The sequence below is a fragment of the Lactuca serriola genome, chromosome 9 (genome assembly GCF_051521515.1).
Source record: "Lactuca serriola cultivar US96UC23 chromosome 9, Lser_US96UC23_V15, whole genome shotgun sequence".
NCBI lineage: Eukaryota > Viridiplantae > Streptophyta > Magnoliopsida > Asterales > Asteraceae > Lactuca > Lactuca serriola.
Window position 1 is genome coordinate 62,115,832 of NC_136416.1, and position 72,089 is coordinate 62,187,920.

The window sequence follows — 72,089 nt, forward strand, 5'->3', positions numbered from 1 at the left end:
TTGGTTTTTAACTCTCTCCAATTCTGGCTCATTTCTTGCAGAAATAATTAACTTAGCTCCTAAAGTTGCAAGTTGCTTAGCAAGAACCTCACCTTCATGCAAAAAGAGCAAGATAATCAATACAACTTCTACTTCGTAGAGTTTGCAACACATGTGTATATGAACCCTAATTGAGGAATAACAGTAAGAAGAAGAATGAAAAGCTATGATTTTACATACCAATTCCCCGACTTGCTCCAGTAATCCAGACAACCTGTTATTCATTCTAAGTAGTATGAGATATAGAAAGGTGGAAAATGTTGCAGTCTAGTTTCAGACGAGGCAAAAGAGGATAAACTCATAACCCTTACGATTTCATGTTAATTCAGCTAAATTTCAACTTTTAAACTGCCAATCAGTTCTAATACTTTACTTCAACATTAACAATTTGTAACAAATTTGGTGATGTTAAATTCATAATGCAATTCAAATCATTTCGCATTCAAATCCTCAGATCAGCTCATAAAGACAATTTCGAAGTAAAGATTCGAATACCTTATCTTGAAAACTTTCGCGCTTTACTTTTCCTTTTGACAGCAATGTGAAATCACCTAGCGAAACAGCCACAAACTAAGGAATTCGTAATCGTGAATTTAAGTATTTAACAACAAAACGAAAGCTGAAATTGTTGGTGAATAAGTGGGGAGGGGGAGCAGGAGAGTGAAAATACCATCGCCTGTGAGAAATTTGTGGGAAAAAGTAAGAAGCAGAGCAAGAATCACGGAAGAGAAGACGATCGACAACATTTTTTTAGGTTCAGTCGGAGTGCAGGGATTCTGCCAGTGCCACCTTCGTCTAGAATGAATCGGTGTCTCCAAAGAGTACCGAATGGAAGGTCGTTTTGACCGCCGTTGCCCGGCTCGATGGTTTGGACTTTTTACCACCACAAAAGATGCTAACAAAAATAATGGAACACAAATACACAATAATCGAGTGGATTTTTTAAATTGTTATGTATAAATTGAAAGTATTGTATTTTATATTGATTATAACTAATTAGTTTGAATTTTTTTTTTTTATTAGCCTGATAATAAGAGGGCTTATGTGTGTGGAATTGAATCACCATAATCAAATAATTAGTTATAGTCAATATAACACATGAGATGATGTCTTGATCCAATATGTCATATGAAATGTTAAACCAAAATTTAGAATAATTTGAGGGGGTGTTTGGCTTAGCTTTTAAAAGCCAAAAGATCTTTTAGAAAAAGATAGAAGCCAAAAGATGTTTGACAAAACAATTTTAAAATCTACTTTTGGATTTTTGATAGAAGGAAAATCAACTTTTTGGTAAAGTTAGAAAAACCTGATTTTTTGCAACTTTTCCAAAAAAGACTTTTGGCTCTTAAAAAGCTAAGTCAAACACCCCATGAGTTGAGCATTGGTGTTATGGAGATGAGTTCATGAACTTCAATGAACATGGCAAATAAAGTTGTAGGTAAATAGTGATTTAGTGAAATTAATTCTTAATCCGATGAATTTATAAGAGACTTTGGTGTTGCTTATAAAAAATGAACTTGAAAACCACTCAAGCTGTATCATGCGGGTACATTTTATAAAAAAAAAAACTCAACCTAACTAAAAAAATGATGTGTCAATTGAGTGACAAGTGAAAATGGTATGTATTTGGAAAGGACCACATTGTCTTCAAAAGTAAGTTTGTCCATCCCCATAGCTAGTTTGGTTTTGGTAAGTTTGTGACATCTACTATTTCGAGATTATAACTCGTTAGAGACCACCTTGTATTATGATCTCAGTTTCAATGTACAAACAACTCTAACGTAAATACTTTTAGATATTACCTCGTATTATTTACGTTTGACATTTCCTCAAAGGTGGTCTCTGCAGAAATGGTGCGGGTCCCTGCAGATCTGTTCTTGATATAGGAAGCCTCTACAGATTTGTTCTTCACAAAGACAAAATTTCCAGCGACTTTGTTAACTTTTTCATTGTTAATTTAACGGGGTTTAACCTATTTGACACACACACCATTCATTGAATATACAAATTATAACTACAAATCTATGTTTCTACGATTTAACTAAAAAATCTAGGGTTTCAAAGAGGGGAAAAAGATGGTGAACTTATCTGAGTCCCATCGCCGTCTCCTCCACAGAGCACAATGTAGAATCCACAAATTTGCTCCCTTTTTTGTTTTTTTTTTTCATGTAATTTTACAATTATACCCCTAAAACATCATTCCTCAAAAAAATTGTCCTTGTGCATGAGACTAAACTGACTTTGGTAGAGAAGGTCTCTACAAAAATCTTGATCAATTTAATGAAACTAAATTTTTCTTGGTATTTTTTTTTTTTGTACACACCTAATTTTTTGGTCATGTGATAACTTTCCCTTATTTGGTCGCATTATCACATAGGAGGTATACTAAAATAGATTTAATATTAGGGGTGTCAATTTATGACACGACACGAAAAAAATACACGAAATGAAACAAAATCGGGACAAAATCAAAATTCGAATTCGTGTTCGTGTCAAGATTAAAAAACACGATGTCGTGTCGTGTCGTGTTTGTGTTTATAAGTCGACACGAAATTGACACGATTAAGCATGTGGTTGTTGTGTTTTTCGTGTTATATATCTTTAAGTATGAACGAAATACACTAATTATTATGAAATATTATCTTTGTCGTGTCGTGTTTTAATTAGTTTGTTTTCGTGTTAATGTAAAAAAAACACGACATCATGTCGTGTTCTTGTTATACAAAATTTTGTCGTGTCGTGTCGTGTCAGACAAAAACACAACACGATTGTCCGATTTGACAGCCCTAGTTAATATAAGAGTATAGGGGTCGATAGTGACCATAAATAAAATCCAAGGGGATGTTCAAGAACTTCACATCCAGCTATAAGCGTAAACCCCTAAACAGCCAGACCGAGCAAGAAGGTGCTACACACACTCGCACACATTTTCTCTCTCTCTGATCGCTGAGCTAGGTTTTATCCATGGCGGCGAGAAATGCACTCCTCAAGTACCTGCGTGTGAATGTGACACCCGTTGTTCAAAACCCTAGAGTAATTGGAGGAGGAGTAATTCAGCTGTTCAGGCGCCATTTCTCCGAGGAAGTCAGAGGATCTTTCCTCGACAAATCTGAGGTCACTGATCGAGTGGTTACTTGCGTTAAAAATTTCCAGAAAGTCGATCCTTCCAAGGTAAATAAATGACTTGTATGGGTGCTTGTATATCCGAGAAACAGTATTTTTTAGATTAGGGTTTCTATTGATATCATGATTAAGATTGCGAGACTTTGTCAGGACCCATATACCAATCTCTATATGCTTGGATTTACCCATTCCAAATGAAATTTGCAAGATTTGCTATCCTTACCGGGTTGTTTTATATTAAATTGAAAAAAAAAAATATGTAGAAATGAAAAATTCTTGATAGGTGTATAGATCAACCAGCAATGTAATCCTTATCCTAAGATAAAAAAAGTGCGAGTTTGTTATCTCAATGTATTAATCCAATCAATTCCTAACTTACAGTTAAGTAGCTCATTCCTTACAAACATTCGCAGAAAGAATTATAAAGGGGTTCTAATAACTAGACCTGATATATAGCCATATAGATTCGAGTTTAACTGATCTATTGCCAGATATGTGTACTTGTTAAGACCAATTGTTGATATGTGATTGACGGGTTGTTAAGCTTTAAGAAAAGTAAAAGCATGAGTGGTCAAAGTATATGAACTTTAATCCATGGCTTTAAATTGATGAGTTTTAGAGCCATTCTACTACTTTAGCTTGTTAAGACCAATAATGTTTTTTGTTTGCAGGTTACACCAACTGCCCATTTCCAAAATGATCTTGGGTTAGACAGTTTAGATACAGTTGAAATTGTAATGGCACTTGAAGAAGAGTTTGGATTTGAGATTCCTGACAGTGATGCAGACAAAATTAGCACCATTACTCATGCTGTTGAACTCATTTCATCTCATCCTCAGGCTAAATAAGGAGAGTAAGAGTATGTGATGTCATCAACAACTATTTTGTTTGTTTTTTTTTGAATTCTCATGCAAAATCTCTAGTTCAGATATCAGATCATCTGCTGGATTTGTTACACCATTTTGCATAATTCCAATTAATCGGAAATTACTTTAGTATAACTTGAATGATTAATTTGTGTCAGATATATGTTTGTGTATCTCTGTTGCTTAAATAAGTGCTTTTGTGGCTGCATATCATATTATCATTCATTATCATTACACTGCTGCTATGGATAATGAATTGATTATATTATCATTGAGTTGATTTTTTTCTCTCTATAGTTATCTCACTAAACATGTTAGTCTTGGTTGAAAATGATGTTTTTGAACAATGGTTTTTGTATCATATGCAAAATCAAAGGATCTGTTGTGTTTTTTGTTCTAATATGCATGTGTACTATGTGAGCAGTTGTGGCGCCATGTTGAAAGTCATTGTAGAAAATTTACTATACTAAGTTATTCTTTATGGTGCGCCTAAATTCGATTTTCTTGGGGTTCAAGTGGAAAGGCTTTGATCAAATGAGTTCTTAAAAATTCGTGGAAGTTTATTTAATCCAAAGTTTTTCTAATATCTTGTAGATCATTAGTGTTAACCATGAGTTTTTCAATGATTGTGGTGTGTCTTAATAGATTTTCAACGAATTGTTAATATGCAATTTATATAAGCAATAATAAAATGATACAAATAGTATTTGTGCGTCGCCATGTCTCATGCATAAATTGATGGAAAAGCAATTTCGGTTCTTAGAGAGATTTTTTAATCAATAAGTTTTTTTTCAAATTATACAAGCTCTACATAGAGCTTTTTCATTGTTTTATATTTTGTTCCTTTTAATACACCAAGCATATTAGTATATGAGAAAAAAAAAATGACTAATCAAAATAAAAGTTTTCCAAAAATTAGGATGATATTTCGTAAATAGCCATAAATTTTGCATGTCTCACATGTGCAATCCGCTTGTCATCTACGAAAAGTGGATAAATTATCAAAGAAATTATTGTTTTTAAAAATAAAATAAAAATTAAAAAAAAAAGGTCATTCGTACATGTCTTTTGCGAAATGGTAACTTCCACATGCGAAAAAGTCGTTTTTTACCATTTCACATTTGTTACATGCGAAAGTGTTTGACTTTCATCTGTGAAATCGTTATTAAAGGTCATTTTTTTTACCATTCCGAATTAGTATTTCTAAACAATGACAATTAAATTAAAATACATAAATAGAACATGCGTACCTTGAAATATATGTATGTATTTTAATTATTAAGTTAAAATAAAATCGAATTTGTACACATATGTTAATATAAATATTATTTACTAAGTTAATATGTTACTATGATTGGTTTTAAGTTTGAAATTTTTAGGTTGTTGTTTCACAAAGTTGAGAAGCCAATCAAATCAAATAAATATTATAAAAAGTGTTACATAAACGGTAGACTTAAAAAATAGAAGTCGTCTTATGACGAAATGTCACACTTATTGCTTATATTCCTTTAATATTGTAGTTGTGACACGCGAAAATGACCAAAAAAATTCTAGAGAATCCCGAATGTGTGACCTACAAAACTATATGCAAAATATAAAATCTTAGTATTCTAGTAAAAAAATTATTTATTTAAAGTTTTTTATGGTTGAAATTTTCAAAAACTATTTTCATAGCAAAGAAACTTGACATTGTACTTTTAACATGTGAAAATGACAAAAATGAGATTTATCATTTTTTTTTGGCAGAAGATTTCGACATTTCTTAGATAACAAAATCCTTAGATTAAATTAAAAACTTATTTCTTTTTTCTGCAAGATAGCCTTTTCGTAGATATTATCTGTGAAATTAATCATTATTTTGATAAACTCTAATTTTACCTTAATATTAAATAATAATAAATAAAATTAGTCTAATTGTTTAGCAATAAGAAACAAGCTTATGTTTCTAATTATTTATTATTATTTTTTAAGAGAAAAAAAAGCCCTAGTCCTAACTGTGAAACACATAAACCCCAAAGTTGGAATCAAACACCGAAAATTTACCCAAATATAAAACAGATTGTATGTGTTATCGATTTTACAGGAACAACATGATCATCACTGATAGGAAAAGGCACGACTTGTGTGATTGCGCTCTAGGGGCCAAGTGAAGCCCCAAAACACCACCACGAAACCCTTGAAGGGGGTGTTTCTCCGCCGGGGAGGATCATACAACAAAAAATTGCCGAAATGGGCATCAACATTACCTTGTTATTGATCCTTTTGTTCTTGTGTAAGAATTGTAATAGTAGCGACAGTAATAGCAATGTAAAGAACGGAGAGATAGTAGAAGTAAAGGGTGAGCATGATGTGGTGTGGATCGTTCAGCTCTCTGATCTTCATTTTAGTGTTCATCGTCCTGAGAGAGCTTCTGAGTTCCAGAAATTTATGGGTTCAACTCTATCCATGATCAATCCTTCGTTGGTTTTCATCACTGGCGATCTCACTGGTATTCTTTTCTTGAATTTTACTACCTCTTTGGAATTAATCTGATGCCATATGGTGAAGAGTTGATTTTGATGACGTTTTATGCAATTATCAGAATTTGATAATAATCACTGCTTTTTAGGATATTGAGTTTGAAAATTTCTGTTTATACAAGGAGATAATAGATAGATAACAGCACATGAGTAATTTTGCTTTGCTTTCAATAACCTAAGTACAATTAGGTTACCCAAACACTAAAAACTAATCATATCATCACTTCGGAATTCACATCTAAACCTAACTGTGTTTTCAAAGTGATCATCTTTATTTCAAGAATCAAATATATAATCATTTGATTAAAGATAGAGATACCTAATGTTACATTTGCCCTAAAATTTAGCTTTCTTGCAGCAACTTCTAACCTGTCCCAATAAATATAATCATTTTGGCCTTAAAAGAAATCATAATCAGAATTGGTTTTGTAGCACATTTAAACATCCCCTAAGATAATGGGTTCTGTTTTTCTAAATCATAATCATGTAATTCTTACCAGATGGTAAAAGCAAGGATCTATTGACAATGAAGCAGAATGAAGAAGAGTGGATTGAATACCAAAATACAATGGAAAATGTAATCAACAAGAGTGGCCTTGATAAGAGCATCTTCTATGATCTTAGAGGAAATCATGATAATTTTGGTGTTCCCACAACGGGTGATTCATATGATTATTTTTCAAAATATAGCATCACTGGCCAATTGGGAAGAACTCAATCTGTCAATAGTGTTACTCTGCAGGTTACTTTTCATTTTCAACCTCCATTTTATCATCCATTTATAAATCAATATCTTATTTAATATATGAGGGCAAATTGTTAAAAACTTGGGACTTAATCTATTAAGTTGTTCTTTCTGCATTTTCAAAGTGATTATTATGACTTGAAGAATCAGAATCGAATAATTATTTAATTTTTTTTTTCCAGATGGGCCCACGAGATCTTCTATTTGTTTCATTCAACAGCACAACATCCACGGGCTTACGCGGGCCCACAAATGTATTCGGCCATCCAACTGACCAACTCTTAACCGAATTAAACTCTCATCTCTCACAACATGACGCCACGTCAGCAAAACCATTAACCAAAATCGCCCTTGGCCATTTCCCTCTTTCATTCTCCGCATCCACAAATTCCAAAAATACCCTCAAACACATATTCCTCAACCATTCCATATCCGCTTACCTTTGTGGCCATCTCCACACAAGATTTGGTAACAATTTGAAACGACACCATGAAATAAACTCCTACAACCTTCTCCAACTCAATATCCATGAAAAGACTCAATCAAGTAGCACAATTTGTCCAAATGAAAGTCAAAAAGTCAACGAATTTTGGGAAATGGAAATGGGCGATTGGAGGAAAAGCCGATCTATGCGTATCATGGCAATCGATCAAGGGCATATTTCATTCATGGATATTAATTTCAAGAATGGAGTTAAAGAAATCTTGATATTGCCTACATTTCCATTAGATTCACGATATTTATCAACAACCATTTTGAACAAATACAAATGTCAATCGTTAGATGACATGTCACACTCACACATCAAAGCTTTGGTTTTTTCTTCAAATGTAATCAAAAAAGTTACCGCGAAAATTTACGATTCTACCCATGGGGATCTTTACATGGTTCTTGAAACACCCATGAGTGAAAATGCAGATCATATATACACTTCCCCATGGAATTCTAAACCTTTCATTGATCCAAATCCTACACGATATTGGCTACAAATCGAAGCAATTGACATCAATGATTTAACAATTTCATCAAATTTGATCCCTTTTTCATTAAACGGTTTTCGTGCTAATCTTTCATGGACATGGAAGGAGTTTTTTGTCATGGGGTGCCAATGGGAGGGATTATACTACCCGATTTTTTGGTCTTTTTACCTTCTCATGTTCATTGTTCTTGTTCTACCAAAATTCATTACCCTTTTGTGGAAAAGGCAATACACTTACCTTTTTTACAAGTCGAATAAAGGGCTTTTTAGTCTTTTGACATGGGTTTTCACCGAGGTGCATAACATCCCGTTTTTGTGGAAATTAATGTTGGCGTATTTGTTGTACCTTTTACTATGTCCATGGCTTTTAGGTCAAGTTTTTACTGAAGGTGGTGAGAGGGGGTATATGACATATAAAGGATGGGTGGTGGATTTTAAAGATTTAAAAAAATTGGAGTTTATTGGGTTTCCAGATGTAATGGTGATTGTGATTCCACATTTATATTTTGTGGTGTTACCTTCTTTTTTTATAATTTTGGGTGTAGCTGCTGAAAGGGCGATTTATCAAGATCATGTTTGTTCAATTTCGGGAAAGAAAAGAGATGATTATGAGGGTAATTTTGGAAGATTAAATTCAAGAAATAAATTAAGTGGGTTTGTTTTAGACAAGTTGAGGAAATGGAGTCGAAGTATACTTTTGATTCTCTCTTTGGCGATTTGTTGGAAGCATTTTAAGGTAAGTGTTATTTACATAGTTCATTTGTTTATTATAGTATTGTATTTTCATCTTTTTATTAAACTTATACTTTTTTTTTTTTTTTTTTTTTTTTTATAAATTTTTTGGATGCAGAGTTGTTGGGGTCTTATGAAAGCTTATGAGATGAATCCAGTGGTGCATTTTCCATTTTATAGTTTTTCAATCCCAATTTTATTAGCTTATGTTTTCTACAAGACAAAAAGACTACACAATACACACCAGATTTAGGTCTGTAAGGTTCAGCATGAAAACAAATATGACTTAATTTGGTAAGCTATATTATATATGAATATGTTTCTTTTTGACTTAATACAAAAAGCTATGTTATTAAGTAGTTTGTTTATTCAAAACTTAAGAATGAATAAACACTAACATGTTGACATTTTGAATTATCATACTTGGTTTTATGTAGCAAACTGATCATCATTATGTGAAAGTGAGAAGTGGGAAAAGAACGACTTAATAACTAGTTATAGAGATGACGTGTATCTTATTAAGTCCTGGCTTCTTACATTTGGATTTACTGTTTTTCTTTTGACTTTCTAATATTTGTTGTCATTATCTCAAATATATTCTAAGGTAAACATTATTAAAAACAAGACCTTAGACTAAATGACTAATATCTAAAGCTGAACTCTCAATCACAGAAAATTAACCAAAATAAGTGGAGTATTTTTAACAAAATAGCAAATAAATAAATAAATAACCATGTATTTCGCAATAGGCCAGTTGCAAAACCATTTTATGCTAGGAAGTGGCCTTTAAAGTTTAAATAGTCCTTACCACAAAGAAACATAAAAGAAAAAAAAAAAATTATCAAAATCATATATTGTGTGATATATTATAATTTCACAAATAATCACAATAAATGACGTGTCTTCTAGCATTATATGAATTTTGTCAATTTCTTTTAAATATTTTTGCGGTGAAAACCATTCAAAAAATAATTTCGTTATATAAATGGTTTTGCAATGAATCCATTGTGAAATAAATAAGTGCTTGTTTATTAAAATACTAGATTAGAGACTCGTGTATTATATACATTGACAACTTAGAAAATCAAACTACATTGATAAAACATAAAAAAAAAATATAATAATACAATACATACAAAAATATGTCGAAAAATACAATGGTGAAAATATATGAAATATTACTTTTATAATCTTTATTTATTTGTATGGGAAAATGACATTACACCTTTTTTCAAAAAATTAGACGGTTTCACCGGTTACCTTTGCTTAGGTGGCATTTTTTGAATATTTTAAAAATTAAAAAATCAAATATTCTGATATATCATTAATTATCAATTTGTCTTGATTCTTTTGGAATCATAACCATCATTATTCATCTTCTTCTAACCCACCTCCCACCACCATCATCACCCTTCACCACCAACAACAAAATTTGGAGATTGATGTTGCAGTACATGAAACAGAGACCAATCACGCACAAAGAAAGTAATCAGATGGAGATCGACATGACAGGTTCACTAAATGGAGTTCATGGAATCCATTGTGTTCTACAACCCACACCACCTAATCTCACCCCTGTCTCTAGTAATGACATCGTCTAACACTTCCCCAAAATTGGCAATTGTAACCAAAAACTAGAAATAAACAACCACCCAAAAATCATCCGTCTTCAGGTCAGATGAAACAGACGTGGAACATCGGTCTCCAGTTAGTAGTTCCAGAAATCGCAAATCATAAACCAATCGTTGATATGGGTTCTTGAACGAGAACACAAATCGGATACCAAATTCTTTACCTAATCTGCAAAATAAAAATCAAAGCATTCAACGATTCATATTGTAAAATGAAGCCTGATTCTTATTTTTTTAGAGGTCAAAGAACACAGATGGAAAAAATGAATACTATCCAAATCAACGAAACCAAGATGCAAAAAATGAAGTTTGTGCAACAAATATGGAAGAAACCGAATTCACGGATGCAAAAATCGGAATCAAAATCTGAACAAAATGAATTCCCAGATGCAAAATCGGAATCAAAATTAGAACAAAACCCAAAATTTGAAATCGGGAAATCGTGAAAAAGTCCAAATCAAGAACAAAATCCATCTAATCTAAAATCTTAATAAAAAATGGAAATTTATATACCTATTTGTGAGGTCGGAGAACTTGAAGTTTGGAAGGAGTTCACAGAGAGGGACAATGGAGAACGACTGGAACACCTTTTCAGCAAAATTTTTACACAAATTGAAGCTTCGATCAATGGCATGCCACGTAGGAGCGCGATTGGTGGCAGACGTAGAAGCTCAAAATCTCGGAGATGAAGGAGGTGGCTAGGGTTGGTTCTGGGACCGGAGAAGAAGTAACGGTGGCGATGGTTCTTCAAACTCGTAAAGAGGAAAGAGAGGAGGAATGAGTTTTAAATTTGGGGAAAAGGAAAAGCCATGTACATAAAAAATATATGATTTTTTTGATTTTTTTTTTATAAAATTGAAAAAATCCATCTAAGCAAAAACCATCTAATTTTTTGAAAACTTGTGTAATTAAAAGGTAAAAATGGAGTTCAGTGGTTTGATGTACCAAAAAAAACTTTAGTGATCAAATTAGACAATTGTCAAAACGTTAATGTGCTACCGTATGATTTTCCCTATTTGTATTGAAAAATTGTACTTTCAAAGTAGAATGATATTGTATTTTATTAAATACATACAAAAAGCGACAGAAACACGAAGAAATAGTATGACTATAAAAATACAGTGTTGAAGTCAAAGTTTGGAAGTAGAATGTTGAAATAAGATTTTTTTTTTGTAAGTGGGATGGTGTATTATAAATATTTAATGAGGAAAATATTCAATAATTAATAACAAAGACTGCGAAATGGTAATATGATATTTTCATATAATCGATATTTCATAATAAAATCTAAAAAAATTCAAAATGAGTTAAACGAAAATACATCATTTAATGCTTATAGTATTTAGTTTCATGAATATAAGTTTAATTTAATAAAGTATAAACAAAATAATATAGATGAAGTGAGGATTTGTCTAAATATAAACTAATATAATGTATCAATTTTTGGTTCATATATTGAAATTAATAATAATAAATGATATAAGAATATTCGTCAAATATTTTTTTCTTACACCAAGTTTGGCATAACTTCGAACATATAAATTGAAGATGCATTTTTCACAAAAAACAATTAACAAAATATTACTAAAAGAATAAAAAGTTAATAAGAGTACACACCTAATCATCAGATAAAATTCTAACAAAGTAAAAACTATGGCAGCAAGGATTTGACCACAATACACACAAAGTTCCGTAACAGCTTACCTATAGTAGATGTATTCTCTAGAAAGTTTTTTTTTTTAAATAGCGGTTAGTCTCGTGGTGTCATTCTTATTGTACAGTTGACTATTTGCAATGAAAAACTTTAGAAATGATTTATTAGCATAAATAACTATAGCAACATCTGGTTACATAAAGTATGCTTCGATAGTAATGAATGAGATTTAATCCTAAAAATTCAATGTAAACTTAAATTCATAACATATTTAAATCAGTTCAAATCCCAAAAAATTTTGTTTCTGTATTTCATGGAGTTTACACATAATTAAAGGGTATTGATATTTCCACTTGTATATATGATTCTTCCACTTAAAATAAAATGTTTTGACATTTTTACCCTTTAAAAAGTTTACAAAAAAAAATGAAGAGTTATAAATAGATAACATGTGCCGCTTCTTATCTATTAAAACGTTCAACCAAATGATTCAATCTTTTCTTCCCCCCCCCCCCCCCCTTTTTTTTTATTGCTAATAAAAATCAATTTGTGTTTTTATTATTCATCACACAATCCCATTATTGGAATTATTGGAATGCATTCAAGTTAACGTCATTTTAAAATATAAAACTGTGTTAACCATAAAACCATTTAAAAATATGCTACGACTTCATTCATGTATAAAATTTATCCTTGAAATCAAATTATTCAAATGCACTCCCTTTTGATAAGTCGAAGTCAATCAACAAGGGCTTTCACGAAACTGTCAATTTGTACATCAAAAACCTTGAACCAGGTCTCTAGTTGAGAATATTATTCTTCCAAATATTGGTTTTCAAATTCCATTTATTCTCATCATTAATCTTCGACTTTCTAGAAACAAATGAATGGGCATGCACATATTAATTTTAGATTCAAACGTCGACTAACTCTCAATCATCCAAAACCTAAAACAAAAATTGGTTATATTAGATTTGTTTATTTTTCATATCGTGAAAAACTTATGAACCGGTAGAAACAAATGTAATATAATTCAAATGAAATCAGGAATATAATCAACAAATGTTAAATACTTTGTTTTTTATGGCTCCTACTTCTCAATACCGACAACCGGTGAAGGGCAATGAAACAGCAACGACTAGAAAACGGAGAAGAAATAATGGCGATATGCGAAGAAAAAGGAAAATTCTTGAACGACGATGGGCTAATAGGAAGAGGAATGGTTCGATGTTTGGAAAGAAGGATCGTATTGACTTGATTATTGGGCTTCTTATCTATTTCTATATTTTTGTAAATTTCAAATAAGGGTAAAAATGTAAAGCAATTTGATTTTAAGTGGAAGTATCAAATATGCAAGTGGAAATATCACCACCCATAATTAAAATGTATATTATAGAAATTTTAAGTTTCAAATAACTTATTTTAAATTTTAAATTTAATACATATTTTGATTTATTTAAATATCAAAAATTAAAACGAGTTAATAGAGAAATGGAACTTATTTCAAATTAGTTACCATGATTTGTAGGTATTATTTTTAATGAAAAGACTTACTCCTAAGAAATCAATTTAAATTTAAATTCTAAAAGATTTAAATAGGTTACAAATCTCTAAATTTTAGTTACCTTATTTTGATGACATTTATGTTAGAGAATTTCAAATAATTTATTTTAAATTTCAAATTTCAAATCTAATACATATCTTAATTTATTTGAAACTAGTTTATAACCCGTGGGAACCACGGTTATAAAATTAATCAAACTTTTATAGTAAAAACTCAAAATTATTAATAAGTTATTTTAAATAAATTATTAATTTAAGAGATATTTTTTATTAGTTATGTGAAATTATAATCATTGATTCAAATAAATATATAAATTAATTTTAATATATATTAGATATTTTTTATTTGTGAATTAATGAAAACAATAATTTAAAATTTAAAAATTAAAATTTAAAAATTAAAATTTAAAAATTAAAATTTAAAATAGAATCATATTAATGAGGAGGTCTAATAAATTTAAAATGAAAAACTAATAGATTGACAAGTGGCAACACATTAATTAAAATGTCTAATATGGTGACACATGACAAAAGAATTATTCTTTAATTAGTATAGAGATTTAGAAACTGAATTAATAGAGAAAAATATGTGAGGCTAATATTCTAGAATGATAATGTTTTAAAAAAATATCTTAATTTATTTTAAAAATATATGTCAACAAGAGAATGAATGATAAAGTTTTGAACTAATATTCTAGAAAAATGACATGTAACACATATCATTTTTATTTATTAGATAGTATAGAGTTGAAAATCTAGTTACTATTTGAGAAATGAGTGTAATAACCAAATTTTTTCTAACAAAATAGTCATAATTTTCGAAAATGAAATTATTGCCATGATTTTCAAAGGTGAGCCACTTGTGAAAATCATTTTTTTATTTATAAATTCAAACATTCATAACTCTTTCATATAAACTCCGTTTGAACTAAAAAATCATTGTGTTTTTTGTAACAAATGTTTTCCATTGACATATTATATTCCAAATTTGGATGTCAAAAAGTCATATTTTTTTAGCTTCAAAGTAGACTATTCGGTGACATATATGAAAAGAAAAACACAAATTTGATCATTCAAAAATTTTGCATAGGAACTCCGTTTGAGTCTATCTTATTTCATTATGTTCTTTGTAATAAAGTTTATCCATGAAAATATTACACTCCCAATTTGGATTTCAGGAAGTCTTATTTTTTAGATTTAAAGTAGGTTACTCGGTAAAACTTATGTAAAAAAAAAAAACTCAACTTTGAAAATTATGACTATTTTTTTTTAATTCAGACTTTTTAACAAGGGTTGCCCGTAGATAAATTACACTCTAAACCCGGATGTTAGAAATTCACAATTTTTTAGCTTAAAAGTAGCCTATTCGATAAGAATTATGAAAAAAAAAAAAAGAAAAAAAAACTTTGATAACTTTTGTATATGAACTTCATAACAATCAACAAACAAATCATAATGGTGAACCATAAAAACTAAAAAAAATGGCATGCTACCTAGATTTTTGCATGTGTTGATCTGCAATATATATATATATATATATATATATATATATATATATATATATATATATATATATATATATATATATATATATATATATCATTATCATATCATACTATATTATAAAGGAATCATTTTTCCTGTCACCACATTCATTTGAAACTCTCATAACTTTTCAATTTCTTTCTAATAATAGTTATAAGTTGGTTAATAAAGTTAAATAAATATCAAACCTAAAGTGTAACCATATATGAACTAAATTTCAATATTAAAATAATATCTTTACTTTTACTTATAAAATTAAGTTTTTTTTAACTTTTAACATATTATACTTAATTTATTAGTTTTAATATAGTATTGGATGTAAACCATTATCATTTGAAATATACAATTTTGGAACAATTTGTATAAAATACTTAAATTATTAATTTAAATATAACATTACAAGGTCAACTTAAATATAAATTTTAGTTTAACTTAAACAACCCAAAAAATATTTTGTAAATAGTTAAAAGTGATAAATTCTAGTGTCTTTCTAATAATGATTATAAGTTGGTTAATAAAGTTCAATAAATATCAAACCTAATGTGTAATCATAAATAAACTAAATTTTAATTTTAAAATAATATATTTACTTCTACTTATAAAGTTATGTCTTTAACTTTTAATATATTATATTTAATTTATTAGATTTAAAATGTTGTTGTATGTAAACAATTATCAGTTTAAAACTACAACTTTTGAATAGTTTGGACAAAATACTTAAATTATTAATTTAAATATAAAATTACAGTATCAACCTATATATAAATTTCAGTTCCACTTGAAAAACCAAAGAATATTTTATAAATAGTTAAAAGTGATAAATTGTAGTGATAAGTACAAAAACTAAATTGTAATCTCAATTTAACTAAAATATTTCCTAAAAATATTTTTATAATCATTAAAAAATTTCAAATAAGTAGATTAAAATAACTTACAATAACAATAGTTAAGAATATTTCTATATAAATGATTATATTGTTAACTTTAAAATAAAAAAAATGGTTTAGGTTATTTTTGGTCACTTAACTTTTGGTTTTATGCTTATTTGGTCACTTAACTCTTTTTAAGTTTTAAAATGTCATCAAAATTCTGGCTTTGTGCTCATTTAGTCACTTAATTTTTGTTTTGGTCACATTTAGTCACCTAACTTTTAAAATTGTGCTACTTTTAAAAAAAATTAAAATTTGAGTGACTAAATGATCACAATTTTAAAAGTTAGGTGACTCAATGAGCACAAATCTAAAAGTTAGGTGACTAAATTTGACCAAACCAAAAGTTAAGTGACTAAATGAGCACAAAGTCAAAAGTTTGATGACCTTTTAAAACTTAAAAATAGTGAAGTAACCAAATGAGCACAAAACCAAAAGTTAAGTGACCAAAAATGACCTAAACCCATAAAAAAACAATGTTTGATGTTTTAAAAAATTATAACGACAGAAATTAAAATATTGAACAAATAATTTTTAAAAATTAATTAAGAGTAACAACAACTATAAACAACATTAAACAATATATTATATTTAATTTTATTCATGTGTAACTCGCGTATAGAAGTCATTCAAACGATTGACTAAACTATAATATTAAAATCTCATATTATATTTCTATTTATAAAATTATGACTTTAACTTTTTAAACATATTATAGTTAACTTATTAGTTTAAATATGTTCTCCGTATAGGAGCAATTATCATTTTAAAGTCACAACATTTGTATAATTTATGAGTTGATGCAAAATAGTTAAATTATTAATTTCAATATAATATTAAACAATTAACTTAAATCAAAATTTCAGTTAAACTTGAAAAAAAAAATCGAGAGATTGTTTTATAAATAGTTAAAGATTATAAATCATAGTGTTAAACCTAAATTGTATTCCTAAATTCACAAAAAAAACCATGAAACTATTTTTTATAATCATTAACAATTTTCAAATAAATAGCTTAAAAGTAACTTACAATAATAATAGTTAAAAGTAATATAATATAAAAAAAACTATAATATTTTCTTTAAAAGAAAAAATAATGTTTTTTGTTTTAAATAACTACAATCATAGAAACTAACAATATTCATCAAATAACTTTTAAAAACATTAAATTTTTTAAACCAAATTAAAATAATTAAGAGTTTCAAAATACGTTGTTTTAAATAACTTACAACAACAATAATTAAAAGTAAAATTATATACAAAAATTATATTGTTGTCTTTAAAAACAAAAACAATGTTTGATGTTTTAAATAATTACAATGCTAGAAATTAAAATTTTAAGCAAATAAACTTTTTAAAATTAATTAATCATAACAACAACTATAAATATCATATAATCATATAATATATTTAATTTTATTCATAAGTAACCTGCAGGTAGACATCATTAAGACACTTAAGATTATACAATTTTAAAAGATATTTATATTATCATATAATTCAAAACAAACAATATTTATACCAACTTATTATAAGATTTATTCTATAAACGTTAATAACAATGTCACTGATATATTTAAAAAACATATATTTGTAAAGTTTCAAGTATATTGTTGTATTTTGTGCAACGCACAGATATTCAACTAGTACACTTATAAAGGAAGCATTTTTTTCTTTCACCACATTTATTTGAAACTCACATTTATTTTTCCTTTCACCACATTCATTTAAATCTCCCATGACTTTTCAATTTCTTTCTGATAATAATTATAATTTGGTTAATTAGGTTAAATAAATATCAAACCTAAAGTGTAATCATATATAAACTAAATTTTAATATTAAAATAATATATTTACTTCTGCTTATAAAGTTATGTTTTTTAACTTTTAACATATTATACTTAATTTATTAGTTTTAATATATTGTTGAATGTAAACCATTATCATTTTAAGGATACAATTTTGGAATAATTTGTATAAAGTACTTAAATTATTAATTTAAATATAACATTACAGGGTCAACTTAAATATAAATTTTAATCTAACTTAAAAAACTCAAACAGTATTTTATAAATAGTTAAAAGTGATAAATTATAGTGTCTTTCTAATAATGATGATAAGTTGGTTAATATGGTTAAATAAATATCAAACCTAAAGTGTAATCATAAATAAATTAAATTTTAATTTTAAAATAATTTATTTACTTCTACTTTTAAAATTATGTTTTTAACTTTTAGCATATTATACTTAATTTATTATATTTAATATGTTGTTATATGTAAATCATTACCAGTTTAAAGTTACAACTTTTGAATAGTTTGGAAAAAATACTTAAATTTTTAACTTAAATATAACATTACAATATCAACTTAAATATAAATTTCAGTTCCACTTAAAAAACCAAAGAATATTTTGTAAATAGTTAAAAGTGATCAATTGTAGTGATAAATGCAAAAACTAAATTGTAATCTCAATTTAACTAAAATACTTTTCTAAAGATATTTTTACTTCTACTTATAAAGCTGTGTTTTTTAACTTTTAACATATTATACTTAATTTATTAGTTTTAATATTTTGTTGGATGTAAACCATTATCATTTTAAATATAAAATTTTGGAACAACTTGTATAAAATACTTAAATTATTAATTTAAATATAGCATTACAGGGTCAACTAAAATATAAATTTTAGTCTAACTTAAACAACACAAAAAATATTTTAGAAATAGTTAAAAGTGATAAATTATAGTGTCTTTATAATAATGATTATAAGTTGGTTAATAAGGTTAAATAAATATCAAACTTAAAGTGTAATCATAAATAAACTAAATTTCAATTTTAAAATAATATTTTTACTTCTACTTATAAAGTTATCTCTTTAACTTTTAACATATTATACTTAATTTATTAGATTTAAAATGTTGTTGTGTGTAAACCATTATCAGTTTAAAGTTACAATTTTTGAACAGTTTGGATAAAATACTTAAATAGTTAATTTAAATATAACGTTATAATGTCAACTTAAATATAAATTTCAGTTCCATTTAAAAAACCAAAGAATATTTTGTAAATAGTTAAAAGTGATCAATTGTAGTGATAAATGCAAAAACTAAATTGTAATCTCAATTTAACTAAAATATTTTTCTAAAGATATTGTTATAATCATTTCTAATAATATTATAAATAAGTTACCTAAATATAATTTGAAAAATGAATTTGATTTAAAAACACAAAATATATTCGAACCGGGTTTCAGTAGAAAAGATGTTGTGTAGTTTGTTATATTGAGTTGAATCGGTCCGAGTTTGATCAATTTGGATCGATAAAGGAAATATTTTCCTTCCACCACATACATTTGAAACTGTCACGATTATTCAAATTGTTTCTGATAATATTATCAATAATTTATATAATGTTATGTAAATATAAAAAAAAAATCTACCTAAACATAAAATTATAATTGTTTGAAAATTCACTTTGATTCAAAAGCACGAAACATATACTTGAGTATATTTTTATAAATGAATTCATTTTTTAATGAACTTTTGAATCATGAAAATACATATAAACAAACTTTCTATATTAAGTACCTAACTGAATTTATGATTTTAGGATTTAACAAAAAGTATTCAATAAAAACTTACTTTTTTGGATAGCAACTTACGAGATTACTGAAAAATTGAACTATTGAACAATAAATTTTCTGGAAAACATTTTAATTTTATTATTTAATATTTTATTTAACAAAATGAAATTATTGGCAAATAAAGAAAGGATTTTAATTAAAATGTCTTCATCTGTAACACCATGAAAATTTACAACCAATTTAAACTTTTTCAAAAACAACCCATATTCATTAAGTTATTAGAAAAAGGTTTTCAGTTCATTTATTATCAGAGTCTCCCAGAAACATCAACATAAAACTGAGGAGCGGTACGATCACACCTTCGCCTTGCCACGATCTCCTGAAGTACCTGAAACAATACACTGAAACTTTAAGCCCGAAAGCTTAGTGAGTTACCCCCAAAATACCAACCATAATACCAACCACATATCATAACATATCATAAACAGAACAACCATGCATATCAAGTCTACAGTGTGACTGGTCCGCCTGCACCAGGCCTTCAGTCCGCCCGGTCCACTCTCTCTCCGAGTCTACAGTATGACTGGTCCGCCCGCACCGGGCCTTCAGTCCACCTGGTCCACTCTCTGAGTCTACAGCATGGCTGGTCCGCCCGCACCGGGCTTTCAGTCTGTCTGGTCCACTCTCCGAGCCTCGACACGTCTGGTCTGCCCTCTTGGGGCCTTCAACCTATCCGGACCGCTCGTCGGGCCTTCGGTCTAACCGGTCCACCCTGGGTATGTTGGCCTATAGCACAAAGCAAGACCCGCCTCAACCCAACCCCAGTCCAACAACCATGTGCACATAAACATATAATCACATAACAATTCACAACTAATCAACCGATCTAGCAGATCACATAACATAGCAACATCCTAACCAGGATACCGACCTAACTGGTCACTAGCATAGCATCATCCTATATATCGGATACCGACCTTGACCAGGTCTCTAACATACACCATCCTAACTACTAGGATGCAGACATAACAAAACAATAACATAACAAACGACTACCCGGATTCCCATCCGATAAAGGGCCGGCCTTGGTGCCTTAGACCCTATCGATATAATGAGTATAACTCACCTGCAACTGCCGACTTGAAGAAATAAGACCACACTGCTCCGACCACCAGCACGAACTCCATCACTGATCATTACCAAATAACCAAAACCAATAAATACTAATAATTACCAAAATACCCTTTGGAAGTCAAACTGGTTAACCCTTGGTCCAAGTCAAAGTCCTTAGTCACAGTCAACCTTCCTGGTTAACCCTACTCGTCGAGTCAACCCGTTGACTCGTCGAGTTCCTATGCTCAAAAAATCCTATGCCATAACTCAACTCGCCGAGTCGCCCCAAGACTCGTCGAGTCCAACAAGCTCCGAGTCCCTTCCTGCTCAACTCACCGAGTCATCCCTCAACTCACTGATTCATAGCTCAACCAGAAAAGGTTAGGACTTCACGACCAGATTCGCTGAGTCCAAGAACAGACTCGCTGAGTCCAAGGCAATCTTCAACAGACTCGCCGAGTTGTTCTTCCAACTCGTCGAGTTCCTGCCCATCTTCATATAACTCGTCGAGTCCACCCATACAACTCACCGAGTCCATACGTAAAATCTTCATTCAGACGATCACAGGCCATTCCATTGCTTCCAATACATAGATTTGGACTCCTAGGGCCAGATTCACACGTAAAGTTTCCAACTTTACGTGCATGCAAGGCTCAACAAGCTCTAATCAAGCTAAAATGAAGGTTTAAGGCAAGGACACTCTCAATCACGCCCCAAAGCTATCACTTTCTGATCACATGGCTCCAAACCAACCTAGATCTGAAGTTGCAACCTCAGATCTAGTCTCTATACCCGAAATAGATCCCAACCATGCTAAAGAACCCCAAATCACACACCATGGATGAAATAAAAAGGAAATAGCTTAAGGTAAGGTCTTCTTACCTTAGAGATGAGTCTAAACTGATGTAGACTTCAGATCCACAAGCTCCCTTGATGCTATCCTCAAATTCCTCCAACTTCTCTTCACCAATTTCTTCTTCCAAGCTTCAATCTTCTCAACTATGGAGTCTCTCACGATTTAGGGTTTCTCTGGAACACTCATGGAAGATAGAGGTTGAAATGAAGGTATATCATTCTTTAAATAGGGTGCAAAACCCCAAGAATTATGGTTTCTCATTCTAGCACGGACTCGTCGAGTCCAACCTCCGACTCGGCGAGTCCGGTCACTTAACATGTGCCCGACACACGCTTAGACTCGACGAGTTGCAACTCCTACTCGCCGAGTTCCTCTTTTCCAAACTTACACTTTACCCCCTGAACTCTTGATTCTGACTTTAGGATGTTACATCATCCCACATCGATGGTGAGAATAAACAAGAGAATGTCTCCTCCTCTATAAATAGAAAAGGTTGTGAAGTATTTCAAAGGGACTAAGCCATGAGATTTTCCTTGCGTCTACATTTATAGGACGTTAAGGGTATTCTTTGGTGAGATTGTCTTTGTTGACAAGTGATCAATTAAGTTTCAGAATTTCAAAAATGATTTTGGACTGATTTTTTAGATTTGGATCGGGTTTGATTAATATCTGAGTGTCTTTTGGTTGATTTACGCAAACTCTCTTCCATTGGAGGCCAAGTTTAAGCACTATAAAAAAAACGTGATTTTGATAGGGAAGGATTCCGTTGTGAAAAGCTAAAATTCTGTTGCAAAGGACGAATAGCGACGGAATTTGCGATGACCGAGTTTTGTCCCAAAAAACTTTGTAGCGAGTGTTTGCTAGGGAAACAATCATTCCGTCGCAATTGTGACAATGGAATGAAATTCGTGGTAAATGGTATTCTGTCGTGTATTTTGTAGTATGATTCCATCATAAATTTTGTGGTAGTTATTACATCACAAATTTCGTTGTAGTTAATCCCTAGCAAAATCTGTTGTGATGATTCCCTATCAAATTTCGTGTGGTTATTCCCTAGTAAATTTCGTGGTGGTTATTCCCTAGTAAATTTCGTGGTGGTGATTCCCTAGCAAATTTCATGGTAATGAATCTCTGGCAAATTCTGTGGTGGTGATTCCCTAGAAAATTCTGTGGTGATGAATCCCTGGCAAATTCTATGGTCGTGGATCCCTAGCAAATTTGGTGGTAATGAATCCCTGACAACTTCTGTTTGATGACTTCCTAGCAAATTACGTGGTCATGAACAGTGGCGAATCTAGGATTCAAACTCACGTGTGTCCTAGTATAAAATAAATGAGTTGAAAATTTTGGATATGAGTCGGTTTGTCGATATACTTTGATCAAGGTGTTTGTTATTTATTGTTTTGTTGTTGGTATCATGATCATACCATAAAAGAGCTTCTTTCACCTTTTTATGTAAATTTTTAGCATTATGCCAAAAATAATAAAATAAATAATTACAAATCTATATAAATCTTCAAAAACAAATACATATACACTATCACTATAAATCTATAATATATATAATAAAATAATAATCATAATTGTTCATTTTACCTAACAAGAAGAGTGATTTTTTTTTGTTTCATTTAAGCTTTATTACGTTATATATGTCGAAAGTATTATTCAGTACAATTTTAGTGAAGTAAATTAAATTGATAATTACAACTGTTCATTATAGAAAGCAATAAGAGACATCTGATGCCTGACATGTATGATCACAAAAACAATAATAGGTTTAGACTATGACTTTTCTAGTTTGTAGGTAGACTATGCTTTTTTCCCTTTATTTGCTTTACAGTCCATATCAACCATATCGACTGCTACAAGAAATTTAACCTCAAGTCCTCAAACAAAGAAAAGAAAGACTTACCCAAATAAAAATTGAATAGAGGAGAAGCAACGCATGCTTCTCGTTGTAGTGTCGGCGATAGATGGTCCAGTCCGGTCAGATGAATGTGGGGATGGTATCCGGTAGGAGTGGTGAAGAGTAGGTGAGAGACAACCAGTAGTCTAAAACTATGATCCCAAGACATGTTGAAGACAACCTGTGGTCAGCGGAGATCGAGACAGTCGGAGTCGTTATTGTTGGCGACACCAAAAAATCAGCGGCGGCCGGAAGGCGGAAATTCGGTTTTTGGAAGACAAAGGGCACTCGAAAATCATAATTTTTTAGGTTTTTGTTTTTCCACTTTACTAATTTTCTACCCTTTACAATTTATAGATCGATCTGAGCTTGCAGTATTCTTTCTTATTATATATTTGAAAAATATTTTGTTTACTTAACAAACTCCTAAATTTATGCTCTTGAATTTTTTTGAAAGTTTTAAAGATTAATAAGAAATTGCGATTGACAAATGTGATAAATCACATCAAAATATTGTATTATTTATTCTTTTGTGTTACCGTATCCAAGGGTGTCTAGACTTTTTCCCAACAGGTGTCCCATGGAATTTATATTATATCTTGTAAATAAAATTTGAGATTTAGGGGTGTCCATGGACACCCTTTATAACACTGTACACTCGCCCCTGGTCATGAATCCCTAGTAATTTTCGTGGTGTATATTATATATCAGATTCCATATGGATGGATAATTGATTTAAAATTAGATCCAAATTATTTTGTTGTAATATATGAAAAAAAAATAACAAAAAAATCAAATAACATTATATCATAAAATAATACAATAATTATTTATTACATGGAAAAAGGTAAGTTGCTAATGTAAAATAAATACTAATAAACATATATCAACACTTTATGACCTACTAGTGTTGTTGTTTTGTAAAGACATTAATAAGATCAATTGTCGTTTGAAGTTGTTTTTCAAGTTGCCCGACTCTTGCGTTGTTTTGTTCTTCTTGGGCCTTCATCATTTCTTTAAGCTCTTTGTTTTGCTCTTTTTGTTTAGCAACAAGCTCCTTCGTCTCTTCTATTTCATCATTTTTTTTTTCCGGAATATAAGATTCATCCGTTTTACTGTTCCTATTGGGAACTGCCTTTGCAAAAGAGTCTAATACATAAAGTCTTCTTTTTTTGTCATGACCACCAACAACATCATAAAATAGTTTGTCCTCCTCAAATTCAACACCTTCAGCTTCCAACTCTTCCCGTTTTTCTATATAGGTCGCCTACAAAATAAAAATAATATAAGTTAAAAGATATCAAAGTTATGAATGATATTATGGACTAGCTACAATATAAAATTTTAATTGCATTGAAATGAATATTACATGAATTTGTCTATCTTTTTCATTTGTGAAAGTGACTCCGTCTTGATTCTTCGTGTGTGTATACAGGAACAATTCACTATGGGGTGGATCACGTTCTAATTTCATCTTCTGCATAAATACCATAAAATGTCAAATATACAGATAAACATATATAAACATTGATGTACCATTAAAAAAATTACCAAATTAGAAGCTATCTTCAAATGACTTGCGGATCCATCATTATGTGTAGGTTGTGCTACCCCATCAGCCACACCGTTACGCCTATTTTTCTTGTTTTGCTCGGATTTTAGCATGTATTCATCTGTATTCCATTTTAATTGCCAGGAGTTCCAGACTTCATATGGAATATGAGATGGTTTAAAGCCATGTTAGTTTCTTTGTGGGCTCTGCATGTTGTAGAGATATTGTCCATAACTTTGTGTCGCTTTCCTTGCCCAAGCTTGCCTCACCAACAAGTCTATTGTTTCATCCCAACAACATTTTTTCTACACATTAACAATATAAACATAAGTTTAAATGTAAATGTTACCAAACAACAATTTATCACATATAGTTAACTACCTGGAACTCCTCCCACTATAATCCGCGCATTTCTTTGGTTACTTTTACCCAAGTGTACCCTTGTGCATCTACTCTTTGTAAAAAGGACCGACTAATAAAGTGTACACAAGGGCCTGGTGGCATGAGCCTGCAAATAATCATGTAATCGGTTTAGTTTTGAATTGATATGTAGATGTAAACCAAAAGGTTATACATAGAAAAAGTTGTAAGATATGATTGGTAACTCACGTTTTTTTTCCAAACATTAATAGTTAAACGTCCACTTGGTCCACAATCTTCAGAGGAATTGTTTTCACCTTCTACATTTTCCAAATATAAACGCTTCTTAATTAAACAGAAAATATTCTTTTGTTTTAAAAGTTCTAAATTGTCTTTCTTAAGATAAATGACATCTGGTAAGCTCTAATTCCAACTTCTCTATCCACATCCTTCTCCCTTCACTTTTATTTGTTACCCTGATGATTTGATCACTTAGGTTAGAATTACTTAGACGAGTTCTCTTTAAGATGTCACTAAAATTAGAGAAAGTATAATTTAAATCATCTAATTCAGATTCGTAACGTGTAGCAGGAATATTAAGAGATTGGAGTATATAGTGTACCTTATTGATGACCTTCTCGCATTCTTTCACCGGTTCAGACACAGGCTTCGCAGCAAAGCAATTTTTAGAGGCCTGGCCACCATCAGTCAAATCTCGTTCTGAACCATTAGGCATCTTTCTTCATACTCCTTTTCTTTAGAATTAGCCAAAAAAAAACATCCCCCATGTGTGGGCTTCCGAACCTCTTCATCTTCAGAATTTGTGGACCATACTTCAACACGTCCATATTCGTCACTCTCCTCCTGCACAATCAAAGCAGGCTTTGAGTTCGCAACACTCTTCTTTCTAAGATCCTCTATCTTTTGAAGATAGTAAGTTTCATCCTTCTCTGTTCCCATCTTTTCATTCATCCTTCGTAGGATACACTCTTTGGCAAAATGATTCTTTCCATGGCAGTAATTGCAGTCATACCCTTAATCGCCTAACAATTTCTTCTCTTGCTTATCTTCTTCCTTTTGAGAGTTCTTGAAGCTCTCTTCTCTAGACTTTTTTGAACTAAAGTTTCTCTTTCTGTTCCTATTCTTGAATCGACCAAAGTTCTTTTTAATGAACTTTTTGGGATTAGACACCATCAAATCATATTCCTCCTTGGTGAGTTCACTGTCTAAAAAGTCGGATTCAGAATCTTCTTCAACAACCTTTTTTCCTTTCACAACCAAGGCCAATGATCCCATGCTAGAGACAAGCTTTACATCCTTCGCCACTTCATCTTTGAGGGATCGTAGAATTCCCACAAGCTTTGCTAGAGAGTAGCTCTTGAACTATTCATGAGCTTTTACTGTGGACACAACCGATTTCCATTCAAACCTTAACCCATTCATGAATGTAAACTTTTGCTCTATTACTTTATGCCTTAGATTATGCTGAAGCATCCTGCTCAACAGATGATTAAAACGTATGAAAGTCTGATTGACTTTTTCATCAAAAATTTGAACAAAGGCTCCAAATTCAGAAAGAAGCAACGTTTGCACGGAGTGTTCCAAATCTGTGTCACTTGAATAAAGCTCTTATAACCTGTCTCATATATCCTTCGCAGTCTCACATTCACTCACCAGACAAAAAGTGTCTGGAGGTAGAGCGAACTTGATTATTCTCATCTCCTTGATGTTGCTTAACAACTTGTCTTTTTTTGTCTTGAGGAATATCTTTATTTTCAACAAGAATTGTGTTGTAGTCGGCTTGAGTCTTGACAACCTTCCTTGTAGCTGTGTGAGAGAATTTCTGCTACGTCATGGCCTCCCATATTGTGGTGCCATGATCTTCAACGCCGAGAACATAGTCCTCGAAGTGCAGTGCCCAGACTTCATAATCCCGCGTAAAAAGGATTGGGATTCTGGTAATAGACTCGATACTGTTGGAAAAATTGAAAGAAAGAGTATGAGGATCTTCATGATTCATCTTCTCAAGAGTTCACAGAAGCGAATATAGAATCAGATGTGTAATAATGTGAATCGAGATCTAGGGCAAAATAAGATATCTACATCTGGAGCCTACAACCGATTGAAGTAGTTGATACAGAAACAACAAATCCAAGAAAAACGATAAACCCTAGTTGAAAATTTTGATAGAAGAATAGCGATTGAACTACACTATCTCCTGCTCTGATACTAATTGTTGAAACAATAAAAACGTAGATCTATAGATTCTATAAACGATGTGAACACAATAACACAAACAACGAAGATCAAATAGTGTCGAATGCTTAGATTGAATAGCTTTAGAAGAGTTCGACGTGAAATTTTCTATAAAAGATAAGTAGGGCAAATACAATTAATGACCCTAAAACGATACATGCATGCACATTAAATAGTCTAACCCTAGCAACATAAAAACACGGATGGATAGGGCCAACCCGTTATAAATGAGACTATTCTAGTAAAAACATTTGACACAACACAATAATAACCCGACAACCCCGCGTACCAACCTAGTACGCCCAACGTATGACGCTGAAGCCCAAAATATACCCCAAACCTATTAATGCCTTAAGAAAATATGAATAACTTCCAGATCTGATTCATATAGGACGTCCTAAGCCATATAGTTCTTGACTTTATGCCTTTGCATGGCTTAATGGTGTCCAAACCAAATCCCTAAATCTCTAACTTCATTAAAAGACCACTAACTCATGCATGGCAGGATTATACTCAACATGATCCGATTTTTATAGCTTAATGACCTCAAAAATAACTAAAAATGGTCTCAAAGGTTATGGAGTCACTTATACTCACAAGATCCAAAGCATGGGACCAAAACATACTCATATCATGACCTCAGGCTAGATCTACATCAAATAACCATTAAGTTTGAATCTTTAAACCTCCAAAAGATAGATCAAGTTGAACAAGGCATGAATCTACAAGCTCCAAGACAACCAACACTTCTCTAATGAGTTCTTCCCCTTCCAAGTGCACCAAAAACCCACAAAAATCAATCAAAGGCTCAATAATCTTTCAAATAAGGCTAAGGTTTCGAGGAAACAACTTAAGAGGGTGGAGGCTGAAAGTAAAGAGGATTGGGAATAAGTTAATGCCTTTAAATAAGGTTCAAGACTCAAAATTAGGGTTTGAGTTTGGGCCGCGTACGTCCAACGTATTCCTGGTACACTAGTGTACCAGGTAGTCCTCTGCGGTCAATCCTACCCAGTACGCCCAACGTACTCGGCTTAACCCAAAATTTTAATAACTTCTAACGGTTACAACTTCCGTGTTTCTAATCCATTTTCGGCGTTATATATATGCTTAGAAAGGTAATGAGAAACCCTACAATCTCATCTAATCTCCTTCAACTTAAAATCATCCGAACTTAAATTCTAAATTCAATAAAAGGCCTGAAGCATCACATTCTAAAATCCAAAGACTCACACTTGCATGCTATCCGAAATCTGTTGATTCCATGGTGACCTTTTACTAACTGAGATATAAGATCCTCAACCGACCACTGAGACTGGCTATCTCACACCTGGTCCCACCACAAGGCTCTGACTAAGAGTCTAACAGATAAGGGATACCCTAGCCTAACCACCACACGGATGACAACCACTTACCACAAAGTTATTCCACTCAAAACATGATCTAATGCCTTACTCCATTCAATTTCCATCGGGTCTCACGCATGCTATCACAACCAAATGGGCCTCACCCATGGGATTCACCCAATCTATACACTTGGACGACCTCACCCACAGGTCTCACCCACTTGGGGCTATACAAGCATGAAATACCAACATAACTCCAATAATCCTCGTTCCCCATAAGGAGTGGTCAACCAACAATGGCGGTATAAATTGACCCATGCATGCGTTGTGATCCTTCTACAACCCAACAATCACTCCTATAATGGCCTATCTTATCTTGGTAAATGCTACGACTCCTTCGCATACTTATAACACCACTCTACATACTATCAACCTTGTGTATGCTACGGCTACCCCATAGTCTTACAATACTTCCCATATTTTACATGGATCTAGCCCGTGGTCCTGATGTCCATCTACCAACCCAAACCATAGTCATCAAGAGGCGAAGACGCATCCGACTATACCCCAATCAGGTGTTCAGGTCATGCTTTGAACCCTAAAGCCTTTATCAGACAAGAATAGGAAGAAAGACTCTAACACAACCTTCAACTTGTATCTGATCATATATTCGCTATGTGCCACAACTGATGCTTCACATATTCGGAAAGATAACATGAATCTTCATTCCTTATACAATCTCAATCCACACCGCAATTAGAACCGACCCTCCACTTGCTTAAGGTATGGAATTCCTCCTTGTTTCACACATGGAATTATTGCCAATAATCCTAATGGTTCCCCCCCCCCCCCCCCCCCCCAACTTGGATTTAACTACACCTTGCCAACCTTACTAAAGACAACGGATAATGAACCCCTTTATCGGAATTGACGAATCACCAACCCAACAACCCATTTACCGAAGGATTTATGTAGTATAATCATCTTCAATCAATATAATTTTCGAAATTCTTTTAACAATTATAGCGTCTAAACTAACCCACACTCCCAACATCATTATCCACTTGCTATCGCTCTTTTCCTAACAACGGTATCGATCAGAACCAAGAGTTCATTAATAAACAACTGACATCCATATTGAGTGACATAAGTACTTCTGAATTATGAATTCATTATCCCATGAAGGGACAACCAACTTCCATGAGATCATTAATTATCCCATAAATCTCGATTTTTCCTTTTTTAATTTTGTCTCAATTGACTAAAATGCCCTTATGCTGAAATTTGTGTGATTATATGGTACATGTTACCTTATTGTAATATCATAGACCCTCAGATCATGACTTTTGATTTTAATTTCATCCGGTGGTTCAGATCTGTGCATTCTGGCACACAATAATTAGTAAAAACAAAATAAACTAAGCATATATATATATAATAATAATAATAATAATAATAATAATAATAATAATAATAACTTTTGTGACATAACCCACTTTTTATTTGTAAATTTTGATAACTCAAAGTTGAAAAAAGTGGAATATTTTTTCCGGTAAAGTACATTCAAAAAGCAATTTCACCACATAAAGTGGTGTTGTGGTTGTTTTGTTAAAATAATTAAAAATAGAGTTATTTTGTCAAAGGCTCCACTTATTTATGTGATTTTTCGGATCAAAGATGACGATGTTTTATTGGTAAAATTTGATAACTCAATATTGAAAATAAAAAATTAACAAAAAGAGGTTACACTAAAGATGACAAATGAAGCCGTCTAGTATTTCAATAGAAACAATAAGAAGGCGACAAAAAACATAAAAATATTTCAAAGAAGAAAGATGACAAATGGTGGCTTCATTTCTAAATCCTGTTTTCTTCTTAAAAGGAAAGCAAATGTTTCTTAATGATTTTATATCTATACAGAAATGGACAATACCAACACTATTTCTTTTAAAAAAGATATCTACAGATTTTGAGGATCATAAGGTTATTATCCATGATTCGTTTGAATCTCTTAAGAAACTCCTCTGGTGCATAGAAACCAATATATCAAACTAAAATGGTATAAATAGATGTTGATTTTTCATATAAGATTTCTCGTGTTTTTCTACTTTGCATGAGACGACTATAAAATTATATACATCAATATATTGCTTTTGTTGATTCCTTATTCATTTAGAAGAAAAAACTTGAATTAAAAAGAAAAGATTCGTCTAAGAGTACAAGATTAAAATTTTTATTTTAAACAAAAAATTATAATCCAAAATATATTCAAGTAGTTTTTGAGAGTTTTTAGTTTTTATGTTTTATGTAATTATTTTTTTTAAAGTTTAAAATTACTTTTTACAAATCACTTTTACACAAATAAAAGTTATAATTACCAACTAGTTTTATAAAACATACCTGATGTCTAAAACAAACATTGGTTTATGGAATGAGCTACTCTTTGATGTCTAAAACAAACATTGGTTTATGGAATGAGCTACTCTTAGGATGATTATGGAAGAAAGGTCCCTAGATGGCAATAAGAAAGCTAATGTTCCTTGGGAAATCATGAAAAAAAAGGAACATCATGTGTTTACCTTTTTTCTTAAAGAACTAGTTAAGTGTTTACCTTTTTTCTTAAAGAAATTTAGTATTATGTTAGTTGTATTATGTTCAGTTAGTAAAAAAATTATAACAATTCTAGCTTTTTGTATAAAAAATATCACCATTGATATCTTAGATGTGACCATTTTGTAGCATCTTTAGAAATAAATTTTAACTTTCTTTAGATATTATTATGTATGTTTAACTTTTATGCTATGAATAAGAAACCAAAAATGTTTCCATAATATATTGTTCAAACTTTTAGTTCAATGAACAAATAACTTGATCAACTATTACACAAAATTTAAAATCGTGAATGATTGTTAGGATGAAAGGTCAAATACTAGTTCCAATGACTCATCGTCATTTTCGTCAAAATGTATTTTCTAAAAAAATATTATTTTTCTCAACAAATATCATATCAATTCCTAAATTAGAAGTTATATATGGCTTTGGCTTAGTTCAAAGCCTTTTTAAACTCGTGATCTTGGTAGAACCTTGCATATGTAAATGTCTTTATATTATCTAAATCCTAATTGATATTAATAATATTTACTAAACCTAATTTTTTTGTTAACAAAACATGAATTAGATTAGTAGCATGTAACTATATTTTTAATCAATATATTATTATTTTGTCTTCTAATTATTAGTAATATGATATTAAAGAAAATTGAGACTCTTATAATTGAAGGATAAGATGATAAGAATGAAAGTTTGTGCTTGTTACATTAAGCTTTTCGTGTTTACTCAAACATATCTCTTATCAATTATGTATTTAACCGTTTTATGTTATTTAAACGCATAAACTCACTAAACTTTATAAGATTACACGTTGTGCGGTATGTGTTTCATGTTTTAAAAGATGGTATCTTTTTTGAGTTTTGCTATGATGTGATGAGTGTGGGGATTAATTGACATGAGATGAACATTGACGCTCATGTTCAATACTTGTAATGAGCGATTGAATATAATAACTTTTAAGTAAAATGATGATATATCCTAAGTGGATGAAGGTAATAGTAATTTAAGTGTATGTAGAATAAATTAAATATAATCGTAATTTGCAATCTTTGATGATTTGGGGCTAATAATTTTTGTTATGGGTATTTAGATTCGAGTCGATATATAGATAAATACATTTTTTAGACATTTAAGTATTTAAGGAAAGGTTAATTTCATTAATTGTCAACCTACAATTTTGTGTATTCCCATTTATTCAATTTGGAAAGTGATTGTGTATAAGAAATTTTGTGTATTGTTATTTATATTTTGATGTCCGTAAGGGTAACTAGGTATTAATATTATTCAAAATGTGCTATATAAACTGATATAGATAGTTTACCAAAAAAAGTGCTGATTTAGCATCCTTTTGGTGTCCACATCGTAGTTTCCTCATTTTAATATTCGGAAAGGCCACCAATTAGCTCATATGTTATCATTTAGTATATTTATTTATTTTATTATTTATTATTTAGATAAAAAAAGTCAGTAAGTTCAAATCAAGACAAGAGCTGATACACTAGTAGCGGATTAATGAAAAATATTAATCTTCCAAATTGGAAATCCATATTTAAAAGGAATACGTAATAGTATACAATATTAATAATTATATATTATTTGAATAAAAAAAAGCTTTCATTGAACATATTTTGAGTAGAGTTGTTGCTATTTTCTTAAAATCAAATTATTTAATTGGATAATTTGAATTTGATTATTTGGTTTAGATGTTCAGATTGATTTTTATAAATTTGAGTTATTATTTTGAATTTAAAATTGATTTTGGTTTATAAAAATAAGAACCGAATAATTAAAAAAATCAATTACCAATTATTTATTTATTTAGTTATATTATTATTTTTAATATATATCTTTTTAATTGTTTATAAATTTATTAAATTATTTTTCTAATATATTAGAAAGTTTCATCAATATAATACATTAAGATATATATATTTCTTATCAAAAGTTTTTGTTTACCAAATATCCAACTATAATATATATTTTTCCTAATAGTTATTTATAAATTTTAATGTATAACTAAACAATTTTTTTAGATTCTTTTATAAAGTCGGTTAATATCAAAATTAAATATTTTTAAACTATCTTGCCTCTTAAAACCCAAATTATAAGTAACGATCTAACTGAATTTTAATGTTGTTGGATCATATTGAGTTTGAACTTAGTTTAAATTATCTTGATCAATGGTTGAAAACTAAAATCAACTTTAAATCAATTGATCATATCAAATCGAACAAATCTATCCAAATGAACACTAAATTGTTGATCCAATTCTTGTACGTCATTTTTATTGTTTTTGTAAATCTCATGATATATATTAATATGAGTTATATATCATATTTAACAAATTACATATATACAACAACAAACCTATATATATATATATATATATATATATATATATATATATATATATATATATATATATATATACTTGCTAAGTTGATTTATATTATAAAAAACAAATTATTAATTATAATATAACTATTTAACAAAAATATGTATAAAGTAAAAACCCGACCCAACCCGTATAAGTTTTTTAGCCCGTCATCCGAGACGGTGAAGTCCATCTACTACTTTATGGTAGAAATGTATGTATGCAGAATACACCTCTTTCCTCCATTCCATCCACCATTAAAAAGCTTAAAAAGCTATATGTTCTTTCCCCTCTCTCTCAATCATCGGAATCTCCGGCCAATCAAGCTTTAAGCAAAGCACAGTTGGAGAAATCGGAGAGAGGGAGAGACCGTGTGTGATTGTTCTGTTCTGATTGAATTCGGCTTTTTATTATTTCAATTTTAGGGATTGCTCTGATTGAATTGGGTTTTTTAATTTATTTATCTTGGAGTACCGATTAGGGCACGTTATTGTGTTGAAGAATAAACGTTAATTCATATTTGAGATGGATTCGGAAGATGATATGCACGACGCGAACGATGCCGAGTCTCTTGATGATGACTTCTACAGTGGGGAGACTGCGATGGACTCCGATGATGGCGATGCAGCCGACTACGAGTTCATCGACAATGATTCCGATGATTCTGATGATCTCCTTTCTCGTCGTAGCCAGGTACGGTGGATTACGTGACAAAACAGCTGATTGATTGATTGATTTGGTATTGTGATCTATACTTTCCGTTATTAAACGTAATGAGAAGGAAATAGACCCCTTGAGATGATCTAGTGCTGCGAATTTAGATTGAGATTTTTACAATATATGATGCTCGTTTTTATCTTATAAATTAGTGAGACGATCATAAAACTAGCAGATTTTAGGAACTTTTTGTCGTGTCCAATCGTGCTGATGTTATTCCAGAATTCACCAATGGCGGCGTGCTATCAAAAACAACTTAAGAAGTAACAGAAAGTTTTAAGAAACTCAGCATCCATGATGCAGCTTTCTAGCTGATTTTCTTTTCAGTTTCAATTAATAACTGGTTATAAATTAGGGACATTTCTTCCCCCTGATAATGTCCTAAATGATCTAGGAAATACAGTCATATCTACATCTGTTTCATATTAAGCATTAGTATAAGTGCTTCTGGCCTTTCTTTTTTCAGCAAAACTACACCATTTTAAATGAAGCTGATATTCATCTACGTCAAGAGGATGATATCATGAAGATATCTTCAATACTTTCCATTTCTCATGTTGCAGCTGCCATATTACTCCGCCATTATAACTGGTAATCTATGTTTCTATCCTTCCTCTTCTCATATAAACTTTATATATATTCTGCTAATTAGATTTCAATGTTTTCTACCTACAGGAGCGTCAGCAAAGTGAATGATGAATGGTTTGCTGATGAAGAAAAGGTTCGCAGAGTTGTTGGATTGCTAGAGGAACCACGTGCACTTCCCAATGTCAAAGAGGTAAATATCAACAATTTGAGGGCCATTGATTTCCTGTGTTTTACTTTACCACTTCTAACAGTTCATTTGTTTTTGGCAGTTGACATGTGGGATTTGCTTTGAAGTTTATCCTTGTGATAGTATGAGTTCTGCTGCTTGTGGTCATCCTTTTTGTGTAACTTGTTGGAAAGGTTTGTTCTGAAGCACATATATGTACCATTCACCACTTATATTTATATGCATATTTTAGTTTTGATGAAGCTGAATGCTTTCTTACTTTTATTGATATGGACCAATTGTTTAAATAAAGTATACATTAGAGAAGCCTAAAGTGATAAGGACTTAGGATTAGAAAACTAACTAGCTAATCTTAAATTGCTGATTTTTGTTCTCTACACACATATATACGTATATACACATATATCTTAACAATTACAATTTTGTCCCTAGTTTTATATTGCTCTCTTTTTTTTTTTGAATGTATGCAGGATATATAAGCACTTCCATCAATGATGGACCTGGATGCTTGACTCTGAGGTGTCCTGATCCATCTTGTGGTGCAGCTGTTGGTCAAGACATGATTGTTTCCATGGTCTCACATGATGATGCAGAGAAATATCAACGTTATTTTCTTAGATCCTTTGTGGAAGACAATAGAAAGGTAATATAAATTATTATAATTAAAAATCATCACATATTATTCCCTTTATTCACTGATATATTATCCTTTTTTTTCTATTGATTTTAGACAAAATGGTGTCCTGCCCCTGGTTGTGACTATGCTGTGGACTTCATTGTTGGTGGTGGAACATTTGATGTTACCTGTGGTTGCTCATATAGCTTTTGCTGGAATGTAAGCTTCATTATTTTAATTTTTTAAATGAAAAACAAAATAAATATTCATTATTTTTGACTGATATTAACAGTGTACTGAGGAGGCTCACAGACCGGTTGACTGTGACACTGTGTCAAAGTGGATAATGAAGAACAGTGCAGAATCTGAAAACATGAATTGGTATTTAGTTATATTTACTTATTTACCCCTGTACTTTTGTGATCTGACTTGATTAATTTTTCAGGATATTAGCTAATTCAAAACCATGTCCCAAATGCAAGCGACCAATTGAAAAGAACCAAGGATGTATGCATATTACATGTACTCCACCTTGCAAATTTGAATTCTGCTGGTACGTTTATTATTTATTTATTTATTTTCCAATGTACTTTTTGTAATTATGGATTCTTTTTTAATATAAAATTGTTGTGAAATGTCTTATTTTTCAGGCTTTGTCTTGGTGCATGGTCTGATCATGGTGAAAGAACAGGTGGTTTTTATGCGTGCAACCGTTATGAGGCAGCAAAACAAGAGGGAGTGGTAAGATAAATTAAGATTTATATCATTTAATAAATAATTTACACATTTGGAATTATTAAATATTATATATTATGTTTTTTTGTTGTGTGCAGTATGATGACACAGAGAAACGAAGAGAGATGGCTAAAAACTCTTTAGAAAGATACACTCATTATTATGAAAGATGGGCTACAAACCAATCTGTAAGCTGATATCATTATTTTTATATTATTGTTTATTTTTATATAAAAAAAAATCTTTGACTTTTAACATGATAATTTTTGTTTTCTGCTCTGCAGTCTAGACAAAAGGCCCTGGCAGATCTTCAGCAAATGCAAAGCACACATGTAAGCCATTTTTTTTATACATCCTTTATTTTTTTTTAGTTAAATTTTTAACAAATACAAAGCATATTTATTAATTTTGATTTATTTTTTGTAGCTTGAGAAGCTGAGTGACAAGCAGTGCCAGCCTGAATCACAGCTAAAGTTCATCACAGAGGCCTGGCTACAGGTGCCTATTTTTTATTAACTGGTGACATGTGTTTCTTTTTTTTTTTATTATTATTATAAAAAACAATATAATCCTGATTATAAATATTGTTTTTTGAATTTTAATAGATAGTTGAATGTAGACGAGTGCTAAAGTGGACATATGCTTATGGATATTATTTGCCTGAACGCGAACATGCCAAAAGGCAGTTCTTTGAATACTTGCAAGGTTCTACACATCCTTCCGTTCCATAATTTACCAAACTGCCATTCTACTAAATAAAACTTTATTTTTATTTTTTTTAATAATTGTTTCAGGTGAAGCAGAATCTGGATTGGAAAGACTCCATCAATGTGCTGAAAAGGAACTACAAACTCACCTCAATGTTGAAAGCCCTTCAAAAGACTTCAATGAGTTCCGCATGAAACTAGCAGGGCTAACCAGGTAATTTCACATGACAAGATAGGTAATACTGTGTTTGTTGTGCATTGGACTGATACTGATTTTTTTTTTAAACAGTGTGACAAGGAATTATTTTGAGAATCTAGTGAGGGCTTTGGAGAACGGGCTGTCTGATGTGGATGGGCACGGTGGAAGCAGCCGGACAGGTGGCGCGAGGACATTGGGAGCTGGAAGCAGCAAGAGCAGAAGCAGTAGAAGCAAAGGGGCTGCCAGGTCATCAAGCGGTTCAAGAGCCACAGATGATTCCGGACAACACTGGTCGTGCGAGTATTGTACTTTTGCTAATGCCAAGTCAGCAACCGTCTGCCAGATGTGTCAGCAACGTCGATAAATTTGCAATAAAAATGGAAGGGAACAGAAAATGATAGAAATGAAGAAGAAAGAATTTAAATTTGATGTTTTTTTCTTTTTGTTATTTGATGTTGTATGTATATAGTTTCCACGGTATCTGCTTGTTCAAAAAGTGTTCTGGATGTATTTTTAATATACGTTTTTAGACAAAAAGTATACATTTGGTTCAAGCTCAGAGAGTGGAATTGTAGTTGAATGTTGTATTCATATAGAAATTTATGTGTCTTTCTTTCATCTAACTATTAGAGTGTTTGACTAATCTGATGCTTTTTATTTATTTATTTTTTTTGTTTAATATATATTTTGAGAAAAAATTATTGTTAATATTGCAATAATTGGTAAAAGTGTGGATAATATGAAAAAGATTAGAGAGGGAATGTAAGAAAAAAGTTGTTTGTTTTAGGGTGTGTTTGGCACGGAGCTTTTGAGTGTTTCCGAACAGAAAGTCTCGTTTGACGTTCTAGCATTTAATTTAAACAAAGTGTTCAAAATCCAACTGATATTTTATAGTGTTTAACAAAATGTTTTTAGCTACAAGTTACCTACTTGTTATAAACTATTTTTGCCGAAGATACTCTTGTTCATTTTGTTTGAATGAAATGGACAATTATTGATTAAGGGCAACTTTTTTTTTTGTTAATTTATATCTTTTTAGTTCAAACGTGTTTTATCATTTCATCATGAAATGAAATGAAAATCTGTAACGCATATTGCAATACAAAAGTTCTAAAAATTTCAATTTCAACTAAATGACATTTATTTTTATAAAATAATAAGAAAAACCTAATGTTTTAACATGTTTTTTTGGATAAGATTAAGACTTTTTTTTTTTTTTTTTTTTTTTTTTTTTTTTTTTTTTTTTACAATCTAAACCAAATGTTTGACCGAAGTTTTGTTTTTGTTTTATCTAATTTACAGATTTTCATCTGATAAAAGTATATTAGGTCTTTTCCGAAAAAATGGTTCCAAATATTTGGTTTTTTATGCAAATAATCATAAAATATTTGATCACTTTTTTTTTATAGAAGGCCTATAAAGCATTAAAGCCGATAAATAAACAAAAATAGAAAAGTTAGGTTAAACTTTTGATTTAACTTGTAAAAAAATATTGAAAAACAACTCAGAATGTTATTAGTTTTTTCTTAAAAATAACACTACTTTTTGTTAGAGCTTTATTTGGGACCTATGAGCTTTTATTATGTTTAATTTTATTTTTACACTAAATAATATTTAGATAATATGTAAAGTTAATACACCATTATTTATAAATAATATAAAATTTTAATTTACCTTTACAACTAATCAAATATGATTTTCATTACTTTATTCCATTATTTGGGATCAAAGAGCTTTTATTATGTTATTTTTTATATATATTTTTTAAATTTAGTTATATGATAAAATAGCGGAATGAATAACGATGTATGTATAAACAAAATGTTGTAATGAGATTAAATTATATCATTTTATCCTTAAACTCCAATAATCAATTTTCATAATATACATCAATTTTAACTTTTGAGGAGTGGGTGGAAAAAAATAGAAGGGCAAACAAGTAAATGGTTGGTTTCTTACTACATTAAACCAAGTCTGTTCTCTTAACCCATTAAGTCATTCCACCTTGATAAGTAAAAAAAAACACTTATATCACAACTACCTAAATTAAGTTGTTTAACTCCTTATTAAACCAACACAACAAAATTCATTCGCTTGAAAAATGAATTGGATAAAGATTATGGAGTCGATATTGTGTTATAATTTATAATTCTTGTTTCTTCTACATATACAAGAAAGCAGCAATGAAAGATGAGCTTCAAAGTTGTTACACAGTGGCAGCTTTAAGAGACAGAAAATCCGAGATCTTGTTGGTATAAAAATCTGGTTGGATGGAATTGTTTGGGTTTTGAAGCATCGATAGACTTGTTACACCTATAAATATAAAAAGGGATCAAAATGTATATACAAATAAACAAAAAAAGTTTATAAATATAATAACCAAAAATATGTATAAATTATATATCACCTGAGAGAACAAGGAGAGTTTTGCATCCACCATTTTGCCCAAAAAGAATATCAGTGTCTAATCTATCACCAACCATACATATCTGCGACTTGGTGATTCCAAATCTGTTTTTCACATAAGAATGAGAGACTAAATGACCATTTTACCCTTACATTAAGTTTTAAAAAAAAACATCTTACTTGTTTGCCAAGTAATCCATCATGAATGTTGAAGGTTTCCCAACAGTAAGTGGTTCACGTTGAGTAGATCCAACAAGAGCCCCAACCATAGAACCACCACCTAAAACCACATTTATATTATATCCTATTTATTAATATTAAATATTATTTAAATATTTTTTAGTTAAATTAGAAAAAAAAAAAAAAAAAGTTAAACCTGCCCATTCTTGTGCATCTGTAAGATGAGTTACAGCATCACGGTTTGTAGCAAGGAAAAGACACCCTGGATTTTCACGAACACACAGTGTCCCATACCTTGCAAATCAAAACAATTTAAAATAAAATGGAAATGTTTCAGTTTAGTTTAATAAAGAGTAATGCATAATTAGATTTATTATTTAAAAAAAAAAGAACTTACTGAACTTTGTAGTAGTTAAAGTAACGATCAAACCCAACCACAACAGCACCAACCTATACATTTCAGAAAACAACATTTAAAAAAAAAATTCTGAAGTTTAATATTATTTAACTAAATTTATAATTTACAAGAAAGAAATAATAAAAGCATACATCTTTGTCATGTTCCATCAAATACCCAGGCTTGAGCTCTATCTTTTTTCCACCATCTTCCTGCAAAAAGAAAAATGTAACTTCACTTCATGCTGAAAATAACAAGTACCCAAAGAAGGGTAGTTTCGTCATTTGACATACCGGACCCCCGAGGTATGAAAAGCCTGCTAGCTCAAGCTCTATCAATATCCCTTCTTCACCAATCACATAAATCTGGACAATTTTTAAATTGATATATTAGAAAATCCTGGTTCTTTTCAAATATGATACTCATTATTTCAAGAAAGTAGTTATGAGTTATGACATATAGACATATATACCTTCTTGTCTTTTGGGAAATCAATTGATTGTAGATATGCAGCAGCAGCAAAAGAAGATGCAAAAATTTCCTCCTGAAACCTTTACTTGAATTTTAGAAAATTTCCAATATGGAAAATAGGAAAATCATTAGCACAATGTTACACCTCACCTCATTGACATTCAGACCAAGTGTCTCAAACTTTTTGCCATATTGTTTCCTGGACTTTGTTGAGTTATTGGTTACAAAAACTAGTCTCTTTCCCTAACAAAACAATACAAAACAATTTTGCCTCTTAGAAAACAAGAAAAGAAAGAAAATGGAATATATTTGGACAAACCTTAAACTTAAAGAACATAATTTGTACAAACCTTTGATCGGAGCAACTCTAGGGTTTCTGGAACACCCTCGATTAATGAATCCCCCTTCCAAATGACTCCTGTGTTATACAAGTTCCAAGAGAAACCAATATCAAGGGAAGAAAAATGACATATTGATAGTGGTGTGGTATTAAAGCTCTGATATTCAATTGCATACAGCTTGATGCTACCATGAATGTGGGTTACCTGATCCTGATCTCAACAATGGTGGTAAACAGGTAATAGCATTATACTTCAGTATTGGTAGTTATTATGGTTTACTAGTTGCAATAAGCAGGTTATTAGATCGAATTTGGTGTTATCTATGTCAAAGCTCAAAACACACAACTCCGTGTTGCAAGCGTATAAACCTCTGGTGCATATAAATGAAGATAGAACATAAATCAAAAGAAAGCTGGAGGGAAATTTCATCACTGTCCTACAAAATTCTCTAACTTATTCCAACTAAACGCAACGCATACCTGAATTAGCTCAAATGAAGCAAACTTATCCTTTCATGAAACGAGTTTAATGTTATTCAATAACTCTTACGAATCACAAGTTACTAACCAAGCAAGTGAGTATGTCAAAAACTACTAATACAAGTACTGAAATCGATCGAAACCGTTCATCTACATAATTCTTCGACGAGTTTAGCAAGAGAAACATAAAAAGGTACCATCACAATCGAAGATGAAAGTCTCGACGGAGTCAATTAGGGCATCGGCATTTTCCAGAGGCTGTGCAGCGACGGAAGCGGCGGCGGCGCAGGTGAAAGCTAGATTCTTCTTCTTATCCATCCTGTAAGAGTAATTACTCCATCCGATTGTGGTGTTGATCTTCTTCTCACCGTGGTCGTTGATCAATGGAAAACCAAATGATGAGGGGATCGAAACTGAAGAAATGCGCTTAAAATTAGAGAGAAATCTTTGAGGTGCGGCAGCGGAGACGACAGTTGCTCTGCTGCTAACAAGCATGTCTACTATATCTCCGTCGATCGTCGGCGGTTGAAATTAACGGATTAAAAGTTTGTATTAAAGATTTGGGGTTGGGTGAGGTGGCGGAATGAGTGGACGGCAGCCCCGGGTTTCTATCCAATCATCCAAAAAATTTCACGCCAATCTTTCCACCTTGTTTGCGAATTGTGATCCACCTCATTTCAAAAATCCGTTAGTGTAAAAATTTATAAGTCCAACAATACTTTTCAGTTGACAAAATTCTTCTGACAAACTGTAAAATTGGTGGCTATTCAGAAGATATGATGGATAAGACTTGCACGAGAGATTTTGGTCCATGAAAGGTTAAAAAGACAATTTTGTCCTTTTTTTCCTTTGGTATTGTAATATTTAGACAAAACTTCAAAAATGGCCCCTTTGGTTTTCAAAAATATCAAGTTTAATCCCTAAGTTCAAAAAACCTCACAGATGGTCCCTATGGTTTCAAAACTTTTAACAAATTGTCCTTTTCGCTAACACTGTTAACATTACTAATTTTTCTTTTAGTCTTTCCTCTCCTTGCATAGAAAGAGTGGATCACCTCTCTCAAAGTGATATTCCTAGGATAATAGGGTCTCATTTCTCTCCCAGTCTCAATGTGGATTTCTTTTATAAAGCTCCTCTCTTCACCATCTTTTGGCTTCCTGGTTTAATGGTGCCAAATCAAAATCACAGTGTGGCTTAATGTAACATACACGTTCTGAAATTGTGTATTGTTATTATTAAAAGCGAATAAAATTGAGTGTTGAGTTCTAACAGCTAGTTTTTACTAGAAATGAAGTAAAACTATGTTTAGAATCACTCATAAAATGTTGGAAGTCTTATGAGATTCCAATTAATAGTCAAATCATGAAAATTTAGCGAAAATATAAAATTTGAAATAAGTAAAATTTTATTATTGAAAGTTGTAGATAATCTCGTTAGAAACATTTAGGCAAAAACCTCATCGAAATCCAAGTTATAACGAAGAAGTTATGACCAAACGAAGATCCGTGATAAATCCGGAAAATACCTTGTCGCTTAAAAATCTAGTTTTCGATAAACTAATTTTTAGCCTTAGTAATGTAAATGAAAGTTGTAGAACTCTGTGAAAATAATCAACTTTCATATAAAGACCGTTTGAATCTGACTTCGTATGAGTAAGTTATGATTTTTCGAAGTTTCAGCTTAGCAGTAGACAGCTAAAAACTCGAATTTTAGATCGAGTGATTTTTAGCCGACACAACCTAAACGAGAATTGAAGGTCTCGTCATTAGTAGTGCAACGGTAAAAAGTCTGACGAAAACGGACGTCGGATGAAGAAGTTATGAATTTTTAACGGATTTTCCTGCCCCGGTCTGTTAAAAATAATAATATTAAAATTAAAATCAAAATTAGCCGACGAAGTCTAAACGAAAGTTGTAGAGCATAATTCTAGCTTCGCGTGCATATAAAGAACGTCAAAAACGGAGCTCGTATGCGAAAGTTATGGATTTTAGAAGTTTTTGCACATTTTTCGAGAAAATTCGTATGAATAGTGAAATGCCACGTCACCCTCGTATGCGAGGCTTCCACGTATCGGACAGATGTTCGCTTCTGATTAGACCGCAGCCTTGCGTGTTGCCTTCTGATTGGACCAAGCCGAGGACCACTAAGCCCGGAGCACCTTCGCATGAGACACCCCGAGACTCCCGAGAATCCCGAAAAATTTATCTTTTCGGTTTTGAAGCTCTACCTTTTTAGAGTCCAGTTTTTAGCTAATTCTCCCGGTTTTCAACAAATAAAGCCATATTTGGAGCCGATATGCTGCTCAAATTACTATTTTAACCCCCGATTATTTTAAGGTGAGTTCAATATATAGGAACAATTGTATGTTATGTGTTATATGTGCTATGTGTTTTTCAGTGTTATTATTCCGGGTTATTTTCCCGGGTTATTTCTATTCGCTATTTTTAATAGCAAAGTTATGCCTTTGACCATGTGATCAGTAAAAGGACTTAGATTCACGGTGGTACTGGTATGTAGCCTCTGGCCATGTAGAACATGTCTCGTAAGAGAATGACTTCTATTCTATGGCATTGGCAGAAGGTTAGATAGGACTGGTATGTAGCCTCTGACCATGTAGAGCATGACTCCGTAAGAGAATGAACTCTATTCTATGGTATTGCCAAATGGTTAGACAGGGCTTTAAGCCTGAAATCTACCAAAATGTTAATCCGAAGTTGTATATCTTCTGTGTCGTTTGGGCCAAAAAGCTTTATTCATGCCTATCTAGCATGGAAATTGTTATGTCTCATTGATCGTAAATCTTTGAATCAAATCTTGAGTTGATATTGAAAGCGTGACATATGATACGCATATGCTATTGTTGTTCTTGTTCTTGTTCCCTTTTGCTTCTGTCATATTGATATATATAAGGCATAAGATTATATTGTATCTATTTATTGAATTCACTAAGCATTATCGCTTATCCCTCTCAATATTTAACAATTGCAGGTGATGAGTATCCAATATAGTTTTATACTGCTGAAAGATTTAGAATAGTTAATACTATTTCTATGTATTTTAATGTTCATGTATGTATATGAATAGTAGATTCCTGGGTAGATATGAAATGTAATAAAACTTAGTCGGTTTGTATCCAATCCTTTGTAATCACTTTATCTATATAAAATATTGTTTTATAAATATGCATGTAGCATGTTTCGAGGAAGTAACTTAAGAATAATGTTGGAATAGTATGAAAGTTTGGGTCTTTCATAAATACGAAAGTTTGGGTCTTTCAATCATGGTATCAGAGCAATGGTTTAAGTGAACTAAATATCACGGATTGGTATTTAGACTTAAACTGTTGGAAGCTCAATATATGAGCTGATTCATAATAAGTATATGGATACAAACCATAGGAAATACTTAAGTGTGGGATCGGGTAGTGATAAACCCTAGTATTCTAAGATATTAAGTTACTTCAGAATTTTAAGAAAATTAGTTTAAGTGAACTAGAAATTTTGAGAGTTTCCAAACTTAAACAAGAATTGTTAAGTAAAGATGATATGATATGTATCTGGTATATTTTAGGTTGAATACCTAATGGAATCAAGCACTAGAATATTAAGAGGAGATATGCCTTATATTCTAATATGTGCTAAATGATAAATGAATATAGCATGACTTAAGGTGCTTATCTATAATTGCTATTATTTGAGAAAGCTTAAGGTCTGTTGCTGACCTTGGTTTAGAAAATTTTATGATCAGAATTCTAAGAATTTTCGTAATAGAATTTTTCGAAGTGATAAAGAGACTTATGATAGTTGACATCGATAAGTTTATAAATAAACGATCGCGAGATATCGTAAAATAATAAATATGAATTATTATCGTAATAAGTGTATTAATGCCAATAGAGTGGTAATATACATTTAAGGTATATTTGATATATAATAACATCTTTGGAAGAAAGATGTGCGTTTGAAACACGTTTGGGCGAGACAAATGTGTTGGTGCAAATCCACGAAGTTGTTTCCACCGTTGTTTAGATTGAAGCAGTGATTGTTTAGAGAATCAAAAGAACCGAAGATGGCGGTCAATACTTCAATAGTATCTCAATTGATGTGGTACAAGATTAGAAGAATTAAATGAAGATCAAAGGAAAGGCTAATGAAGTTTTTCAGACTCAATAGGCCAGGACTTTGTGATGTAGTATGTAGTTCGAGTAGTAACCCTGTAAAAGATGTTCAGACTTAGTATTTAATAATACTAAGTGATGATTGACTTCTATCCCATCCTTATAGAAGTTCCATTGTATGTTAAGCCAACTTTAACATACAAGATTGGGTTGGTGAATTGAGTCATTTAATGGTAATTGGTTAAGCAACTTACTTGTTTAAGTAAGGTAGAATGCTTAATTGAAGAAGAAATACACCCATAGTATCGTATGAGAAGAGATGTTGTAGTCAGGAATGACAGAGAACTAAGTTGAAGCTAGTAGAGCTTGCTGAGATGCAGCTAAGATGCAGACTTCTTAGGATAGACTCCTATGAAGTAGACTTAGGCTTACTCAGATATAAGAATCACGATTTCAAGGAAGAATAATGAAATGAACAAATGTGCATGATGGTTTGCATGAGTTAGAAGATGATGCAGGTAGTAGAAGACCATTTGTCTCCATGCTGCTAGAGTAAATTTTGGAATAGTGTGTCTTGTAGAGTAGACACTACTCGAGAAAGAATTTATATGAAGAAATGGAAGTAAAATTTCTATCGACCTATGGAAAAGTATTAGGATATATTAAAGCGAGCATATGCATGAGAAGAATCCTAGAAGGCGAGTATAGATAATCCAATATATGTTTGATAAAAACGTGAAAACCCTATTTGAGTCTAGGAGAAACTGTTGTATGTATTTGTTTGAACACATTCATGTGTGATAAGTTGCTTTGTGGAAACTTTTGAATGGTGACTTGGGAACTGCGAGACAATACTTGGGACGAGTATGAGTAGGTGTGAATAGTAGTAGAGGCCTATACTACTGGAAGCACATGACTCACACTTGGATCAGGAAAAGTCACAAGGTTATCAAGAAGCTAGTAAATGATTTCGTTTTATTCATGTGTGTCGTTACCTTCGTTTCGGTAATGACTAAGAAGATAATTATCGTTCAAGTCTTAATGTCATAAAGAATCGAGTCCGATTAGTATAAATCCGCGAAAGGAGTTGATTGGTTCAGAGAACCATGTCTCATATAGTGACGAAACTTCAGTAGGAATACTGAAGAAGTAAATGGTCAAGGTAGTCGATAGAAATATAAGGATCTTCATTAAAGAATTGAGCAATCATTCGCCAGAGATATGACTTGCTATGTGGTGTTACTGGACACAAGAAATATTTCTGCCCTACTCTTACTAGTCAAATGGCAGGGAGTCAAGTTTCCATTCAACAATCAAAGAGTACTCAAACTAAAAAGGAGGAGGTACCAAAAGCTAAAAGATATGTAGGTTCGAAAGCACGAATTAGAGATACGTGGCGCTATTCTTTCTATTCCAAAGCATCTACGTGTTGATCAAACTCTTTTTGTTTTCGCTATTCTATCAGCTCGATTTATTCGATCTGATTCTAATACAAGAGTTTGGATCGTTATGTGTCTTGTGCAAGATAAAATCAAAGGTCATTAGAATAAAACCATTTGAGTTGCTGTTATAGCAAAAGTAAAGACCTTATCATGGGTTTAGTCTATAAACCAAGAAGGAGCAGGAGTCTGCAATGAGAATTGAGTTTTAACTCAAAGATTAGGATCGAAAGCCCAATAGAGAATGATGAGCGGGTGCAAGTTTGAGCACCGCTAGTAATTAATAAGTTTGAAGAGTTTGACAATCGTTTGGCAAACTAAAAGTTAAATATTGTACATTTTAGATTACTACAAAGGAAGTAAGTTAAAACTCGAATGTTGTGACTAGTAATTTTCTCGTAAACTCTAGATTTACTCAAATCTTATTTGATTTCAATGCCTCGGATTCTTTCGTGCCTTATAAATTCGCATATTCTCTTCAAATTGCTTATTACGCAATTGTCCAATCATTTCATATAGATAACATAGGAAATATATCATTACTTGCTGTTAGTATTATAGGAATTGAAAGTTATAATCTTCCTGCTAACCTAATTCCTATCTTTGATATTATTCTCGACATGGATTGGTTGTTAAAGAACCACGCAGAGCTCTTGTGCTACAAAGAGATGATATGCATCCCTATCGAAAGGGAAGATTCTATTTATGTCTACGGTGAAAATAATAAATTTCTTTCTTAGAAACTCGTAAATTATGTCGAAGGGATATTCTACTTATCCGGCTTATACAGTTAATACCTTGAAAGAGGAGAAGAACACTGTGAATGATAACCTTTGGATAATTGTCGACAAGCTAACTACGAGTGCATATTTTCTCGCCATACGTACAACGGTTCTAATGGAGACATAAGCACAAGTTTACTTAGACGAAATTGTGGCGAGACATGGTGCGCCACTAAAGATTTTTTTCCAATCGTGATACTCGCTTCACTTCTCACTTTTGGGCGAGTATGAAGAGTGAATTGGGATCTCGAATTACCCAACACAACTTGTCATCCTCAGACAAATGATCAGAAGAAGAGAGCAATCCAAATAGTAGAAAATATACTGAAGGTATATAAAGTACTATATGCGCATAAATGTCATACTCAAATATGTTGGCGTAACCTAGGACAGAAGATCTTTGGAGGATCTGAAATGATTCAAGACATCATTGACAAGATACAAATTTTTCGAGAAAGAATGAAAGCGGCCCAGGATCGACAAATGCCCTATGCAGAAAGGAGGAGACGACCCGTAGAATTCCGGGTGGATGATTTAGTAATACTGAAGTTATTTCATGAGAAGGCATTATACTGCTTGGAATTGCCTGAAGATTTGACAGATATTCATGAAATGTTTCATGTGAGCTATCTGTGTAAAGGTTTAAGCATATATGATGAAAGGGTTCTATTATCAGAGGTGAAACTGGATAATAAGTTAAGTAGAAGAGATCGTAAATGAAAGAACGACTAATCTACATAATAAAGATGTAGAGTTGGTGATTTTCATATAGAAACACCGTCGAGGCTCAAATTATACTTGGGAAAAGTAAGAATGAAATAAGAGTGAAGTATCCCTAATTGTTTTAATCGTTATGATTTCGGGGACGAAATCCTCAAAAGGAGGAGGTATTTGTAACATACACGTTCTGAAATTGTGTATTGTTATTATTAAAAGCGAATAAAATTGAGTGTTGAGTTCTAACAGCTAGTTTTTACTAGAAATGAAGTAAAACTATGTTTAGAATCACTCATAAAATGTTGGAAGTCTTATGAGATTCCAATTAATAGTCAAATCATGAAAATTTAGCGAAAATATAAAATTTGAAATAAGTAAAATTTTATTATTGAAAGTTGTAGATAATCTCGTTAGAAACATTTAGGCGAAAACCTCATCGAAATCCAAGTTATAACGAAGAAGTTATGACCAAACGAAGATCCGTGATAAATCCGGAAAATACCTTGTCGCTTAAAAATCTAGTTTTCGATAAACTAATTTTTAGCCTTAGTAATGTAAATGAAAGTTGTAGAACTCGTGAAAATAATCAACTTTCATATAAAGACCGTTTGAATCTGACTTCGTATGAGTAAGTTATGATTTTTCGAAGTTTCAGCTTAGCAGTAGACAGCTAAAAACTCGAATTTTAGATCGAGTGATTTTTAGCCGACACAACCTAAACGAGAATTGAAGGTCTCGTCATTAGTAGTGCAACGGTAAAAAGTCTGACGAAAACGGACGTCGGATGAAGAAGTTATGAATTTTTAACGGATTTTCCTGCCCCGGTCTGTTAAAAATAATAATATTAAAATTAAAATCAAAATTAGCCGACGAAGTCTAAACGAAAGTTGTAGAGCATAATTCTAGCTTCGCGTGCATATAAAGAACGTCAAAAACGGAGCTCGTATGCGAAAGTTATGGATTTTAGAAGTTTTTGCACATTTTTCGAGAAAATTCGTATGAATAGTGAAATGCCACGTCACCCTCGTATGCGAGGCTTCCACGTATCGGACAGATGTTCGCTTCTGATTAGACCGCAGCCTTGCGTGTTGCCTTCTGATTGGACCAAGCCGAGGACCACTAAGCCCGGAGCACCTTCGCATGAGACACCCCGAGACTCCCGAGAATCCCGAAAAATTTATCTTTTCGGTTTTGAAGCTCTACCTTTTTAGAGTCCAGTTTTTAGCTAATTCTCCCGGTTTTCAACAAATAAAGCCATATTTGGAGCCGATATGCTGCTCAAATTACTATTTTAACCCCCGATTATTTTAAGGTGAGTTCAATATATAGGAACAATTGTATGTTATGTGTTATATGTGCTATGTGTTTTTCAGTGTTATTATTCCGGGTTATTTTCCCGGGTTATTTCTATTCGCTATTTTTAATAGCAAAGTTATGCCTTTGACCATGTGATCAGTAAAAGGACTTAGATTCACGGTGGTACTGGTATGTAGCCTCTGGCCATGTAGAACATGTCTCGTAAGAGAATGACTTCTATTCTATGGCATTGGCAGAAGGTTAGATAGGACTGGTATGTAGCCTCTGACCATGTAGAGCATGACTCCGTAAGAGAATGAACTCTATTCTATGGTATTGCCAAATGGTTAGACAGGGCTTTAAGCCTGAAATCTACCAAAATGTTAATCCGAAGTTGTATATCTTCTGTGTCGTTTGGGCCAAAAAGCTTTATTCATGCCTATCTAGCATGGAAATTGTTATGTCTCATTGATCGTAAATCTTTGAATCAAATCTTGAGTTGATATTGAAAGCGTGACATATGATACGCATATGCTATTGTTGTTCTTGTTCTTGTTCCCTTTTGCTTCTGTCATATTGATATATATAAGGCATAAGATTATATTGTATCTATTTATTGAATTCACTAAGCATTATCGCTTATCCCTCTCAATATTTAACAATTGCAGGTGATGAGTATCCAATATAGTTTTATACTGCTGAAAGATTTAGAATAGTTAATACTATTTCTATGTATTTTAATGTTCATGTATGTATATGAATAGTAGATTCCTGGGTAGATATGAAATGTAATAAAACTTAGTCGGTTTATATCCAATCCTTTGTAATCACTTTATCTATATAAAATATTGTTTTATAAATATGCATGTAGCATGTTTCGAGGAAGTAACTTAAGAATAATGTTGGAATAGTATGAAAGTTTGGGTCTTTCATAAATACGAAAGTTGGGGTCTTTCACTTAACCGTTAAGTGAAGGGCATTTCAGTCATTTTACCACCATAGGGACCATTTATGAAGTTTGCCTTAATAATATATATATATATATATATATATATATATATATATATATATATATATATAATTATTTAATATTAAAGGGCCCCACCCCCCCCCCCCCCTCTCTCAAGCGATGCATAAACTACTCTCGACTGAAATTCCTACCATCGTCACTACTCGTGATCCGTTAAAAAGCAATGAAGCCTCTGTCGAAGAATTGATCGATTCCTGTGAATCGATGGAGCGATGCATAAACTACACACTGGAATAACATTCTAGCAGTTCCTCCTGTTATACTCGCAATGGTGAAGTACAATGGAGGTGGATACACCTTGTCGTCTTTGAGAAGTGTGGCCTCAGGTGCTGCACCCTTGAGCAAGGACGTGGCTAGTAGGTTCAGGGAAGAGTTCCCATGGGTTGGCCTAAAGCCTGGGTATGGGCCGATGAGAGCTGTGCGACAAATGCTGTCTTTCTTTTCACTGAAAAAGCCAAAGCTCGGTCAGCAGCTTCAGGAGGTTTGCTTCAAACTTTTTCTGCGAAGGTGGTTGATGGGTATCAGGTAGCTCCCGCAGAACTGGAAGCCATACTACTAAATCATCCTCATATACTTGATGCAACAGGTTATGTTTTTTTTCTTGGAATGAATCCAAATTGTAACAAATTAAGATAAAATGATACTACCAAGGTTTAATTCAGAATTGCACTTCTAGTAATACTAGAACAGAGAAAGAACAAAACAGAAACAGTGAACATGGAAGAATGAAACGAGAATAGAAGAAGGAATGATTTGGGAAAATTGGGGACTCTGAAGCCTGAATCTTCTTCTGTCAAACAAAAGGATTCAAAATTCTAGAAAGTCTAAAGGAGGGTAAATAAGAAAAGCTATTAACAGGTAGACACGAGTCAAGAAAAAATAACATGTTCACCACTTGAATTGTTGCAGGTGAAGAATGGGAAGAAGATGATAGGGTAGGTGGGTTTTTTGATCTTAAGAGAGAGAGAGAGAGAGAGAGAGAGAGAGAGGTGGGGCCCTTTAATATTAAATAATTATAATTTTTTTCTTTTTTTTAAATAAGGCAAACTTCATAAATGGTCCCTTGGTGGTGAAATGACTGAAATGCCCTTCACTTAACGGTCAAATGTTAACGGTGTTAGCGAAAAGGACCATTTGTTAAAAGTTTTGAAACCACAGGGACCATCTGTGAGGTTTTTTGAACTTAGGGACTAAACTTGATATTTTCGAAAACCACAGGGACCATTTTTGAAGTTTTGTCTAATATTTATTTTAATACTTTTGTTAATTTAAAAATAAAAGAAAAACAAACTAACAAACTAACGCCCTACCACTTCTTCATGGTACCCTCTCTCTCTCTCTCTCTCTCAAACACATGCGCGCACCAGAAGCCCTTTGAAACTCATTTCACAACATCATCTTTTACCTTTTTCAGTCAAACACACACATCCATACAACAAGGTTTTATCATACCTACAACTCAAAGAAACACACATATACACACATTAAAGTTTAAGAACAAATGACATGTAACAACAAACCACTAATCAAATATGAAAACACAAAAAACACTTCACACAGACATACGCATACCTCAAACTCAAACACACATACAATTTGACCTTTGTTACCTATAAACATGTTGCTGCTAATTAACCTAATTAACTTGTAGAAGAACATGTAGAAAACCCCCAAAATTGTTGTAACACCCGTTTCGCAGGTACTTTTCATTTTTAGCTTAAAGTATAAAATTCTTGCAAATATGGTCCTATGTGGTGCGTAGGTAATTATCTACGTAGGGCGTAGAAAGGGAAAGTGGACGCGGGCATTTAAAGCCCTATGCGGGGCGTACCCTTGTGTACGCAACACATAGGTGTGCTGATTCTAAATCCTAATTTTTTTAGGGTTGGCCCTATTTAAAGTCATTAACTCCCTTGAGGCCTTCCCTATCATCAGCCTCCACTCTCCCAATCAACCAACTCAAAACCCTAATCCCTTGTGAGCTTGTTTTGAGCCTTTTTGTGTGTTTTGGTGCATCTTGAAGAAGGAGTCTATCATTGTGGATTAGTGTGGCTCAAGCTTGAAGATCAAGAGCTTTCATCTCATTTTCCAACTTCAGGAAGTATAAAGTTCTCACCTTTACAATTCCTTGGGTTAGATCTAGGATAACCTATAGATTTGTATGCTTTTGGTCCCATCAGTTTGGCTTTTGTGAGTATTAGCTGCTCCAGAGCTTGAGGTTATCATTTCTTATTTTTTTATGAGGATCTTATAGCCTAAAAATGGGATGTCGATGGTTATATTTCACCCATGCAAGGGTTTGAGGTCATTAAAGGAAGTTATGGAACTAGGGTTTGGTCTTGAGCTCCATTAAGCCATGCAAAGGAATAAAGTCAGGAACTTTATCATTTTAGACGTCCGTTAGGTTTAGATATGAGTGTTGGACGTTTGGTCTTAAGAGCTTAAAATGAAAATTGCCTTTAGGCTCTATGCATAAGGCATAATCTGGGCTACGCCCAATGTAGCCTGGTTCCCACCCGTTTTTCTGGATTAAGACACTATGCCCAATGTAGAGTTAGAGTACGCAACGCATAGGTCAACCAAAGGTTGACCGTTGACTTTTGGTCAATTGTGAGGTTTCATGTTCAAGAGTATCCAGAAAAATCATCATTAATCAACAAACAGAGTCAATTTTGGAACATGATAGATTAGATCGACTCAATTCAAACATATAATCGAATTACAAAATCAAAATCGATTTTGAGAATGATACTTTTCAGAAATTTCGACTCAAGAACAGAAATCGATTAATAAATCAAATAAGCGTAGTGAATCAAAATATAAGAATGAATCGCTTAATTTGAACAAAGGATTTCGAGATACAAGATGATTCGACTTGCGTGGTACGATTTCAAAGAACCATATGTAGGCTAAACCATTAAGCAGTAATGAAGAACTATGGGCTCAAGAATGGAACGAATGAACAATGAGAAAATTAATAAGGACCGGCTGAATGCATAGTGATTAGATCAAGAATATGGATAAAAAAAAATTCGGCTAGACGATTTGGTTTAGGGTAAGAAAGCAGATCAGATCCAAAAACAAATTAAGAATGAAAAGAGAGTTGGATCGAAATTATACCCACATGAACACTAGAAAACACCATAAATTTCCAAGAGCAGTAGCTTGAAGAAAAATCTTGATTCCATACCGCCAAAACACCAAAATCTTCAATAACTTGTGCAAAAAATCATCAAATCTTGAACCGATACTTCAAAAATTAATAGATCTTTAAAGACCCGCTCTGATACCAATTGTTAGAACAAAAGTTCTTTAAGGATCGTTGGATTCTATGCAAGCAAAAAATTATGAAAGTAAATAAGAACACGAGTATGGCTTTGAATGTGTCGAATGATTAATACTTCAACACCTCAGAAGAGCTCGATTAAGAACTTCGACTGTAAAGATGTTTAGGGTTACAAAATAATGAACGTAATTATTAACTACGTATTATGCATACATGCATGCATATTTATACTATAACCCTACTAGATAATCACGGATGGACAGGCCCAATCCCGATACAAAACATGAGGCCCATGACGCAACACAAATAGACTCAACAAAGACCATGTGGGGTAGCCCATGGCATTGGATGTAAGACCATGTGGGGTAGCCCATGGCAGTCCTAGGTAAAGACCATGTGGGGTAGCCCATGGCATTCTTGTTGGTTCGTATTTGCATGGTTTTGTGGTATGTGTATAGATTTAATAACTAACAGGATATGTGTATGTGGTTTGTGTATGGTATGCTCTGGGGGAGCTCACTAAGTATTTCACTTACGGGTTGTTGATTTGTTTCAGGTACTTTTGAGCCCAAGGGCAAGGGCAAGGCGTGATGGCGCAGCATGCACTCTATCTCTCTTTTACTAGTGTTTGGGACACTCTGATGTTTTAAAAGTAAAATAATGATATAATGAATGTGGATTTGAAAATAGATGTTTTGGGGATTTATGGTATGGCAAATGGTTTTGATTAATTAAAAATGAAAATTTTTCTGTGAAAAATTGGGTCGTTACAAGTTGGTATCAGAGCCTTGGTTTGAGGGATTCGGGCACACCCTCGGGTGTGTCAAGAATCAAGCTAAGGAAATAGTAAATTGATTTTCAAAAGTAACTCAAAAGGGTTTTCAAAAGGAAGTGAAGGATGAGAGTGCAACACGCGTGATCAGCCGAGCCAAGTAAGTAGTTCCCCAACATGTTAGCCATGCTATATTGATATTTGAGTCTTGTTGCTTATATGGAACTTGCTATGTGTATGCTTTTAAAATTATATACGGTTAGGAGCTTATAGCCTCAGAATGATTGATTTGGCCTTATTTTCTTTTCCTTTTCTGGATGTGGTCTTAGGGTAGAATCTCTTATTCGAAATTCTATTGGATCCTTTCTGTGTATAATTTGCATGAATAAAAGAAACCTGCTATGATTGGTTTGATTGTTATGGGTAGAGAAAATTGTAGGACAACTCAGGATTTGATTTATGCGATTATTGTGGGATATGGTTTAGTGTTGGGATGAAGTGGAGTTATTAGGTGGGGCAGTGGGGAAATGTACAGGTAGGTGTGGAAGGTAGTATTGGGACTGTACTACTACCCAAACCCATGTTTTCCCTGGGAACTCCAAGGAAGACCAATATGGAAGGAACCTTGTTATGGATATCCTGATCATTATGTTTTATGGCATTTCAGTCCAGCATGGTGACGACACGATTCGGAGCAGGGGGATCAGGATCGGGATCTAGATCTGGGGCAGGGTCAAGGTCAGGCGACGCTACTGATGGTATTGATGAGAGGCTACGTGAGTTGATTGCGACCGAGGTCACGAAGGGCATCCTTGACGCTACCCCAGTTATCTTTGGGATGGTCAAGGAGGGTATGATGGAGATTATGGAGGAGAAACTTAGGGCATTTAGAGTTGAGGTTTCTGCAGGTCAGGTTGGAGCCCGAACTCCCTCATTCCGTGAGTTCAAGGCATGTGGAGCTCCAGAGTTCTCTGGGGCCAGGGACCCCATTGTGAGTCGACGCTGGGTGGCGGACATTGAGAATGCCCAGCGCACGAGTTCTTGCCCGGAGGAGGCAAAGGTTGAGTATGCTTCTTGTATGTTGAGAGATAGGGCCCGGGATTGGTGGGGCGAGGTTACTAGCCAGGTGGGAGCAGCCGCTGTGGCTGAGATGTCATGGGCTGAGTTTGTTCGACGTTTCGACTCAGAGTTTGCACCGCCTATTGGGGTGCAACGATTGGTGAAGGAGTTTCATGGTTTGCAGCAAACCACCAAGACTGTGGCGGAGATCACCGCCAAGTTTCGAGAGCGAGCTTTGTTGATCCCACAATATGCTACTGACGAGGAGATGAGGCGGACCCGATATCATTCCATGCTGAGGGAGGATATTCGGGAGTTTGTGAGCTTTACGGGGTGCAAAACCCTGAATGAGATGGTGGAGAAGGCCCGTGAGAGGGAGATGGAGTTGGAGTCCCGCACGAAGCGGAAGACTAAGCAGGTGCAGGCAACAGGGGCTTAGGCTAAGAAGCCTAAGACCATTGATTCTTCGGGTAGGGGCCATCAGGGTCGGGGCAGGTGTGCCAAGTGCGGGAGGTTTCATAGTGGGGCTTGTAGGACAACTGTGACGTCAGGATGTTACTCTTGTGGTCAGCAGGGCCACATGAGAAAGGATTGCCCCAAGAAGGGCTTGATATGTTTTCACTACAACCAGACAGGACATAAAAAGGACGATTGTCCAAGGTTGCAGGGAGGGGGAGGAGCAATGACGGCACCCGCGCCCGCCACTATGAGGATTACTGATGGCCGCCCTATCAAGGCGGAAGCTCTAGCGGTGAAGAGCCGCGCATTCCAGCTTACTACCAAGGAGGCTCGGGCAGCGCCGAACGTTGTGGATGGTACGTGTTTATTCTTGTCAGCTTGATATTTATCATGCTTGTTTAGGGACCTTTTTGGTCAATGGTATGTCAGAACATGTTTTGTTTGATTCGGGTGCTACCCAATCTTTCGTGTCCCTTGCGCTTAGCAAGAAATTCCGAGATGCGTCGGGGACTCTGGATACCCCGCTCGAAGTGGAGATTGCAAATGATCACACTGTGAGTGCTATGAGGGTATATCAGGACTGTGTCTTGAATGTGCATTGCGAGAGGTTTTGCGTCAATTTAGTTCCCATACCGTTGCGAGGATTAAAGGTAATCGTTGGGATGGAATGGCTGGGGGCCAACATGGCCATGATTGATTGTGACCGGAAGTTGGTCCGAGTTCGAACCCCAAGTAGGGGAGAACTGGTTATTCTTGGTGAGAGGGCCTCACAGGGACCGACCCGCTGTTCGGCTGCGAGGGCTATGAGGTTTTTTCCGCAGGGTTGTACGGGATTTCTGGCTTATGTTTCGGATACGAGAGTATCGACCGTGTCGGATATGGGCAGTATGCCAGTGGTACAAGATTTCCGGGATGTTTTTCCCGAAGATTTGCCAGGACTGCCACCAGAGAGGCATGTGGAGTTTCGTATTGATTTAATGCCAGGTTCAGCTCCGATATCCAAGGTGATGGGTTTTGAGCTTTCTAACACTTCCTAAGTGTACATGCAACCCTAATAACCTTGAATCTATGTTTTATCTATATACATGCAAATTTCTTTTTCAAGGTTATTTCCTAACTAGCATGGCATGGGGAATATATAAAGCATAAAACTAGTAGAAATACATACTTTGTTGTTTCTTGTATTCCTTCAAGACTTTATGAGCCTAGCACCCCAAATGTTGTGCCTCAAATGCTTCACACAACACTACAAAACTTGGAATAACTTGAGAGAATACTTCTTACACTTGAAAATCGGTTATGCCCTCTCTAGAAACACTCTAGTGCCGATTTTGCATGCTATAAGGTTTCTTTTATAGTGTGCCATAATTAGGAGTTACAAATGTAAACCCTAATTGTCATGACTCTTTATTTCTCATGACCCATGGGTTTGTAACTCCCATGGACTATCCATGGAGCTCCATATGGTTATAACCAAACCCATAAACCATGGATCATTAATCCACCATAAAAGAATTGATGATTGTCATAATCAACCATATATATTTAATTAGTCTCACTTTGATCACCAAATTAATACTAGACTAATACTTGATCAATACTAATTAAATAATACTATTATTAATATATTAGAACTTATAATATATTAATAATCACAAGTGTACTTTCTCTCATTTTGTCTATCCAAGTATTGCAATGCCATGAAACCCAAATGGACCATGCCGGGTCGGGTCAAGTACATACCAAATAAAGTTATGGACTTACACACTATATCCAACAGTCTCCCACTTAGATAAGTCTAATAACTATATTTGCAAATATGACTTCAAAATCCGACTAGCAATCGTAGCTCTTTCAAAGTCTCTCGGAACTAAGATGATGATGATACGCCATTTAAGATAAGTGATCATATAATCCTATGTTCTCATGATATCAGTCGGACAAACACATGGAACATGGTCTTACTTATTTTCCAGCATTTGTTTCTTGATCTCTGATTTGTTTCGACATAGAACTAAATTGAACACATCAATTAGGTTCTGACCGGGCCTGGTACATAGGTCAAAACCAAATCATCGAGGGGCCCAGATATCGCTTCTATTTCTAGAAGGAATAGACAAACTTCGACTGATATGCTTGTACTAACTACTTGTTGAGTTATTCACAAAGGCATGTTTTATAACATCAAGTTACCAATGTGTTTTCGTACAATCAATGAATAACCAACTCATAGTCAACAACTCATATATCTAGGTTTGAAGATTTACTTGATATTACCGTCTCACGATCACTCGAGATAAATTCCACGAAGTGATGCAAGTGAGCGTGGGTTGAATCCAATACTCAACCCTTATGAGTACTCATGAATGTTGTGGCAACCATTGCATTGTCTAAAGCACTTTAGACAAATCATACAAGCCAAATTCATGTAAGTCTTGATTCATATCTACTTCCAACATATGACTGACTGTGGATGGTTTGAATAATATGATATATACCATAACATAATTATTCTGGAAGTCAAAACATGCAAAGTGAAACACAAGAATAATACTAATCTTATATGGCCCCAACACTTTGAGTGTAAATAAAAACACCTTTTATTTAAGCACCATATTGATTACTCATTATTTATGTTTCGATTAATCAACTTTATGCTTGAATTAAAACATTAGTTGTCCCATGCTCCAAGCATGTACACTATGTTTTTCCAAACAACAATTATGCCATACTCCAAGTATGCATACTATGTTTACATATGGTCCTCTCTTTGTGAAATAGATCAATTGACAATATTCCAATGATGCTCATTTCATAATTCCAATCCTTGTTGTAAATGCAAGAATACCAAACTCTTGCCATTTACTATAATATGTTAGATTCTAAACTTATATGCAATGATCCCCTTGTAATGACTATGCACATAAGTCACAAAGAGTTGGCAACAGACATTACAAAGTATTCCAATGGAAAACAATTCCATGGAAATGAAGTCTCAAATTCAAAGTACATTCCTTTGAACATCCTTCTTAGCATTAAGTTCTTTAATCTTACACATATTCAAAGAATAACTTCCACCTATGGAGACAATTCCATATTACCATTTTGACCATCACTTCTGAACAAGAGTTGCCTCTTTTCAAAATATGTCAATATGGTCCTTACTCTATACTTCTAATTGTCCATGAGAAACCAATCTTTGGTAAACCTCAGATTGTCCTCAACAACTTTGCTTAATCATTTTAGTCATTTCCAGTTCTATTCCTTTTTCCATCTTAATGCCCTAGGCATTTGGAAAATTTAGAATGGATGAATATTATAGCACATGTAATCAAACCTATACCCAAAGCATATGGGACATGATTTATGCTATAAAATTTTTTATTTGCCATGTTTTCATAATTCGAACTATGAAGAGGGATGCTGGAATCATAATCGAATTTTGAGAATGCAACATATATAGAATTTCCTTATGTTGAACCATTCCAACATAACATTCATATATATTCTTGACTAAAGTAGATTAAATTCTCAATCTAAGCTTGTAGAATTAGAGTGAAGTATAAAATCCTCTCCTATAATTATAGCATAACAACTTTTTCAAGGCGAATTGAAACTTTTGTTTTCTATAATTAATATTGCTGACTTGCAACACTTAACATAATAATCATGCTCCCACTAGCATCATGATTATTATCTTACTAGCATAACACTTATGCTCCCACTAGCTTTGACATGTATCCAGAGATCAGCTGGACTTTTAGAAACCAACACTTTATTGACTTTTCTACTAAAGTTTAGATTTCTGATACGCAATTTCTTTGATAAGACTTTATCAAAACCATACACCTTTCCTTAGATAGCTCACTTGTGTGTCTAAACAATTATGAAGAGGGATGTCGTAATCATAACGTTTAGACCTTTTGTCATTCTCACAATTGCTATCTACTCAAAATCTACTTAGTGAAAGAGTTTCCTGACCATCATTTTCATGAATCGAAGAGAAACCTTATGACACTTAGATTTTTATGGTGTATGTGTTCCTATCCATGTGAATTTTTCATAACCATAATCACAAGACAAGGTTAGTGACAAATCCAAACTCATATAGATTGAACTTGTTCAATCTTAATTTCTTGCCACCTGGTAGCACAATGCCCACCATTGCTTCCGGGTTGTTACACAAACAATTGAGAACTCAGAGAACTCACAAGAATAATCAACTTTTAACTGGAATAGACACAAAAATAAGAATATGTCAACACGATAGGTTACAAACCTCAAGTCGTGGGCTAGTGATTAACAAAACTCTTGATTAGTTCTTGAAACTATTTCAAAATCTTTTAGACTCCCACTGTCCTCTTGACATATAAGACTTCTCTTTTTCAAGAACCATTTCTTGACAATACAAATGTTCAAGAGCTAGTGCGCATTCTTATCAAGTTAAACACTTCTCACTATTGGTCTTAGTTGGTCTTTGTTTTATCCAAAACATCACAACTTACCAATCTCAAATGTACAAGAATAGGAAACATCTTACTCTACATTTGAGTATTTGACAAGTGTTATGAACTTTCTAAAGACTATGTCACTCAAGTTACAATCTTGGATTATTACTCCAGGATTTGTTTATGGAACGAAGTATGAATTATCTTTTGATTTAACCATTTCAACAATTCATGATTCCTCTCCTCAGGCAACAAACACACTAAGGTGTCCTTAAGGGATCAATTGTGATATGGTTCCATAATCACTAAGATAATCATAAAACAAAATACACAAGTACTCTCCCATCTCTTCAGATTGTAGAAACTTTTATCTTTCTACCTTATTTGATTCTTCTTATTCATTCTGCCATACATTGAAACTTTTCCAGTGTTTCAGAATTACACTTAAACTCGTAAACATAACCATATTTACTAAACTTTAGTAAATCATAACGAATAATCTTATCTACCTTTGTGGTGGACCTGACTAGTGCACAACTTAATGTACCCGACCCTTTAGTCCTTCGCTTGACTCACATGCGAATGTGAACAAGGAATTAGTCTTAATTTACCAAAGATGAAAATTCTCATTCATCACACAATACAACTTGCATGATTCCAAGTTTATATCCAATTGAAACTTGGGTGATGAGAATCTTTCCTTACTTGGTAAATTATGACACTACCACTAATGAAAGAATCACATCCATTTACCTATATTGCTTATCAATGGAAACATATAAGCAACAACCTTTTTCACAAATGCCATTGTAAGGATACTTAAAATAAATAAAATCAAAACCATTTTCTTTTATTTTAAAACTTTGCGGAAAACTTATCCTTAAAATCCATATGGAAAACTTGTTGTTATCAATTCCTAAGAAATATATCATAACTCTTAAGTAACAACTCAAAATTCTGATCACCGAACCATGCGATCGAAATCCATCTTCACGATCAGAATCAACATATACTTCTTTTAAGTTTCTTCACTCTTCTTTGATTCTTAAAACATCAATATGTGACCCAGTCACATCATGCAATAAGAATATCAGAACAGAAACTTAATAAAGTTAGATAATGGACTTTACCTAAAGCAGAGTCAAACATTTGACTTTACTATCCTTATGGACTTTTAGGTAAATTTGGTAGCTTCGCAACCAATGCCCTTCCTTTGGCAACAAAAACATATGGACTCTTTGGAAACGGTACACAGACTTATCCTTTCTCTTTACCATTTGGTCAACCGAGTTGACTATGGCCAATCCCTTTCAATTGGGAAGAGAAAGTTTTATTGGACTTCCAATGTTACCATTGTCAATGTCCATGGAAGTTTGGGAAGTTGATCTTCCAATTAAATTTTGCTTTACCAATGCTCCAAATCATTGCTGATTCAACATCATCAAGCAAATAGGTAAGATCATTAAGGGTCATGTCGTGACCTGTCATCAGGGGGTGACTGAAGAACCAAGTCAATAGCCAGCTACCTCGAGACTTCAACACCCGACTCTCCCGACTTGTCAATATGGGACTTAATCTCCAAGACCTAAGCACATATAGACTTTGTTTTCTAATAGGGATTGAGTGACTTAGAACTTATCAGGTCTTGAAACTTGTGGGATACGAAGATTTATTGGAGGAGGTGGAGGAAGTGAAGTATGATTTCCAGTCCCACTAATGCACAACAAAGGGATTGATCTTTCACCTTGGTTGCCATTTGGGATATCATCTTCATTAGGAAGCTTGTTCCTAAAGATTTGGGAAGACCATAGCTGTCTAAACTAGACATCTATAATGGGAGAAATTCAAGTTAGTTGATTTAAAGTCCTTAATATAACACCCAATATGAAATATTAAGTCTAGGACCCACCAACCTATTTATAACTGCAAGAGGGATGCCGTAATCCAAATTATAAAATAGTTGAAGGTAGGTAAATGACGAATTACCAATTTCCACCATAAAAACGAAATATAATTAAGTTTTTAATTGGATTTGAAACTCCTAGATCTTTTGAGATACATTAAACTTTCAATGGCATGTTTGAATCTCGATTGTGCCCTCTCAAGTTTGTGACTGGGATGCCGAGGATCACAAACAAGGTGTGAATAACCATACAAATTGACTTGGTACCCTTAACTTTATCACCTAATCGATGTGTCGGTTAGCCACACAGCTCCACCGATCTATAATAGGTCAAGTTACCCCTTGCCACACTTACTAGTTCTTGTTAGTGTGCCGGTTAACCACACACGCTCCACTAACGACTTGGTAAGGTACAAAGTGTAATTTTATGGGTTAACACCAAATTCACATTTTCCTAAAGTAACTAAGATTGAGAATTATTAAGGTATAGTTACTTTATAATTTCATTATACTTTTAATGAGGATTAAGGTCCTATCCTACCTTTTTCAGCTAACGACCCTCCACCAGTCAAGGAAGCGGTGGGTGAGAGTGGACACCCATTAAACGCCATTTTATAGGCAGTAACCTTATACCCCCCTTATAGACCGGCTTCGTGAATTAGGCCTACTAATGGTAAGATTGACTTATTCTTATACATATCTATATAATTAAAATTATAATAATAGTATAAAGGTGTATTTTAAACATTTAAAATACTTGGTGGTTTAATCTATTAATTAAACTATACTCTTAATTTAATTAAACTTAAACCATGTCTTTATGGAATTATTAACTCTTTTAATTAAACACATTAACTAATTTAATGAAGTCCATAAAGTTTGAATTTTTTAACTTTTAAAAAAAAATTAATTTGGAATTAAAGTTTAAGACTTTACAAATTCCAAAACTTGAGGGCAAGTTTTGAAACTATTTCAAGACTCTTCAAATTTGTAACTTATGAGTTTAATGGTTCATAAAGTTGAAGACTCTTCATTTTATGAAACATACTATTCTTTAATGACAACTTTTAAAGTAGTGACTTTTGGTTATCCATAACTTGAGGACAAGTTATGGACACCATCATTAACATTAAGATCGTGAATTAAACAAACATGTAGGTTACACATAATTCCTATGATCTTCTAAAACTCATAAGAACAAATATTAATATCAAACAATTTCAAGAAATCATATTAACACATATAAAACTTGAAAATTGATAATATTCATTTAAAATGGGTTAACGTAATCATTACCACTTTGAAAAACAATTTTTTTACAAGTCCAAACCAGTTTGGGATAATGATTTTAATCCATTTTCAGCAACAAAACTCGAAAAACTACCCAACACGCTCTTACTCGTCGAGTGCAAGAACCTACTCGACGAGTTGGATGAATTTGTTCATGGACTCGGCGAGTCCTCCCCATGAACTCGGCGAGTCCAGTCGCCAGTGAGCAGATTTTTCGATTTTTAAGCAGTTTTGCATCAAGTAGACAGAAAACAATGCTAGGCTCTGATACCACTGATGGGTTTTGAGCATTCTAACACTTCCTAAGTGTACATGCAACCCTAATAACCTTGAATCTATGTTTTCTCTATATACATGCAAATTTCTTTTTCAAGGTTATTTCCTAACTAGCATGGCATGGGGAATATATAAAGCATAAAACTAGTAGAAATACATACTTTGTTGTTGCTTGGATTCCTTCAAGACTTTGTGAGCCTAGCACCCCAAATGTTGTGCCTCAAATGCTTCACACAACACTACAAAACTTGGAATAACTTGAGAAAATACTTCTTACACTTGAAAATCGGTTATGCCCCACTCTAGTGCCGATTTTGCATGCTATAGGGTTTCTTTTATAGTGTGTCATAATTAGGAGTTACAAATGTAAACCCTAATTGTCATGACTCTTTATTTCTCATGACCCATGGGTTTGTAACTCCCATGGACTATCCATGGAGCTCCATATGGTTATAACAAAACCCATAAACCATGGATCATTAATCCACCATAAAAGAATCGATGATTGTCATAATCAACCCTATATATTTAATTAGTCTCACTTTGATCACCAAATTAATACTTGATCAATACTAATTAAATAATACTATTATTAATATATTAGAACTTATAATATATTAATAATCACAAGTGTACTTTCTCTCATTTTGTCTATCCAAGTATTGCAATGCCATGCAACCCAAATGGACCATGTCGGGTCGGGTCAAGTACATACCAAATAAAGTTATGAACTTAGACACTATATCCAACACAGGGCACCATATCGATTGGCACAACCCGAGTTGCATGAGTTATCTACACAACTTCAAGAGCTGCTAGACCGAGGGTTCATTCGTCGCAGTTCTCCATGGGGAGCACCGATCCTTTTCGTGAAAAAGAAGGATGGATCGCACAGGATGTGCATCGATTATATAGAGCTGAACAAACTGACGGTGAAGAACCGTTATCCTTTGCCAAGGATCAGCGACTTATTTGATCAGCTTCAGGGTGCATCTTGGTTCTCCAAGATTGATCTTCGGTCCGGGTATCATCAGATGAGGATTCGGGACGAGGATATACCAAAGACGGCTTTCAGGACTAGATATGGGCATTATGAGTTTGTGGTGATGTCGTTTGGGCTCACCAATGCCCCGTCAGCATTCATGGATCTCATGAACCGGGTATGTAGGCCGATGTTGGACCAGTCAGTGATCATTTTTATTGATGATATTCTGGTCTATTCCAAGACCAGGGAGCAGCATGAGCAGCACTTAAGGGAGGTATTGGAGACCTTAAGAGCGGAGAAACTCTATGTAAAGTTCTCCAAGTGTGATTTATGGCTGAGAGAAGTGTAGTTTTTGGGGCATGACATCAATCAGGAGGGTATTTCGGTTGATCCAACTAAGGTCAAGGCTGTGATGCGGTGGGAAGTGCCGAAGAATGCATCAGAGATTCGTAGCTTCTTGGGCTTAGCGGGTTACTATCGGAGATTTATTCAGGATTTCTCCAAGATTATTGTGCCATTGACACGCTTGACCAATAAAAATGTGACTTTTCGGTGGGGTACAGAACAACAGATGGCTTTTGAGACCCTGAGACGGAGGTTATGCGAGGCTCCGGTTCTTGTTCTACCTGAGGGGTTGGATGATTTAGTGGTTTATTGTGACGCGTCGATAGCAGGGTTGGGTGCGGTGCTGATGCAGAGGGGGCATGTGATTGCTTACGCCTCGAGGCAGTTAAAGCCCCACGAGGTGAATCACCCCACGCATGACTTGGAACTGGGGGCAGTGGTGTTTGCCCTCAATATTTGGAGACACTATTTGTACAGGGTGCGGTTCACCATCTACACCGATCAAAAGAGTCTAAAGTATTTGATGGATCAACAGAACCTCTACATGCGTCAGAGGAGGTGGTTGGACGTGTTGAAGGATTATGATTGCAAGATCCTATACCATCCAAGGAAGGCCAACGTGATTGCCGATGCATTGAGCCACAAGACGACAGGGTCCCCGATTGGGAACGTTTGTATGAGGATGAAAGTGATTTCTCCTCTGCTGGATTTGATTAAGGAGGCTCAGGTCGAGGGAGTGAAGAAGGAGAATTGGAAGATAGAGCGGATTCGGGGGTAGTATCCTTTGTTTGTTAAGGATAGTCGCGGCCTTTTGACGTAGTGTGGCCGAGTATGGGTGCCAGTATCAGGGGGAGTGAGGCAGAAGCTACAGGAGGAGGCACATAAATCCAAGTTATATATACATCCAGGTGCAATGAAAATGTATAGCGACTTGAGACTGAGTTATTGGTGGCCCTGCATGAAGCGGGAGATCGCCTGGTTTGTAGAGCGGTGCTTGACCTGCAGGAAGGTCAAGGCCGAGCATCAGCGTCCTCATGGCAAGGTTCAGCCACTACCCATTCCCATGTAGAAGTGGGAAGAGAATCAAGAGATCACTATGGACTTCATTATGAAGCTACCGAGGACGCCGAGGGGAGTGGATGTCATATGGGTTATCGTGGACAGGATGACGAAGAGTGCCCACTTCATTCTGATCTTCGAGATTATATCCGCAGAGAAGTTGGCAGACATCTATGTTCAAGAAGTGGTGGCTAGGCACGGGGGTTCCAGTGTCGGTGGTTTCTGATAGAGATGTTCGGTTCAAATCTAGGTTTTGGAAGAAGTTCCACGAGGAACTGGGTACTCATCTGCATTTCAGTACGGCGTATCACCCTTAGACTGACGGTCAGAGTGAGAGGACAATCCAGACATTGGAGGACATACTGCGAGCATGCGTGTTGGATTTTGGAGGGAGTTGGGACACGTACCTCCCACTGACAGAGTTTTCGTACAATAACAGTTATCTTGCCAGTATTGACCGGGCTCCATTCGAGATGTTATATGGGCGGAGGTGCAGGACCGCAGTGTGTTGGGACGAGGTTGGGCACCGGGTCATGGGGAGCACTAAGGTAGTGCTCGAGACTACCAGATTGATTCATCAGGTGCACGATCGGCTGCGAGTCGCGCAGAGTTAACAGAAGAGTTATGCTAACCGATGGCGTTCGGATCTTGAGTTTCAGGTGGGGGATTTTGTTTTGCTGAAGGTGTCGCCCTGGAAAGGGGTTATCAGGTTTCGTAAGAGGGGAAAATTGGGGCCTCGATTCATAGGCCCGTTCAGGATTATAGCTCGAGTGGGAAAGGTGGCATATCGTTTAGAGCTTCCAGAGGAGCTTAGTCAAATTCACAACACCTTCCATGTGTCTCAGCTTAAGAAGTGTGTTGCTGACGAGACCGCAGTTGTTTCCTTGGACGACATTCAGGTGGATGGGAGCCTGAATTGTGTCGAGAAGCCGGTTGCCATCTTGGATAGGAAGATGAAGGGTTTTAGCAACAAAGAAGTGAAGTTGGTAAAGGTGCAGTGACAACACCGGAAGGGCTCCGAATGGACATGGGAGCCGGAGGAGGAGATGCAGGAGCATTATCCTGATCTATTCACAGCTGCAGACTTCGAGGATGAAGTCTAGTTCAAGTAGGGGAGAGTTATAACACCCTAAATCGGGTATGGCTTGAAAACCCTCGAAGAATTCCAATTTTGTCATAAATGGTCCCTTGGAGTACGCTGGGTGTACTTATGAGTACGCTTAGCGTACTCTGCATGAATGATCATGGGGGCATTTCGCATCCGCGAGGCGTACGTAAGGGTACGTCGGGCATATGCAAGTGAAGGCCAAAACCCTAAATCCGGACTTGAACCCCTATTTAAACATCTTTTGGCCTCTTGGACCAAACCCTATCAGCCTCTTTAGCCCCATTTCATCTACTTTCAGCTGAGATAGAGTGTGAGTGAGAGTTTGAGCTTAAGAAGAGGGTTTTGGTGAGCATTTTGGAGTTCTTTCAAGAAGGGGAGTTGCTAGGTAAGCTTGGATCGGTTTGGTGCTTCAAGAATCTGTATTTTGGGCATCTTGCAAGACTTCTAGAGGTAAAAAGGTTACACCTTTGTATCTAAATCCTTAGATCTAGCTAGGGTTTTCTAGTTTACACCCTTTTGGTTGGTTTTGGACCTCTTTTGGTTAGTTAAGCAACTCCATGAGGTGGGAATGTCAGATCTAAGGTCCCTTAGTCATTTAGAAGCATCAAAATAGGATCTTGATGGATGTATTGGTCTCATGCATGGATTAAGGACCTTGGAAAGGTCTTAATGGAAGTGTTGGGTGTTTATGAGACATGCAAGGGCATAAAGTTGGCAACTTTATGCCTTAGGATTTTTAAACAAGTCTAGATCTGACTTTTGGTCGTGATGGAATCGAGCATTAAGCACTTAATGGAGAAAGTGCTTAAACTGATTGTACGCTGGGCATAACTAGCTGTACGCGGCGTGTAGTCCCTAAACCCTTAGTACGCCGCGCGTACCAGGGTGGTACACTGGGTGTATGCAACATAGTTGGGCCCTAAACTGTTTTGGGCCTTTGAGCCTTTGGGCTTCATTGGTTTTTGGGCTTGATTGGATTCTGTGAGTTAGGGGCTTTTTCATCTGTTATGGCCCATGGATTCAATGGTTGGGCCTTTTGGTCCAAAAGGCCCATTAAGGATATTGGACTTGGACTTTGGGGCCCATTAGCAAGGATAGGGTATTTGAGTCTTGAGTGAGGGTTTGGAGGTTGGGTTGTCCCCTTGGTTAATTTAAAGTCATAATATTGATTATGTTATTATTATTATTATGATTCAGCTCAGGAGGTTGTGAACGGTTAGGAGAGCAGTATTTGTATTCAGCAGTCTGAGGTGCGTCTTCTCACCATACCCATGGGTCTAAGGCACCAAGGCCGGCCCATTATGTGATTATGTTATATGTTTTAGTTATTATGTGATTATGTTATGTGAGTTGGTCATTATGTGACTTGATATGATATGTGATTATGTGTTTTGCATGGAAGACCCCGGGGGGAGCCCGTGGCATTGGCTGTAAGACCATGTGGGGTAGCCCATGGCAGTCCTAGGTGAAGACCATGTGGGGTAGCCCATGGAAGTCCTAGGTAAAGACCATGTGGGGTAGCCCATGACATTCTTGCTGGTTCGTATTTGCATGGTTTTGTGGTATGTGTATAACGTTAATAGCTAACAGGATATGTGTATATGGTTTGTGTATAGTATGCTATGGGGGAACTCACTAAGCATTTCGCTTACGGGTTGTTGATTTGTTTTAGGTACTTCTGATCCCAAGGGCAAGGGCAAGGCGTGATGGCGCGTCATGCACTCTATCTCTCTTCTACTAGTGTTTGGGACACTCTGATGTTTTAAAAGTAAAATAATGATGTAATGAATGTGGATTTGAAAACAAATGTTTTGGGGATTTATAGTTATGGCAAATGGTTTTAATTAATTAAAAATGAAATTTTTTCTGCGAAAAATTAGGTCGTTACAAGTGTGTTGTTCTTAGGATTCGGGAGACTCGATAACCAGCTGGTTTGGAACATGTGGTCAGGAAAAGTTATCTAGAATGGTATATTATTTGCGCAACGGAAGTCGCTTAATGAATGGTTGCTATGGTGGACCTCATCTTCTTGTAGGTTGTCTATTAGGATTTGGTTTCCAGTATGATGAGTTGGTTCTAAAATCTTGAGTGATTTGTAAGGTGGAGGTACACCTGAGTAGATGAGGATTTTGATGCAATGTGCAAATTCTTGGATTGACCATTCTTATGCCTATGGAGGCAGCGGGTTGGTGATGATTTTTCAAGAAGTCAAGAGTATATTTAAAGTTTTTATGTGGAATTCGCAATCAGAATGTTTTGAGTATCTTTTTAGCATGTTTTGGTGGTGTCCCCAATCAGGGACTAGGGGTAGGTTCGACGAATGGATGGTCATCATTCTTAGGGTATGGTTTTTGAGAACAGACTGATGGGTTCCTGGTTTCGGGAAATATATTGACAAGGATGGTTTGTGATTATAGTACTGAGAGTCCCTGGTTTGTGTGGTTTTCTCTAGAACTTGGATCATGCAGTTAGGGAGAGAAAGAAAAGTGTTGTGTTTGAGCATTTTCAATTTATTGGGTTGCTTGTTGGCAGTTGGGGGTTTCTTAGTGGTTTCTCGAGTTTTATTTATAAGAAGCCTTGATTTCGAAATGGTTAAAGGGAGTTTATAGAACATCTTGGTGTTGTTTTAGAAATCGTAACCGAGACAGGTTTCGAGGACGAAATCTAATTTAAGTAGGGGAGAATTGCAACATCCTGTTTCCTTCCATTTATGGGCAGTGGGCTGGAAGTCAATTGTTTAAGGCTTTGGGCCTTGAGGTGATAAAGTTTAGTCCTTGTCGAAGGAGGTAATGTTAGTTAAGAGATTTTAACCATGAATTGTGTTTTGGGTCGAAGGGTAAAAAGGGAAAAGTCATAAGTCGGGTTCTTGCATAAAATATGGATTTTTTTTCGAGAAGTTTTTTTTCCAAGATAGTTAGATGATATTATAGAGCTCTTCAATACCTTTCAATGGATATAAATAACGTCGAAAACAGAGTTGGAACATAGAAGTTACGATTATTTGAAGTTAGGCGATTTCTGGGTCAGCCGCGTATGCAAGGCCTACGGGGAGTACGCAGGGTGTACTAGGGCATCCCTAGCATGCTGGGCATACTTAACATGTACGCTGGCCATACTAGGGAATCCCTAGTACGTTGGGCGTTAATTGAGTACGTAGGGCATACACGATCAGTGCCCAAACCCTATTTTCGTGGTTTGAGCCCTATTTAAGCTCCTTAACTCCCCCAAACCCATTCCATTCTTAGCCTCCACCTCTCCAACACCCTCTCTTGAAACCCTAACCCTAGATTGAGCCTTATGAGCAAAAAGAAGGTGTTTTTAAGTGTTTTGGAGTGCTCTTGGTGCACCTTGGAGAAGGAGGAACTCATTGAAGAAGTGTTGGTTGCATTGAAGCTTGTAGATCAGACTTTGTTCAC

At 33.8% G+C, this 72,089-nt stretch overlaps 5 protein-coding genes and 1 long non-coding RNA gene across 9 annotated transcripts in view; 3 read left to right on the top strand and 3 right to left on the bottom strand.

Moving 5' to 3' along the window:
- LOC145072261 (NAD(P)-binding Rossmann-fold superfamily protein) overlaps window positions 1–933 on the bottom strand; it is a 2,838-nt gene extending 1,905 nt beyond the window's left edge. For 2 of the 3 annotated variants that reach the window (XM_079018658.1, XM_079018657.1), the window contains exons 1-4: window positions 710–932; window positions 535–590; window positions 220–253; window positions 1–92 (exon numbers count right to left, since the gene is read on the bottom strand). The exon at window positions 1–92 is cut by the window's left edge and continues 7 nt beyond it. In XM_079018658.1, the coding sequence (XP_078874784.1) occupies window positions 1–92; window positions 220–253; window positions 535–590; window positions 710–785 (258 nt within the window). In that variant the 5' untranslated portion in view covers window positions 786–932. Of the gene's footprint in view, window positions 93–219; window positions 254–534; window positions 591–709 lie in introns of all 3 variants that reach the window. The other variant, XM_079018659.1, reaches the window with a different exon arrangement.
- A 1,986-nt stretch (window positions 934–2,919) lies between these two features.
- Window positions 2,920–4,236, top strand: MTACP2 (mitochondrial acyl carrier protein 2). The gene is made up of 2 exons (XM_079020750.1): window positions 2,920–3,210; window positions 3,834–4,236. The coding sequence occupies exons 1-2, from the start codon at window positions 3,004–3,006 to the stop codon at window positions 4,008–4,010; spliced, it is 384 nt and encodes a 127-aa protein (XP_078876876.1). The 5' UTR covers window positions 2,920–3,003; the 3' UTR covers window positions 4,011–4,236.
- Window positions 4,237–6,042: 1,806 nt separating this feature from the next.
- LOC145072259 (Calcineurin-like metallo-phosphoesterase superfamily protein) lies at window positions 6,043–9,459 on the top strand. 2 transcript variants are annotated; one of them, XM_079018656.1, is made up of 5 exons: window positions 6,043–6,516; window positions 7,048–7,289; window positions 7,475–9,007; window positions 9,122–9,297; window positions 9,441–9,459. In XM_079018656.1, the coding sequence occupies exons 1-4, from the start codon at window positions 6,258–6,260 to the stop codon at window positions 9,254–9,256; spliced, it is 2,169 nt and encodes a 722-aa protein (XP_078874782.1). In that variant the 5' UTR covers window positions 6,043–6,257; the 3' UTR covers window positions 9,257–9,297; window positions 9,441–9,459. The 2 variants fall into 2 exon arrangements, with proteins under 2 accessions (XP_078874782.1, XP_078874781.1); XM_079018655.1 differs by lacking the exon at window positions 9,441–9,459 and having other exon boundaries at window positions 9,122–9,359.
- Window positions 9,460–9,975: 516 nt separating this feature from the next.
- LOC145073691 (uncharacterized) lies at window positions 9,976–11,560 on the bottom strand. The gene is made up of 2 exons (XR_013691503.1): window positions 11,148–11,560; window positions 9,976–10,803 (listed from the first exon to the last, which is right to left on the bottom strand). It is a non-coding gene; the product is annotated as an uncharacterized LOC145073691 (long non-coding RNA).
- Window positions 11,561–34,575: 23,015 nt separating this feature from the next.
- Window positions 34,576–38,651, top strand: ARI8 (IBR domain-containing protein). Its single transcript, XM_079019022.1, has 15 exons — window positions 34,576–34,972; window positions 35,463–35,587; window positions 35,672–35,774; window positions 35,854–35,944; window positions 36,242–36,414; window positions 36,502–36,606; window positions 36,680–36,768; window positions 36,833–36,940; window positions 37,038–37,128; window positions 37,221–37,310; window positions 37,407–37,454; window positions 37,549–37,620; window positions 37,728–37,827; window positions 37,917–38,043; window positions 38,119–38,651. Exons 1-15 carry the CDS (start codon window positions 34,805–34,807, stop codon window positions 38,390–38,392), a joined length of 1,764 nt encoding a protein of 587 aa, XP_078875148.1. The 5' UTR covers window positions 34,576–34,804; the 3' UTR covers window positions 38,393–38,651.
- A 1,466-nt stretch (window positions 38,652–40,117) lies between these two features.
- LOC145072410 (phosphoglycolate phosphatase 1A, chloroplastic-like) lies at window positions 40,118–42,976 on the bottom strand. Its single transcript, XM_079018829.1, has 11 exons — window positions 42,500–42,976; window positions 41,833–41,900; window positions 41,633–41,725; window positions 41,484–41,555; window positions 41,305–41,376; window positions 41,164–41,223; window positions 41,012–41,064; window positions 40,811–40,908; window positions 40,615–40,714; window positions 40,436–40,539; window positions 40,118–40,341 (listed from the first exon to the last, which is right to left on the bottom strand). Exons 1-11 carry the CDS (start codon window positions 42,795–42,797, stop codon window positions 40,235–40,237), a joined length of 1,125 nt encoding a protein of 374 aa, XP_078874955.1. The 5' UTR covers window positions 42,798–42,976; the 3' UTR covers window positions 40,118–40,234.
- Window positions 42,977–72,089: the final 29,113 nt, after the last annotated feature.

Bases quoted from the DNA above. Each gene is read 5' to 3' on its own strand.
- LOC145072259 (XM_079018656.1), top strand. From the start codon at position 6,258: ATGGGCATCAACATTACCTTGTTATTGATCCTTTTGTTCTTGTGTAAG. The intron at 6,517-7,047 runs GTATTCTTTTCT...AATTCTTACCAG, and splicing joins CATCACTGGCGATCTCACTG to ATGGTAAAAGCAAGGATCTA. The intron at 9,008-9,121 runs GTAAGTGTTATT...TTTTGGATGCAG, and splicing joins TTTGTTGGAAGCATTTTAAG to AGTTGTTGGGGTCTTATGAA.
- MTACP2 (XM_079020750.1), top strand. From the start codon at position 3,004: ATGGCGGCGAGAAATGCACTCCTCAAGTACCTGCGTGTGAATGTGACA. The intron at 3,211-3,833 runs GTAAATAAATGA...TTTTGTTTGCAG, and splicing joins AGAAAGTCGATCCTTCCAAG to GTTACACCAACTGCCCATTT.
- ARI8 (XM_079019022.1), top strand. From the start codon at position 34,805: ATGGATTCGGAAGATGATATGCACGACGCGAACGATGCCGAGTCTCTT. The intron at 35,775-35,853 runs GTAAATATCAAC...TGTTTTTGGCAG, and splicing joins CACTTCCCAATGTCAAAGAG to TTGACATGTGGGATTTGCTT. The intron at 37,828-37,916 runs GTTCTACACATC...TAATTGTTTCAG, and splicing joins GTTCTTTGAATACTTGCAAG to GTGAAGCAGAATCTGGATTG.
- LOC145072410 (XM_079018829.1), bottom strand. From the start codon at position 42,797: ATGCTTGTTAGCAGCAGAGCAACTGTCGTCTCCGCTGCCGCACCTCAA. The intron at 41,377-41,483 runs GTATATATGTCT...AAAATTGTCCAG, and splicing joins ATTTCCCAAAAGACAAGAAG to ATTTATGTGATTGGTGAAGA. The intron at 40,909-41,011 runs GTAAGTTCTTTT...TTGATTTGCAAG, and splicing joins TTTAACTACTACAAAGTTCA to GTATGGGACACTGTGTGTTC.